The sequence below is a fragment of the Pseudophryne corroboree genome, chromosome 3 (genome assembly GCF_028390025.1).
Source record: "Pseudophryne corroboree isolate aPseCor3 chromosome 3, aPseCor3.hap2, whole genome shotgun sequence".
Classification (NCBI taxonomy): domain Eukaryota; kingdom Metazoa; phylum Chordata; class Amphibia; order Anura; family Myobatrachidae; genus Pseudophryne; species Pseudophryne corroboree.
In genome coordinates this window covers 543,352,145-543,424,233 of record NC_086446.1, presented here as the reverse complement: position 1 = coordinate 543,424,233, position 72,089 = coordinate 543,352,145, and the positions used below count along the sequence as shown (strand labels likewise).

At 45.8% G+C, this 72,089-nt stretch overlaps 1 protein-coding gene across 2 annotated transcripts; it reads left to right on the top strand.

Moving 5' to 3' along the window:
- The first annotated feature begins 28,669 nt into the window (after positions 1-28,669).
- On the top strand, positions 28,670-65,193 carry PYCR1 (pyrroline-5-carboxylate reductase 1). 2 transcript variants are annotated; one of them, XM_063961222.1, is made up of 8 exons: positions 28,670-28,877; positions 43,622-43,732; positions 43,997-44,067; positions 59,309-59,488; positions 61,877-62,098; positions 62,371-62,463; positions 62,547-62,710; positions 64,850-65,193. In XM_063961222.1, exons 2-8 carry the CDS (start codon positions 43,666-43,668, stop codon positions 65,013-65,015), a joined length of 963 nt encoding a protein of 320 aa, XP_063817292.1. In that variant the 5' UTR covers positions 28,670-28,877; positions 43,622-43,665; the 3' UTR covers positions 65,016-65,193. The 2 variants fall into 2 exon arrangements, with proteins under 2 accessions (XP_063817292.1, XP_063817290.1); XM_063961220.1 differs by lacking the exon at positions 28,670-28,877 and adding an exon at positions 28,998-29,162.
- Positions 65,194-72,089: the final 6,896 nt, after the last annotated feature.

The following is a 72,089-nucleotide window of genomic DNA, read 5'->3' as shown; positions in this document are numbered from 1 at the left end:
AGTCCAGTTTTAACATTAACATGAACCGGCATCCATTGAGTGACTATCACTCCTTAGTGGGTAATGTGTTAAATCAGACAGATTGTTGGGTATGCTCTCAAGTACCTCAAGGCCATAGCAAATCAGGATTAGTACCATTCCCTTTAACGGTAGGGGAGGTACTTGAGCTAAAGGGTGGGAGACCGGTGGACAGGAGGTTTAATATCTCCAGTCCTCCTAGTTTGAAGCTCCACCAATATCATGTGGATAGGTCCCTAATATGTTTTAACATTTCCAATCCCCGAAGGCCGGGAAATTGGGAAGTGTCATGGAATAACCAAACCATGACCTTTTCATATAGAGCAGATAGAATGCCCACAGATACAGAACTTATACGCCACATAGCCAGTAGAGAAAAATCTTTCCGATATAGGTACACCCTAGGAAATAGGATCATGAGAGTTGGAGAGGTATCACCAGGATACTGTGCACATATCATACAAACGGATACGTGTACTAGACAGATGGGAGAATTAGGGTTAGGAGATTTCACATGGAAGATGTGTAATATGGTTATGTCCTACTCCGTCCCATATGTTCTCCCCGATGATGCATATTTCATAGGAAGGCGTATAAGTGGCTTGACCCAAACTCTGAAGGATTGTGTTATATTGGAAAAGTACTGCCTGAGGTAATGACTGTATCACATACCAAAATGAAAGATATACACCGTGGTGCCCAAGCTCCTTATACTCACACTCATTACGAGCACGAAGTTAAAAGGCAACTGACAGAAAGGACAGAGCATCCGGCCTCTGACATGATCCATGAATCCACCGGGATCCAGGTTCTACTTGCGTTAGATTTCACTCGCACCGCTAGAGGAGTGCTGAACTATAGATATATATCTGCGCTTGCAAATTTATTAGACAATATCACAGAAATGTATGATGACACTTTTAGATACACCGGAAGGGAGCTTCAAGCTTATAAAACAGAACTGGTTCAGCATAGAATGGTTCTTAATTATCTCACAGCAGTGACAGGTGGATATTGTGTCACACTGGCAACGCAGTACGGCGTGAAATGCTGCACATATATCACAAATAGTACCGAGGATCCGGTCGAGGTCATAGACCAAAAGATGGACGACATTCTCCAATTAAAGTGGGAATTTCGCAGGAGACACAATCTCACCCTTGCTGCTGTGGGTAATGAGCTGACTGGTTGGGTGTCATGGTTGAACCCGCGAAATTGGTTCTCTGGTTTAGGAGAATGGGCTCAAGGAGTCATAATGGATGTAGGGAAGTTTCTTCTATGTATCTTGGGTGTTGTCATATCGATTGGCTTGATATTTAGATGCGGTCAGGCTTTAATGAAGTGCAAACGTAGTACCAGGGTAATGAGTCTAAGGAGTGAGGAAATTGTAATTCCAATGGATTTGATTTATGACCCAACGGTAGAGACAATGATGTGATGAAAATGCGATTATACGGTCCGTATCTTTCACCTGTTTCTCCGTTTTCTCCAAGGTAAAAAGACCCACTTGGACGAGGAATTTGACGATCCTGTATACAGACAACAGATGGATTAAAGAAGAAGTTTTGACAACCTTATACACAGATAATTGATGAACTATGCCATAGACCCCCAGTTTCCCTAGAAATTTTAAAATTTACGCTAGCCCAACACTTTTGTAAGTCTATGGACATTGACAAAGCTTTTGCTCGCACCTTTTTGGCAAAAGCACAAAGAAGACTGCATTCAACAGACACCAGACAAGACTTCAGCCGACAAATGTTCATTAACCTGACATAGAATACCACTGCATTTACCATAATTGTGTCTTATCTTCATCTCTACAACCTTCGGGTAAAGCACACACATAGTCGATAGGGAATACAGGCACAGATATCAGCAATCACATATCCCACCATTCATGTATCATCAACTAAAATGTGCTCCCCCATTTTGTTGCAACTAAAAACCGAAACGAGCTCGGTAAAGTTTGACAGCCCATCCACAGACCCTTAATACGGGATAAGAAGGAATTCAAATGTATACTTCGCAATACCTCGAAGCTTGATTTAAAACACGTACGGCACGATGATACATGACCCCCCAAACATGGATTTATACACACATGCTTCTGCTATCTCACTAGGTCATACCTTTTTCCCACCTTCTTCTCTCCTCCCTTACCCAATCATAGAAATGTATTTACATATGACATATATTTTTCTCTTTTTGAAATGTTTTAGGAAGTGGCAGTTATTGGTGACTGCCAAAGGGTGGACTGTCAAAGTCAAAAATATTACATAGAGAGAACATACAAACTGCACACATTTAAGTCGCTATACTTGCAAATATGCGCAGCGAGCACAGCAATATATGGTAACACACGCATTTACTCGGACATGGCACAGAGATGGATTCGACACTTATTTCATACAGTGCATAATTATAATAATATCAAGCACCAGACATCATGGAGATTTAAAATTAGCTAATGAATTAATGTCATGAATGTGTATTATTTGAACCGAACCAGATAAACCCGTCATGTTTAATATTGAAACAAGCAGATTGATGTGTAGATTAATTTGATACTTGTTGTGAAGTTGTGGGACATTGCAGCGGATAGATATGATTATATGTATAAAAGCTAAGATCACTTTGTTAGAACAATGAATGATCAAGCCAACCCTTTTGCCAGATTTCAGGGCTGAACCTGATCAGCATATACAAAGCAAGAGAGACCCCTCCCCCAGGAACTAGGAAAAACAGGAAAGTTGTTGCTGGCTAGAGAGAGAGGTGTTCAGTTGCTGGGGGCCTGAGAGGACAGATATACTGTAGCTACTCCCACAGCTACATGGCACCCAGAAGCATGGCTGGCCTATCCCCAGGACTGACTACCAAGCGGAAGGCTAAGTATAGAATTCACATGGCTTAATGGCATAGAATTGTTTAGATATGTGTTTGAGGTAGAGTAGTTGTGAAGTGATTGGTATAGAGTGGTTTGGTTTGGAGATACAAATGGCTTAAGGTTAAGGAGGCTTGTGCAGTTGTGGGATTGTTATGTGTTGGTGATAATACTCTATGAAATCTGTAATGAATTGGAACAGTAGACAATCTGTAGCATAGCATTCCTGGTTTACATTTATGGATGGTGATTTATAACAGATTATAGTAGTTTTACATGATGCATCTTGCTGAAGGTTTGAAGTTAAAACATACTTCCTTTTGTTACTGTAGTCATGTGCTTGTAGCAATGGCAGGCTGATATGTGTGGTTACATTGTGATCTGGTCTTGTGATGATTCATATCGCATAGCCAGCATATCATATGCTCTGAGTTTGTTTGGAATGTGAAATTGAATAAGATGGTTCTAGGAAGATTGTTTGGAATGTGAAATTGAATAAGATGGTTCTAGGAAGTTGGATTGGAATGTGAAATAAGATTAGTTGGTTTGAGTAAAATGGCTGCTGCTGGGTGTTTTCCCCTCCCCCTTTCAACCATGTGTTGCAGTCTTTGGAATCATGGGAGGTTTCCCAAAATGGAGTCTAGCTTCTGTCCCATGCGGTATTGTAGGGTTGTGTATATAGGGACAGCCAGTATGGGTAAGCTCAAGTATTTTCTCCACAAAGATTCTCAGCATGGACTAACATGCGCAGCGATTGGTCCTCACATGTGTAAGCTTCTCTGCAATCATATTGTCTTTATTGTTATTGTGAGCCATATATCTCTCTCTCTCTCTCTCTCTCTCTTCTCCCCTTTTCTCTCTCTTTTCCTCTTAAAGTATTATTGTACCATTATTGTATTTCATGTGTAGTTATCTGGTTAGTTAGTCTATGTTATATTGGTAGTGTATGACTAGTATTGTTTTATTCTTTTGCAAATAACATTCATATAAGGCGTTAGACCCTAAGATCGGTATCTGTGTATTTCTTATATTTCTAAGTATACTCAGAGCGTCGGAGACGCTCGAACAGCTTTAAAGTTAATAAGGTTACACTGTGTTGTATTTACTCTCTACCACTACACCAAGGTTTACTGCACAATACATTGTTTATGGTATAGTTATAAAGGTTTAACTTTGTGAGCGTCTGCGCCGCTGGTGATCTCCTCGTGGTCCCGAGCGTCCGCTACGCTAATAGCGATCCATTACGTTAGTCGGCAGCCAATAGCGTGCCTGCCTGTGATCTCTTGGCTGTAAGCGAACGTGACGCTTGAGCGTCTCGACTACGGCTGAGCGATTGTTACGCAACGTGCGTACCCTTACGGTAATTCATACGCCAATAGCGTACTGTGTTCTTTGACCTCTTAAAGGGTTTTAAGTAAGATAAATATTTAGCTTTATCAGATACAATTTGTACAGCCCAGAGATCCACCTGTGAGCGAACCCACTGGTTGCTGAAGTTTCGGAGACGCGTCCCCACCGCACCTGGCTCCGCCTGTGGAGCCCCAACGTCATGCGGTGGACTTAGTGGAAGCAGGGGAGGATTTTTGTTCCTGGGAACTGGCTGCATGGTGCAGCTTCTTTCCTCTGCCCCTGCCTCTGGCCAGAAAGGATGCGCCTCTGACCCGCTTGCCTTTCTGAGACCGAAAGGACTGCATTTGATAATACGGTGCTTTCTTAGGCTGTGAGGAAACCTGAGGTAAAAAAGTCGACTTTCCAGCTGTCGCTGTGGATACAAGGTCCGAGAGACCGTCCCCAAACAATTCCTCACCCTTATAAGGCAAAACCTCCATGTGTTTTTTAGAATCAGCATCTCCTGTCCATTGCCGAGTCCATAAGACCCTCCTGGCAGAAATGGACATTGCATTAATTCTAGAGCCCAGCAGGCAAATGTCCCTCTGGGCATCCCGCATATATAAGACGTCTTTTATATGTTCTAGGGTTAGCAAAATAGTATCCCTGTCGAGGGAATCAATGTTGTCTGACAGATTATCAGTCCATGCTGCTACAGCACTACACATCCAGGCTGAAGCAATAGCAGGTCTCAGTAGAGTACCAGAGTGTGTATACACAGACTTCAGGATAGCTTCCTGCTTTCTATCCGCAGGCTCCTTTAGGGCGGCCGTATCCTGAGACGGCAGGGCCACCCTTTTAGATAATCGTGTGAGCGCCTTGTCCACCCTAGGGGATGTTTCCCAACGTAACCTGTCTGTTGGCGGGAAAGGGTACGCCATCAGTAACCTCTTAGAAATCACTAGTTTCTTATCAGGGGAACTCCACGCTTCTTCACACAATTAATTTAATTCATCAAAAGAATATTTTTTTTAAAAATAAGGTATTGCGCTGACTCACTGGTGGAGAAATAACTTACTAATATTTCCCTTCTTAGGGGTATTCTAATAGTAATACTGCCGCTGCTACCCAAAGTGAGGGATGTTTTGCGCCCCTCGTAATTATGATAGAAACAAGAAAACAAACAAAGTGGGAGCGCTGCTAGTATTGCTAAAAAACCCAACCTTCTTCACTCATATAATTAATACTCATTAGCGGTGTAAATAATAAAATGACCTTTAATTATTACCATAACAAAACAACAAAACAAAGAAAGAAAAAGAAAAAAAGAAATAAAAAAGAAAAACAATATTAATAACACCAATGATAAAATGTATTACTGAGATGGAATACCAGATCAGAGATATTTTATCTGATTCACCTGAAACATATAAAAATCCTGTGCAGGCTATAATAGTATTGCACAATGCCCTTGCTTAATAGCGTAGTCTCATAGGGTAGTTCAGATAGTTACTTGTTGCTGGCCAAAAGAAACATTGTTTCATTTTTGCATGAAGATATTGATACTTTGATATGGCTTCATCCACATATAACACAATGTAGCAGTACGGATCCAGCTGAATGCAATATCCTTTATAGAAATAAGGATCCCTTGATCACACAGTCTCTATATTGAGGTTACCTGGGTCCCACGGCACTGGTGCTGTTCCTCTATTTGTCTCCTACTGGACCTGCCAGCGTTTTGCAACAATGGAGGAGGATTTTTGTCCGTGTGTGCTTCGTGGTCCCGTTCTCTTCGCTGACGTCAGTACTGTGTGCTGGTGATGTGCACAGCGGCACTCCGGTGATCTCTTGTTACGCGTTTCTCCGCCTGTTACCTCGGCGGCTTCTTCAGACATCTTAAGAGCTGTCAGTGTCGGTCTTTTATAGCGGTCTCAGCCCTGTGTTACCAGTGCCGCCCTTACGTGACTGCTTCCGTTCATTTGCGGTTCAAGCCTCATTTATTTCATTCAGCTTTCGTTTAACATGATTGGCCCTATGTAGATTATGGTGGCCATCTTTTTGGTTTGTTACCCGTGCTTGTTTGCAATTAAGATGATTAAATTGATAGCCGGCCTCATCCATCATATACTTCATATCTTACACTGATATTCCTTAATTCCATATTTTAAACATGACCTCCACACCATATATTAAAAATATATATGTATATGTATGGGTAAAAGTAAATAATAATAATAAAGAATTGTAAAATAATATTAAAACAAACACCGCTAATGCAATATTTTTATCTTTACAAAGAAAACTATAATAAAATTTACATAGACAACTATCATACTAAAAATATAAATATATATATGTGTAATTATACGTATAATCCAGAAATTCACTTAGACCATGATCAAAACTCATATATGGATTCATTATATAGTTTTCTATCATACTTCATATGTTTAATTATATTATATTATATTACTAATTATCCTTAAACTATATTAAATTTCTCCACCAGTTCATACTCTGTTTGTCCCATATAAACATATATAATTTTAACCAGGAGTATTACCCAATCTTAGTTCCTGACCTCCTCAATTCTATATAAAATGCTCATTGATCTGGAACCTCAATTTTCTAGAACCTTATACCAGAGAGGATACTTTCAACACATTGATAATTATACACCTTCACTTTGACATCATATCATAAAAAATTGCCTGTAGATGTCGATATACACATAGTGATGATCGGGAGATCGTAGTGAACCCATATACACATATACATAGCTGTTATGCACACCAGTGCCTGCAGGAAAGTACTGGTGTCAGGACTGTTATGCACTCCAGTGCCTGCAGGAATGTACTGGTGTTTGAACTGTTATGCAAAACAAATGGACTTACAGACAGACTGGGGAATATGACATAACGTACACAGAAGGTGATAGGTTAACAAAATACACACAAAGTGAACAGAGAAGCCCAGAGGCTAAGGAACTGGGTATGTCCCTTGTATTAGAACTGCTCAGATGGGAAAAGCAAGATGTTGTGTTTTAATACGTAGAGAACCCGAAATGCTGTTGCTAAGGGCAACAGCAAAACCCTAAAGGGTTACCAACGGGTGTGGCAGTAAACTCCTTGGTCAGAGATGGAATGATAGACACAAGGAGAGTCTCCACAATCCTAATTCTCACTTGCAGTGCACAGGTTCAGCTTACTGCCACTAAACTGAACCCTGACACCTAGCACAGTGAGACAGGATTAGACAGGCAAGTCTTAGAATACAGCCGCAAACTTGCTAAGTTCACAGAGTAGTAACAGAACCCCAGCAAGCTAAACGACTGACTCCAGTCTTACTGCTAGGTCTGGATTGGCAGAGTGTAATACCAAATCCCCAGGCCTATTTGCAGTAAGCAACAAACAAATACAAAGCTACACAGTACTGGCTAACTTTCAGAAACTGACTAACCAACAAAGATTCAGCAGCATCTGCTTACCCTGAGAAGAGGCCTTATAAAGCAGGTGCTGTCCACGCCCCACTCAGACCTTACAGACTGTGAGCACAAAAACCAGCACCGGATCCCCTGCCATGCACAGAGCCTATAACCACTGCACAGCAAAAGACCCGAACCGGAGTATCAGCTGCGCTCAGGTCACTCCGCTAGCACTTGTCTCCCGGTTGCCATGACGACGTGGCAGCACAGGGCAGGAGACCCTAACAGTACCCCCCCTCTGACGAGGGGTCAAAGAACCCCTACCACCGGGTTTATCGGGGAACTGCGAGAAGAAAGAGCGTATCAGTCTGGGGGCATGAAGATCACAACTGCGCACCCACGACCGCTCCTCCGGGCCATACCCCTTCCAGTGCACCAAAAATGACAGCCGACCCCGAACCACCTTGGAGTCAAGAATCCTTTCAACAACAAACTCCCTCTGGCCACGTATCAGAAGAGGGGAAGGTCTTCCACTGGAAGAAGGATTACTAATCGCCCGTTTTAAAAGGGAACAATGAAAGGTTTTATTGATACCCAAAGAACGGGGCAGATCTAACTGAAATGCCACCGGATTGATAACCCTGGTGATCTTATAAGGGCCGATGAACCGGGGGCCTAACTTATGAGATGGCTGTCTCAACTTCAAATTCTTGGTAGACAACCAGACGAAGTCTCCTAATTTGAAGCTGCAGGGTCTTTTCCGCTTATCAAAAACCCTTTTGGTCACTAATGACACAGACACAAGGGCTTTCTTCACTTTCCGCCAAATACCTCTAAGGACCGAAACCACAGAGGAACCACCAGGCGTGGAGTCCAGGGGGTCAAAAGAATTGGCCTTAGGATGATGCCCATACACACAAAGGAATGGAGAGATCCCTGTAGCAGAGTGAGCCGCGTTGTTATAGGCAAACTCCGCCATGGACAGATGAGCAACCCAGTCAGTCTGACACTTGGAGACATAACACCTGAGGAACTGCTCCAAGGACTGGTTCACCCTTTCAGTCTGCCCATTAGACTGCGGATGGTAGCCCGACGACAAGCTGACAGAAATCTGGAGATCGGAACAAAATGCCCTCCAGAATTTGGCCACAAACTGGGATCCGCGGTCAGAGACCACATCAAGTGGCAACCCGTGGAGACGCACAACATGCAGCATAAATAATTCAGACAGGCGTCTGGCCGATGGCAGCCCAACCAGTAGAACGAAGTGCGCCATCTTCGAAAACCTGTCAACGACAACCCAGATGGCTGTCATCCCCGAGGATTTGGGCAAGTCCACCACAAAATCCATTGAAATGTGGGTCCATGGCTTAGATGGGATAGAGAGTGGATGTAATGGGCCAACCGGAACCCCTCTAGGAGTCTTATTTCGGGCACAGATGTCACATGCCCGAACCCACTGATCCACATCCTTAGCCACCGAGGGCCACCACACCGCCCTAGATAGCAACTCCCGAGTTCTGGCAATACCCGGGTGACCTGCAGACTTCTTGGCATGGAATTCCAGGAACACTCGCTGTCTTAACCTAGGAGGCACAAACAAAAGACCTACCGGAAGGTCTGGAGGAGCCTGCTCCTGTGCTCTAAGGACTAATGATAAGAGGTCCTGGGTAATGCCCACTTTAATACATGATGGGGACACAATGGGCAATGGCTCCTCGGTGGTCTCCTGGATTGGAGCAAAACTCCGCGAGAGCGCATCAGCCTTGATGTTTTTTGACCCAGGGCGATATGTTATCAAAAAATTAAAGCGAGCAAAAAACAAAGCCCATCGTGCCTGCCTGGCATTGAGACGCTTCGCTGACTCTAAATATGCCAAATTCTTATGGTCGGTGAGAATTGAGACCACAAACTTAGCCCCCTCAAGCCAGTGTCTCCACTCCTCGAGTGCATCCTTAATAGCCAACAATTCCCGGTTACCCACGTCATAATTCATCTCGGCAGGCGAAAATTTACGGGAAAAGTAAGCACAGGGATGAAGGCGATTATCAGACACTCCCATCTGAGAAAGCACTGCCCCAATACCCATCTCAGAGGCATCCACCTCCACCACAAAAGGACGCTCTGGATCTGGGTGTCGCAGCACCTTGGCCGAAACAAATGCCCTTTTGAGACGGGCAAAAGCCGCTTTAGCCTCACAAGACCAGTGAGCAACATCCGCCCCTTTCTTAGTGAGTGCCACCAAGGGCGCCACTGTAGACGAAAATCCAGCGATAAATCGTCTATAAAAATTCGCAAAGCCCAGGAAACGCTGAAGCGCCTTCAAACTAGTGGGCTGCACCCAATCCAGGACTGCCTGTACCTTGGAACCCTCCATTTGGAAACCTTCTGGGGAGATAATATATCCTAGAAATGCGATTTGCTGAACTTCAAATTCGCACTTCTCCAGCTTCGCCCCAAGCCGGTGGTCTCTGAGTTTCTGGAGGACTAAGCGTACATGCTTCCGATGTTCCTCCAGGGAATGGGAGAAGATTAGGATGTCATCTAAGTATACAACTAAGAATCTATCCAAATATTCCCTGAGCACATCATTCATGAAATCCTGGAAGACTGCCGGGGCATTACAGAGCCCAAAAGGCATCACCAAATATTCATAATGCCCTGAGTGGGTATTAAAGGCAGTCTTCCATTCATCCCCCTCTCTTATTCGGATTAGATTGTACGCACCGCGTAGGTCAATCTTAGAAAAAATGGTGGCAGTACGAAGCTGGTCAAACAAGACCGAAATGAGAGGCAGTGGGTATGAGTTTTTAATCGTGATACGGTTCAATTCCCTGAAGTCGATGCAGGGTCGCAACGAACCGTCCTTTTTACCCACGAAGAAGAACCCCGACCCAACTGGAGACTGTGAAGGTCTGATAAATCCCTTAGCCAAGTTCTCCTGAATGTACTCTGCCATAGCCTGAGTCTCAGGACGTGACAGGGAGTACAACCTGCTCTTGGGAAGCTTAGCATTTGGCAACAAATCAATGGCACAGTCATAGGGGCGATGGGGAGGTAGTACCTCTGCAACTTTTTTGGAGAACACGTCCGCAAAATCTGCATAACACCCTGGCAATCCTGGCAAACTTAGCTGCGAGAGCCTGACTGGAAGGCTCAAGCAACTCCTGAAACAATCAGTACCCCAACTAAGAATCTCCCCAGAGACCCAGTCAAATTGAGGATTGTGGGCCCTTAACCAGGGTAACCCCAACACCAATGGGGCAAAAGGACAGACAGTCACATAAAAGGACAATTTTTCAGAGTGTGTGGCTCCAATAAACAAAGAAATCTGGCTAGTGCAAGAGGTAATTTTACCTTGGGATAATGGTTCCCCGTTTAACCCACAAATCTCAATTTCCGATGCCAAGGGTACTAAGGGAACAGAGTGTTTCAGGGCGAATTGGCGGTCCATAAAAACCCCGTCGGCCCCACTGTCCACAAAGGCCTCAGTCTTGACAGTTTGACCGAGGATCTTCAAGGTCACCGGAATGATAAAAGTCTTCTTGGGAAATTCTGACTTCTGGCCTGACAGGATATTTCCCATCACCCTCAGGCCCTGAAGTTTTCCGGCTTTTCTGGGCATGATACTACCACATGACCTTTATTCCCACAGTACAAACACAACTCCTGCTGTCTCCTCCGCGTCTTCTCACGCGAGGAGAGGCGGGTAGCCCCAATCTGCATAGGCTCCTCTGAAAATTCCTCAGAGTCTGAGGTTCCCTTGGGAAGGAAGGAAATCTCAGTCTCCCTTTCAAGCCTACGCTCTCTCAGCCGTCTATCCACCCGGATGGATAACTGCATGAGCTGATCCAAGCTATCAGGCAAGGGATATTGTACCAGTTGGTCCTTTATCTGGTTAGAAAGACCTCTTCGGTACTGGTGTCTCAGGGCTGGGTCATTCCACTGGGTATCATGGGCCAACCTCCGAAACTCCGTACAGTAAACCTCAACTGGCCTTCGCCCTTGCTTAAGGATCGAAATCTGAGCCTCGGCTGAGGCCGTCTTGTCAGGGTCATCATACAACATGCCCAGTGCCGTAAAAAAAGCATCAACACTTTTAAGCGACGGACAGTCAGGCTGCAACCCATATGCCCAGACCTGTGGGTCTCCTTGTAGCAAGGAAATCACTATGCCCACCCGCTGAATCTCCGACCCAGAAGACTGAGGCCTAAGCCGGAAGTATAGCTTGCAGCTCTCCTTGAAACAAAAGAACTGCGAGCGATCTCCAGAAAAACGATCCGGGAGATTTACTTTCGGCTCCTTAACCCCTGCAGGTGCTGCTGCTGCGGGAGCTCCGCCAGCAGCCTGGGAGGTGTGCATTTTAATGGACAAATCATTAAATTGTCGAGTCAGGACCTGCACCTGATCGACCACCTGTTGCAACGTATTTTGAGGGGTATGTGTTATGATTCCAGTACTTCTGACCAGAGGAGATCTTATGACAAAGGCCAGAGTACTGGAAGGGAATGCTGGTTCCGGGAGCAGGAAAGCCTAGTAACCCCTGGCGCCCTAACTCCGTTGTCTCGCCCGTGTTATCAGAAATTCCCTGCGAGACTATGGTTGCTTGAGCCCATGGCAGCCGCGTTTGAAGGGCGGATTATGTCTACCCAACTCCGATGCCCCCTCAGGTCTTAATGGGAGACAAAGGGAAATCCGAGACAGGGTGATAACAAGGGGCCCTCTGACTAAACAACCAGGCCAGGGGCTACAAGCTAACTAAACTTAAACCAGAAGTATGTGCGGACAAACCGCCAGGGAAAAGGACAACCAAAATCCACTAATCCGTTACTCCTACCCAGCACCGCTGGATACCAGAGTGGATTTGTGGGAGCGGAATCCTCCGCAAAAGCTCCGAGACTCAATATAACAAATAATAAATAGTAAGCGGTCAAGCCGCAACACACGGCTACGCCGCGACTCACGAACACCACAGGATGTTAAAGGTGCTCGGTCAGGACTCCAGGAACAGATGACAACTTCCGAGTACTGGACCACTGAGGACAGGAACGACCGGAAAGAGCAGGACTGGAAACACTCTCTGCAACAGATACAGCAAACAGGAAGCTATTACCGGCGTCTGTGAGAAGTCCTGAGAGTGCCTTTAAATGGAAGCCCTCCAATCAGGTGCCAGACAGGGCTAATTACAAACATGCCGTGCAGCTGCCATACTGCACGGCCGGGAAACAAGTGTGGTAATTAACTTTGGACCCAGCAACGGGGAACGCGGTCCGACAGTGGCATCCCCGTTGCTAGGGTCTGTGCGGCTCCGTGCGTCCGGCGTCTAGCGTTGCCAGGGAGCCGGCGGCTGTCCGCGTACGGCGTCCCTGGTTGCTAGGCGCCGGGCCGCACTGACGAGCGGACCCTCGGCGCCTAACAGTACCCCCCCCTTGAGGAGGGGTCAAGGAACCCCTAAAGCCAGGTTTCCGAGGAAATTCTCGAAAAAATGCCCTCTTGAGCCTCGGGGCGTGGAGATCCTTATCCAGGACCCAAGACCTTTCTTCTGGACCATAACCTCTCCAGTGTACCAGAAAATAAAGCCTACCCCGGGACAACTTGGAATCAAGAACCTTCTCCACCAAGAACTCCTGATGACCCTGTACATCTACTGGTGATTTCCCCTGAGAGATCTTTCGAGGAAATCTACTGGAAGAAACGTATGGTTTCAACAAGGAGCAATGGAACGTATTTCCGATCCGGAGAGCTCTTGGTAAACGTAACCGGAAAGCAACTGGATTGATTTTTTTAATAATATGAAATGGTCCAATAAATTTGGGACCCAATCTGGCTGAGGTTTGTCGAATTTTAATGTTGCGAGTCGACAACCATACCCTATCTCCTACCTTAAAAGTGCAAGGCCGCCGGAGCCTGTCAGAAATTTTTTTCTCCCGAAATGCCGCTTTTCTGAGAGCAAGGTGCACTTTTCTCCAAATGAGTCTGAGATGAGAGGTTAAGGTTATCGAGGAGACAGAGGAATGTTGAAAAAAGGAATTAGCTATGGGGTGAAAACCAAAAACTGTAAAGAATGGAGACACATTGGTGGAGGAATGACAGGAATTGTTGTAAGCAAACTCCGCCAAAGGAAGAAACTCAGACCAATCATTTTGGAGTTTGGCTGAGTACAAACGCAAATACTGTTTTAATGATTGATTAACTCGCTCAGTCTGCCCGTTGGATTGGGGATGGTAGCCAGACGTCAAAGACAATTTCATCTTTAATGAGGCACAAAAAGACTTCCAAAATTGTGCAATGAATTGTGGACCCCGATCAGAAACAATATCAGTAGGTAACCCATGGAGTCTGAAAACATGACGGAGGAACAAAACTGCCAATCCCTGGGCAGATGGCAGTCGGGGAAGAGCAATGAAATGGGTCATCTTGCTAAAACGGTCCACTACTACCCATATGACTCGGCATCCGGCTGACAGAGGGAGGTCTACCACAAAATCCATGGAAATATGAGACCATGGCCTGAGAGGAACATTCAAGGGCATAAGTTGCCCGATAGGCAAGGAACGGGGAACTTTATGCTGTGCACAGACCTGACAAGAAAAAACAAACTCCTTAATGGCTTTAGAAAGACCAGGCCACCATACTGAGCGGGAGACTAATTCCAAAGTCTTAGAGATCCCCGGATGCCCGGCAACTTTGCTATCATGAAACTCAGTCAAAACAGTTGCTCTCAAAAACTCAGGGACATAAAGACGACCAGCAGGAGTATTTCCAGGAGCTTGATGTTGAAGCTGCTTTAACTGGGTAAATAAATCTTGTGTGAGGCCTGCCCGAATGACTGAAGACGGAAGTATGGGAGTAACAGGACTGTTATCATGAACTGGAAGAAAACTGCGTGATAGGGCATCCGCCTTGGTATTCTTGGAACCTGGCCTGAAGGTGATAATGAACTTGAAACGAGTAAAAAATAAAGCCCAACGAGCCTGCCGGGCATTCAGCCGTTTAGCTGATTCGATGTACTGAAGATTTTTGTGATCAGTCAAAACTGAAATGGTATGTGTTGCTCCCTCAAGCCAATGCCTCCACTCCTCGAAAGCCCATTTAATAGCCAGTAATTCCCGGTTACCAACATCGTAGTTGGATTCAGCAGATGAGAATTTCCTGGACATAAAGGCACAAGGATGTAATTCTAGAGAGTCCGGATCCTTCTGAGACAGGATAGCCCCTACTCCAACCTCCGAGGCATCAACCTCAACAATGAAAGGCAATTCTGGGTTGGGATGTCTGAGGACTGGGGCTGAGACGAAGGCTTGTTTCAAGGCCTGAAAAGATAACTCAGCTTCACGAGACCAACTGGTTGGATCCGCTCCCTTCTTAGTAAGTGCCACAATGGGAGCAACCAGGTCGGAAAAAGAATGAATAAATCTTCTATAATAATTCGCAAACCCTAAAAAGCGCTGAATTGCTTTTAAGTTGGTGGGTTGCGCCCAACTAAGGATGGCTTGGAGCTTCTTTGGTTCCATACAGAATCCCAGAGGGGAAATAATGTACCCCAAAAAGGATACCTCCGTGACATGAAACTCACACTTCTCCAGCTTGGCATATAGGTGATTTTCACGTAATTTTTGAAGAACCTGACGCACCTGGGTAACATGTTGTTCAATAGAGTCAGAATAGATCAAGATATCGTCTAAGTAAACGACCACGAATCTTCCAAGAAATTCACGGAGCACGTCGTTAATGAGATCCTGGAAAACTGCAGGAGCGTTAGACAGGCCGAATGGCATAACCAGATACTCGTAGTGACCCGACTGAGTACTGAATGCCGTTTTCCACTCATCTCCTGACTTGATTCGGATGAGGTTATATGCTCCTCTCAGGTCAATCTTAGAAAAAATCACAGCCGAACGTAGCTGATCAAAGAGGACAGAAATCAGCGGCAAAGGGTAAGTATTTTTTACTGAGATCTTATTCAAGGCTCTAAAGTCAATGCAAGGTCTGAGTGATCCATCTTTCTTCTCCACAAAGAAGAAGCCTGCACTTAACGGGGATTTAGATGGCCTGATAAATCCTTTCCCTAGGCTCTCTTTAACATACTCATTCATGGCCACAGTTTCTGGTCCGGACAATGCATATAACCTTCCCTTTGGCAATGTGGCACCAGGAATTAGCTCAATAGTACAATCATAAGGCCGATGGGGAGGCAGAATGTCTGCATTGCCCTTGGAAAATACATCAACAAAATCCTGGTATTCCACAGGAATGGGTTCGGGAATGGCAGCAGCTATTCTGATGGGAAACGTAATACATTCCTTATTACAGATGGTACCCCATTGTGAGATCTCCCCCGACTGCCAATCAATGATGGGATTATGAAAGGCCAGCCAAGGGTGACCCAGAACCACTGGAACTGCAGGGCAATGGGTAAGGAAAAATTCAATCTTTTCGGAATGAAGAGCTCCTACCGAAAGTAGAACAGGGGGTGTACAGAGGGAAATAACCCCATTGGACAAGGGACTCCCATCTAAACCATGCATGGTGATACGCCTACCCAAGGTTAACTGAGGAATACCTAAGGCCTTGGCCCACGTTAAGTCCATAAAGTTCCCTGCAGCTCCACTGTCAACAAAAGCCGACACCGAAGAACAGAGGCTGCCAAAGGAAACTTTAGCTGGGACTAACAGGGAATTATTCGAGGAGATAAGCTGCAGACCAAAGTGAACCCCCTCACAATTCACTTGGTCGAGGCGTTTCCCGACTTGTTCGGACAATTACGGGCAAAATGTCCCTTACCCCCACAGTACAAACAAAGACCAGCATTTTGCCTTCTGGTTCTTTCTTCAGGAGACAGCTTGGAGAGACCCATCTGCATGGGCTCCTCTAAGTCCACAGGAATGGAAAAAACACAAGGAGAAGACCCGACAGGTGCTCCTTTTTCAGCCCTCCGCTCTCTGAGACGACGATCAATCTTAATAGAAAGCTCCATGAGTTTATCGAGAGTCTCAGGAGCGGTATACTGAAGGAGACTGTCTTTTATAGACTCAGATAAGCCGAGGCGAAACTGACTGCGCAGGGCGGGGTCATTCCAGCCACAGTCGTTCGACCAACGGCGAAACTCCGTACAATAAATCTCTGCGGGATTCCTACCCTGTCTGAGAGCACGCAACTGACTCTCGGCGGATGCCTCTCTATCAGGGTCATCATACAAAAGCCCTAAAGACCCCAGAAAGGCGTCTACAGACAATAATGCCGGATCCTCTGTTCTTAAACCAAAAGCCCAGGTCTGGGGATCCCCCTGAAGTAAAGAAATAATAATTCCGACCCGCTGAGATTCCGTACCTGAGGAGATTGGTCTTAAGCGAAAATAAAGTTTACAAGACTCTTTAAAATTAAAAAACTGCTTCCTATCACCAGAAAAACGGTCAGGCAAATGCATTTTCGGTTCAGGGACGACCCTCGGGGAAGTCCGTAAAAGATCTTCCTGCGACTTCACCCGAAGGGAAAGATCCTGAACCATCTGAGTAAGTTCTTGAATCTGGCTAACTAGAAGCTGGCCAGGATTTGGCCCTAAACCAGTGGGATTCATGAGGCCGACAAATCTTCCAAACTGAAATTAGGGAAAAAATCAAACCTTGTTTAATTTTAAGTTTTGGTGTGGCCGGTAATAATGTTATGATTCCAGTACTTCTGACCAGAGGAGATCTTATGACAAAGGCCAGAGTACTGGAAGGGAATGCTGGTTCCGGGAGCAGGAAAGCCTAGTAACCCCTGGCGCCCTAACTCCGTTGTCTCGCCCGTGTTATCAGAAATCCCCTGCGAGACTATGGTTGCTTGAGCCCATGGCAGCCGCGTTTGAAGGGCGGATTATGTCTGCCCAACTCAGATGCCCCCTCAGGTCTTAATGGGAGACAAAGGGAAATCCGAGACAGGGTGATAACAAGGGGCCCTCTGACTAAACAACCAGGCCAGGGGCTACAAGCTACCTAAACTTAAACCAGAAGTATGTGCGGACAAACCGCCAGGGAAAAGGACAACCAAAATCCACTAATCCGTTACTCCTACCCAGCACCGCTGGATACCAGAGTGGATTTGTGGGAGCGGAATCCTCCGCAAAAGCTCCGAGACTCAATATAACAAATAATAAATAGTAAGCGGTCAAGCCGCAACACACGGCTACGCCGCGACTCACGAACACCACAGGATGTTAAAGGTGCTCGGTCAGGACTCCAGGAACAGATGACAACTTCCGAGTACTGGACCACTGAGGACAGGAACGACCGGAAAGAGCAGGACTGGAAACACTCTCTGCAACAGATACAGCAAACAGGAAGCTATTACCGGCGTCTGTGAGAAGTCCTGAGAGTGCCTTTAAATGGAAGCCCTCCAATCAGGTGCCAGACAGGGCTAATTACAAACATGCCGTAGAGCTGCCATACTGCACGGCCGGGAAACAAGTGTGGTAATTAACTTTGGACCCAGCAACGGGGAACGCGGTCCGACAGTGGCGTCCCCGTTGCTAGGGTCTGTGCGGCTCCGTGCGCCCGGCGTCTAGCGTTGCCAGGGAGCCGGCGGCTGTCCGCGTACGGCGTCCCTGGTTGCTAGGCGCCGGGCCGCACTGACGAGCGGACCCTCGGCGCCTAACAGTATGCTCCATATTCCCACAAAATTTCAACAGGAGTATTAGGCTGCTGAATATGTTATGCACACCAGTGCCTGCAGGAAAGTACTGGTGTCAGGACTGTTATGCACTCCAGTGCCTGCAGGAATGTACTGGTGTTTGAACTGTTATGCAAAACAAACGGACTTACAGACAGACTGGGGAATATGACATAACGTACACAGAAGGTGATAGGTTAACAAAATACACACAAAGTGAACAGAGAAGCCCAGAGGCTAAGGAACTGGGTATCTCCCTTGTATTAGAACTGCTCAGATGGGAAAAGCAAGATGTTGTGTTTTAATACGTAGAGAACCCGAAATGCTGTTGCTAAGGGCAACAGCAAAACCCTAAAGGGTTACCAACGGGTGTGGCAGTAAACTCCTTGGTCAGAGATGGAATGATAGACACAAGGAGAGTCTCCACAATCCTAATTCTCACTTGCAGTGCACAGGTTCAGCTTACTGCCACTAAACTGACCCCTGACACCTAGCACAGTGAGACAGGATTAGACAGGCAAGTCTTAGAATACAGCCGCAAACTTGCTAAATTCACAGAGTAGTAACAGAACCCCAGCAAGCTAAACGACTGACTCCAGTCTTACTGCTAGGTCTGGATTGGCAGAGTGTAATACCAAATCCCCAGGCCTATTTGCAGTAAGCAACAAACAAATACAAAGCTACACAGTACTGGCTAACTTTCAGAAACTGACTAACCAACAAAGATTCAGCAGCATCTGCTTACCCTGAGAAGAGGCCTTATAAAGCAGGTGCTGTCCACGCCCCACTCAGACCTCACAGACTGTGAGCACAAAAACCAGCACCGGATCCCCTGCCATGCACAGAGCCTATAACCACTGCACAGCAAAAGACCCGAACCGGAGTATCAGCTGCGCTCAGGTCACTCCGCTAGCACTTGTCTCCCGGTTGCCATGACGACGTGGCAGCACAGGGCAGGAGACCCTAACAATAGCATATTAAACATGCATACATATATATATATATATATATATATACACACACACACATACAGTACACATATATATACACACATGTATATATATATATCATATGTGTGTGTGTGTGTTTATATGTATGTATGTATGTATGTATGTATGTATATACATGTGTATATATGTAGGCACATGGATATATATGTACTATAATTAAAATAAAGTAAACTTTTATTGCACTTGCAAGTGCCACCAGGAAGACAGCAGGCTGCAGAGGACGCTAGACAGTCATTAATAATACTCATGCAGCTTTTTTTTTTTTTTTTAGTGGAGGGGGGTTTCTGGGTACTCGGAAACCCCCCCTGGGTGCGCCACTGGGACCCCACAAAGTCCTTTGGGGAGACAGAGAGAGAGTATGCCAGCACACACCACAGCGCTATATAACACAGGGATTTTCACTTATAATAAGTGATTTCCCAATAGCTGCCTTATATATCTTATTTGCGCCTAAATTTATGTGCCCCCCCCCCTCTCTTTTTCACCCGTCTTGTACCTGGATACTGCAGGGGAGAGCCTGGGGAGCTGCTTCCAGCGGAGCTGTGAAGGGAAAATGGCGCTGGTGTGCTGAGGAAGAAGGCCCCGCCCCCTCAGTGGCGGGCTTCTGTCCCAATTTTTGTGTAAAGTTAGTGCCAGACTGTATATATATATTTTTAATGCCAAAAGGTATTTTAATTGCTGCCCAGGGCGCCCCCCCCCCAGCGCCCTGCACCCTACAGTGACCGGAGTGTGTAAGTGTGCTGGTTGCAATGGCGCACAGCTGCGGTGCTGTGCGCTACCTTAAATGAAGACAGGAGTCTTCTGCCGCCGATTTCGTCGTCTTCACTCTTCTGTTCTTCTGGCTCTGCAAGGGGGACGGCGGCGCGGCTCCGGGAACGGACGATCGAGGACAGGTGCCTGTGTTCGAACCCTCTGGAGCTAATGGTGTCCAGTAGCCTAAGAAGCACAAGCTAGCTGCAAGCAGGTAGGTTTGCTTCTCTCCCCTCAGTCCCACGTAGCAGTGTCTGTTGCCAGCAGAAGCTCACTGAAAATAAAAAACCTAATAAATACTTTCTTTTCTAGCAAGCTCAGGAGAGCCCACAAGGAGCACCCAGCTCTGGCCGGGCACAGATTCTAACTGAGGTCTGGAGGAGGGGCATAGAGGGAGGAGCCAGTGCACACCAGATAGTACCTAATCTTTCTTTTAGAGTGCCCAGTCTCCTGCGGAGCCCGTCTATTCCCCATGGTCCTTACAGAGTTCCCAGCATCCACTAGGACGTCAGAGAAAATACTTTTACTCATACACAATGCCATTAACCAAACCACACCAACATTCATCTCTAAGCTTATCTCAATATCTCCCAACCCGACCTCTCTACAAGATCTACGTCTTTCATCCACACGCATTACTCGCTCCCATGCATGATTGCAGGACTTTCTTCGGACTGCACCCACTCTGTGGAATGCCCTACCACGTACAATAACACTCTCACCTAGTCTCCAAACCTTTTATGCATTCCCTAAAAACACATCTTCAGGCTAGCTTATCACATTCCAGAACCACTCACATATCCTTCATAAGCTTTCCTATCCAAACATATCCCCACTTTACAGTCCGCACATATCTTCACATATTTTCTCTTTCTTCACTTTCCCTTCCTTCTGACCCCGGTTCATCATGGCTGTGATGTGATATCATGCAGCCCACCTAGTTCCTATGCAATCTGGTGGACAACTATGCAATAGATAGCACCTATCCTTGTGTATCAATGCCTATTTCCCTATAGATTGTAAGCTTGCGAGCAGGGCCTTCCTACCTTTATGACTACTTATTACCCAGTTTTGTTTTATTATTGTGTCCAATTGCAAAGCGCAACAGAATTTGCTGCACTATATAAGAAACTGTTAATAATAATAATAATGATAATAATAATAATAATAATAATAATAATAATAATAATAAAAATAGGAAATAGGAAGAAGTTGAAAAAAATAGGATTTTAATACCTACCGGTAAATCCTTTTCTCTTAGTCCGTAGAGGATGCTGGGGATACTTCAAGAACCATGGGGTATAGACGGGATCCGCAGGAGACATGGGCACACTATAAGACTTTGAATGGGTTATAGGAACTGTGCCCAGGGAGACGGACATTTTGCGGAAAAGGATTTATTTAATTATTTTAAACTAAGGTGAGATACATACCAGCTCACACCTCCAACACGCTGTACAACATGGCATTCAACAAACAACGCATGCAACGGCATGACCAACAACAGTCACAGATTGGCTGAACTCAACGCAACATGAGCGTAACTATAACCAAACTGCAGATAGAGCCCCCACTGGGACGGGCGCCCAGCATCCTCTACGGACTAAGAGAAAAGGATTTACCGGTAGGTATTAAAATCCTATTTTCTCATACGTCCTAGAGGATGCTGGGGATGCTTCAATAACCATGGGGTTTATACCAAAGCTCTAGAATGGGCGGGAGAGTGCGGATGACTCTGCAGCACCGATTGACCAAACAAGAGGTCCTCCTCAGCCAGGGTATCAAACTTGTAAAACTTCGCAAAGGTGTTTGAACCCGACCAAGTAGCAGCTCGGCAAAGTTGTAACGCCGAGACTCCACGGGCAGCCGCCCAGGATGAGCCCACCTTTCTGGTAGAATGGGCTTTCACCGATTTCGGTAACAGCAATCCTGACGTAGAATGAGCCTGCTGAATCGTATTACAAATCCAGCGCGCAATAGTCTGCTTAGAAGCAGGAGCCCCAATCTTGTTGGGAGCCCACAGGACAAACAGAGTCTGTTTTCCTAATCTGAGCCGTTCTGGCGACATAGATCTTCAAAGCTCTGACCACATCGAGAGACTTTGAATCCGCCATGGCATCAGTAGCCACTGGCACCACAATAGGCTGGTTCATGTGAAATGATTAAACCACTTTCGGTAGAAATTGCTGACGAGTTCTCAACCCCGCTCTATCACCATGGAAAATTAAATAGGGGCTTTTGAGAGACAAAGCCGCCAAGGCCAACAACATGACTACTTTCCAAGTAAGAAATTTTAACTCAACCTTGCGCAAAGGTTCAAACGAATGCGATTGCAGGAACTGCAACACAACATTAAGATCCCACGGTGCCACAGGAGGCACAAATGGAGGTTGGATGTGTAGCACGCCTTTCACGAAGGTCTGAACTTCTGGAAGGGAGGCCAATTCTTTCTGAAAAAAGATCGACAAGGCCAAAATCTGCACTTTAATGGAGCCTAACTTTAGGCCCGCATCCACACCTGCTTGTAGAAAATGGAGCAAACGCCCCAGGTGAAATTCTTCCGTAGGAGCCTTATTGGATTCACACCAAGACACATATTTTCTCCAAATACGGTGGTAATGCTCTGCCGTTACTTCTTTCCTAGCCTGAAGAAGTGTGGGAATGACTTCACTGGGAATACCCTTTCGGGCTAGGATTTGGCGTTCAACCGCCACGCTGTCAAACGCAGCCGCGGTAAGTCCTGATACACACACGGCTCCTGTTGTAACAGGTCCTCCCAAAGAGGAAGAGGCCAGGGATCTTCTATGAGCAACTCCTGAAGATCTCGATACCAGGCCCTTTTTGGCCAATCCGGAACAATGAGGATCACCTGATTTCGGTAATGGCAATCCAGCCATGGAATGAGCATGCTGAATCGTACCACAGATCCAGCGTGCAATAGTCTGCTTGGAAGCAGGGCAGGCCATCTTGTTGGGAGCAAACCGGACAAACAGAGCCTCTGTTTTCCTAATCTGAGCCGGTCTGGCGACATAAATCTTCAAAACTCTGACCATCTCGAAACTTTGACTCAACGAAGGTGTCAGTGGCCACAGGCACCACCATAGGTTGGTTCATGTGGAAAGATGAAAACCACCTTTGGCAGAAATTGTTGACATGTCCTCAATTCTGCTCTATCTTCATGGAAGATCAAATAAGGGCTCTTGTGAGACAAGGCCGCTAACTCATACACCCGCCTTGCAGAAGCCAAGGCCAATAGGAAGACCACTTTTCAAGAGGGGAACTTCAACTCCACCTTCTGTAAAGATGCAAACCAATGTGATGGAAGGAACTGCAACACCACATTAAGATCCCACGGTGCCACAGGAGGCACAAATGGAGGTTGGATGTGCAACATGCCTTTCACAAAAGTCTGAACTTCTGGAAGGGAGACCAATTGTTTCTGAAAGAAACCGATAAGGCTGAGATCTGTACCTTAATTGAGCACAATTTTAGGCCGCATCCACACCTGCTTGTAGAAAATGGAGAAAACATCCTAGCTGAAACTTTTCCGTAGGAGCCTTCTTGGATTCACACCAAGAACATATTTTCTCCAACTACGGTGGTAATGTTTAGACGTTACCCTTTTTCTGGCTTGAATAAGTGTGGTAATGACTGCACAGGGAATACCCTCACGGCTAGGATTTTGTGCTCAACAGCCAAGCCGTCAAACGTAGCCATGGTAAGCCTTGATACACGCACGGCCCCTGCCGTAGTAGGTCCTCGCGCAGAGGACGTGGGCAGGAATCTCCTATGAGCAATTCCAGAAGATCTGGATACCAAGCCCTCCTTGGCCATTCTGGGACAATGAGGATTACTCGAATCTTTGTTCTTCTTATGATTTTTAGAGCTTTTGGAATGAGAGGAAATGGAGAGAGAATCCATACACCGACTGAAAAGACCCACGGTGTCACCAGTGCATCCACTGCTATTGCTTGAGGGTCTCTTGACCTGGAACAATATCTCTGAAGTTTCTTGTTGAGACGAGATGTCTACTTGAGGGAACTCCCCAACGACTTGCCACCTCAGCGAAGACCTCTTGGTGGAGGCCCCACTCTCCTGGATGGAGATCGTGTCTTCTGAAGAAGTCCGTGGAATGAAGATTGCTGACAGAGCGTTTGTATGTCTTTCCGCCCCTCGGAGAACCTTTGTGGCTTCTGCCCTTGACGCTCTGCTTTTTGTTCCGCCTTGGCAGTTTATGTACGCTACTACTGTTACATCATCCGACTGGATCAATACGGGCAGATCGCGAAGAAGATGTTCCGCTTGCAGAAAGCCGTTGTAAATGGCCCTTAACTCCAGAATGTTTATGTGGAGACAAGTTTCTTGACTTGACCATCTACCTTGGAAGATTTTCCTCCGTGTGACTGCACCCCAGCCTCGGAGACTTGCATCCGTGGCTACCAAAATCCAGTCCTGGATTCCGAACCTGCGCCCCTCTAGGAGGTGAGAGCTGTGTAGCCACCACAAGAGTGAGATTCTGGTCTCAGAAGACAGGCTAATCCTTTGGTGTATGTGTAGGTGGGATCTGGACCACTTGTCCACCAGGTCCCACTGGAACACTCTGGCATGAAACCTGGCAACTGAATGGCCTCGTAGGCCGCAACCATCTTTCCCAGCAACCGAATGCATTGATTGACACTTTTGCTGGTTTCAGAACATGTTTGACCAGGCTCTGAAGTTCCAGAACTTTTTTCCCTGGACGAAAAACTCTGTAGTTCTGTGTACAGTATCCTTCACAAAAAAACGACAGCCGTTTTGTTGGAATTAACTCTGCATTTGGCAAGTTTAGAAACCAATCATTTTGTTGAAGAACTGTCAGGGAGAGTGCAATGTTTTGCACCAACTGGTCCCTGGATCTCGCCTTTATCAGGAGATTGTCCAAGTACGGGATAATCGTGACTCCATGCTTTTGAAGAACCATCATTTCCGCCATTATGTCGGTGAAAATCCGCGGAGCCATGGATAGACCAAACGGCAACGTCTGAAACTGGTAATGACAATTCTGAATTGCAAACCTCAGTGACGCTGATGAAAATGGAAATCTGTAAGTAGGCATCCTTTATGTCTACCGAAACAATGAAACCTCTTTCCACCAGACTGGAAATCACTGTCCTGAGAGATTCCATCTTGAATTTGAGTTTCTTTTGGTAGAAATCGAGGGATTTCTGTTTAGAATTGGTCTCTGTCCGGTCTCAGGACCACGAAAAAAGCTTGATTAACCGGTTTCACCCTGTTGTGATGGGGGAACCAGGACAATGACATGATTCAGACACAATTTTTGTATTGCGTCGCATAGTACCTCCCTGTTCGGAGCACTGGTAAGGCCGATTTGAAAAATCGTTGAGGGGAAACGTCTCGAAAACTGCCAGTTTTCCGAATGAATCCAGAACTGACTGAAGAGTTGTTTTTTTAGATGCGCCCCCACCGGTGCGGGCTCCCGCAAGAGAGCCCCAGCGTCATGCGGTGGATTTGGCAGACGCAGAGGATGATTTCTGCACCTGTGATCTTGAAGAGGCTGCGGACCTCTTCCCTCTTCCCCTTCCTATATATGCAAAGAAAAGGGAATCTAAATTCTTGTGTATCTATTGGGTCGAAATGATGGCATTTAATAATGATGTGTCTTCATTCATTGTGAGTGAACATAGGGCAAGAAGGTTGACTTACCTGCGGCCGTTGCCGAGATCAAATCAACTAGGCCATCACCCAATAAGGCTTCACCTTTATAGGGAAGAGGTTCCATTTCTTCTTGGAGTCAGCATCAGCATTTCAATGGTGAATGCACAACGACCTCCTAGCCGAGAGCGCTATGGAATTGGCCTGTGAACCCAAGAGTCCTATTTCCCCTGCCGTCTCACTTAAGTATGCTGCAGCGTCCTTGATATGACCCAACGTAAGGAGTATCCCATCTTCCTCCAGGGTATCTATATCGGATGACAAGGTATCCTACCATTTTTGAATACTACTACTCACCCGTGCGCCTGCCATAGCAGGTCTAAGTAATGTACCCGTGGTTACATAGCTAGAATATAGCGTAGCTTCCTGCATGCGATCCACTGTATTTGTGACATGGCCCCATGCAGAGCAGGGAGTGACTCCCACTTTATTCTGTCTGCGGCGGGAACGAATAACTACCGGAATCCTCCAGGGGATTATTTCTCAACAGAGCGCTCAGCACATGAGATCAGCTATCAGTATATATCTATACATACATACACATACCCATACATACGTATATACATATATACATACATTAATCCACATACGTATATAGACCCTCCGTAAGGAACAGCAGGGTTCTTAGTGACGTTAATACGTCCTTAATTGTACTGTTTCTTAGTCAATATTGGAACTAATCAGGAAACAATCTGGTCGACATAGGAATCAGTATCCGTGTCGGTATCAGGGAGTAGCAACTGGGCAAAATAAAATTTTTGCGACCCCGAAGGGTCTGAGGGAAACATAGGTATGAACATCACCTCCTCCATAGATATTTCTACGTCTGTGTCTGGGACACAGATTTATGCAAGCTTACTCTGATATGAATCATATTATCATGCAAATTTTTACCCAGTCAGTTATTAGTGGTGCCGACAGGGCCACCCACAGACGTCTGTGTCCCTAATATAGTTTCCTCTTGGGAAAAAACATTCAGCCACCGACATGTTGACACACATGTCCAAGTACCCACAGAGACACCGGCTTATGGGAGTAATCTAACAGAGGGACACAGAGGATTTTTCAGCACACAAACCAGCACCAAAAATACAGTCTGGACAATAATAAATACATATATGACAGACTTGTAGCGCTTTATATAACAACAAGCACCCATATTGCTGCGCCCCCCCCTGTTTTGCACCCTGAACCTGTCAGCAGTAAAGGAAGGACCAGCGTTTCCCTGAGGAGAAAAAATGGCGCTGAGCAGTGTGCTGGTGAGGTGAGGAAGAAGCCCCGCCACTGTAATGGCGCGCTTCTGTCCCGCTCATAAATAAATAATTAATATCTCTGGCGGGGTAAGGACAGTGCCTAGGCACTAATGTCCACTTTTCTGCCAGTCCTTTGTGAGGATTTATGCTGCCCAGGGCACCCCCCCCCCCCACGCGCCCTGCACCCTGGAGTGCTGTGTAGTGGAAACATGGCGCGCAGTGTTCCTTCCATTGCACGGTACCTCAGAAATACCGTCACTGAAGAGAAGTCTTCTTTTCTTCTTCTACTCACCTGTCTTCTGACTTCTGGCTCTGTAAGGGGGTGACGGCAGGCTGCGGGAGTGAGCATCTAGGCGTACCCAGCGATCATCACCCTCAGGAGCTAATGGTGTCCTGTCAGCCAAAAGCAGAGTCCTTGAACTCACCAGAAGTGGGTCATACTTCTCTCCCCTAAGTCCCACGAAGCAGGGAGACTGTTGACAGCAGCCTCCCTGAAAATAAAAAACCTAACATAAGTCTTTTCAGAGAAACTCAGTAGAGCTCCCCTGTAGTGTGTCCAGTCTCTCTGGGCACAATTCTAAAACTGGAGTCTGGAGGAGGGGCATAGAGGGAGGAGCCAGTTCACACCCTTTGAAAGTCTTAAAGTGCCCATTTCTCCTGCGGATCCCGTCTATAACCCATGGTTCTGAATGTGACCCCAGCATCATCTAGGACGTATGAGAAAGTCTCCTTTGGGTGCCCCCCATGTTTAAAATAGCCCCTTATACACATTACACTGTGGGTGTTGTGGACATCCACAGAGGGAGAAAAGCCTGTGGCGCCGGTATTACAGCAGCGTCATTTCACCGCCTGTCGGGATTCCGGCGTCGGGATCCTGACAGGCGGTCTCGTGATTGCATTTCCTAGTTTCCATGTCCGTGTCAGTGTGCGCCCCCTCTGCTTCTTCTCCTAATGCTCTGCGGCAGCCAATACAGTGGCCCACAGGAAGGCGGGAGGGGTGGGGCGGCAGCGTGCCCTGTAACTGTTACAGCGCCTGGAGCTCACGCTCCACCGGAGCCACCCTCACTATACCCCTGCACAGGGGTCTATTTACGGTTGATTCTACATCGGAGTGGGAGAAGAGACCTTCTGATGTCACTAGGGGAGGAGACACGTCACCAGGGGGAGGAGCTACGGCCAAACAGGGCACTCGAACAGTACGCTCGCCACGCTTCGGGCTCTGTGGCTCGCTCCGCTCTGCTTGCCACCAGGTTACTAAAGGTAATAGTTGGTGGCGTGGATAGTAGAGGAACTACCCCACCGGCCTAGCTCCTCCCCCTTGTGTCATGCCACCTCCCCCCTGACGTAAAAGGTCCCTTAGGCCACATGAATCTAGCATCTACTCAAAGAATCCAGTGGGCTAAGGGACCTTTTCCGTAAGGGGGAGGAGTTACGACACAAGGGGGCTAGACCAGCGGGATAGTTCCTCTACTATCCACGCCACCAACTATTACCTTTAGTAATCAGGTGGCGAACGAAGCGAGCCCGCGTGGGTACTTTTCGGGTACCCTGTTCGCCCGTAGCTCCTCCCCCTGGTGACGTGTCTCCTCCCCTAGATACGTCAGAAGGTCCCTTCTCCCACTCCGAAATAGAATCAACCCTAGTAAAAGCCGCAGCCGTCGCAGGCATCATATGATTGATGCATTGGATAGCGTCACCGATGACCTGGGCTGGAAGCAGGCGGGGACAACGGTGTAAAAGTGCCCCCATCAGGGCTGGAGGCCGGCAGCGTCAAAAGACTCCGTTGTCTACTACACTGACCGCCTATCAGTGACTGGGAAAATACGGTAAAGGGGCGGGGCTCAGCGGTAAGCCACGCATCCAATGTTAATACCTCCGTAGGTGCGGCAAAGGTTAGTAGGCGTGGCCACACGTGGCGGGGACGTGTATAGTGAGCGCTAGGGGGCGGGATTTGTGGGGATTTCCTTCTAATAAGAGCTGTCCAATAGCATATGAGGGCGTGGTTTCGAACAGTACCCGGTAATTCGGTACCGGTATTGCACTGTTCTGCTGATCATTATTCAAGAGGCACCGTTTGAGACTGCGCCTGTACCCTGCCCAGTGGAAGGTAGACGTGTGGAAACACCGAGAAGGTAATAGGGGCTGATGGAGGAGGACACGTGTCACAGAGTTGCATCAGACAAACTGGCTTTGATTTTATGTAGTCAATTTGCAGCATGACGTCACTGGGATGCAGATAGTGGTGTCTCAGCATAACATCATGGTTATAATCTAAGGCCACATGTGAGTCTAGTGACCTAATATATGACAGTGTCATGTACCATTAGAAGAAAAGTGAGGTCCTATAACAGCTGCAGCTCTGCAAACGTCAGATCTGAATACCCCGCTGGAATAGAATACTAGTATAGACTCCCGTTTAGTATAAGCAGCTGTCAGGCACAAAAACATGAAAATCTCTTATGACATGCTTGGCTCAGTATAAATATCTGGATTGATGTTCAGTATATTAGACAATTCCAAGTAGAATCGTTAGCCAATCAGTAACACGTTTCAGGTCAGAGCAATGGTTGTGATCGCCAGCATCGCTAACTTTCCCTGACTGTCCATTATGGTAGTACATTGCGCTGAACCGGATTCTCCCCAGGGGTGGTCTTCAGTATGCCGGCTGTTGGGATATGCTTTCTTCTAACACCTTGTTAGAAATATTTAGATCATCCTTGCGCTATGTTTCTGGACTAATTTAGTGTGTTCCGGTATGAATGGTCGACCATGTTATGGTCGACAGTCATTGGGTCGACCACTATTGGTCGACATTGACATGGTCGACACATGAAAAGGTCAACATGAGTTTTTTTTACTTTTCTCTGACGTCCTAGTGGATGCTGGGAACTCCGTAAGGACCATGGGGAATAGACGGCTCCGCAGGAGACTGGGCACATCTAAAGAAAGATTTAGGACTATCTGGTGTGCACTGGCTCCTCCCCCTATGACCCTCCTCCAAGCCTCAGTTAGATTTCTGTGCCCGGCTGAGCTGGATGCACACTAGGGGCTCTCCTGAGCTCCTAGAAAGAAAGTATAATTTAGGTTTTTTATTTTACAGTGAGACCTGCTGGCAACAGACTCACTGCAGCGAGGGACTAAGGGGAGAAGAAGCGAACCTACCTAAGTGGTGGTAGCTTGGGCTTCTTAGGCTACTGGACACCATTAGCTCCAGAGGGATCGCACACAGGACCCGACCTCGTCGTCCGGAGCCGCGCCGCCGTCCCCCTTACAGAGCCAGAAGCAAGAAGGTCCGGAAAATCGGCGGCTGAAGACTTCGGTCTTCTCCAAGGTAGCGCACAGCACTGCAGCTGTGCGCCATTGCTCCTCATGCACACCACACACTTCGGTCACTGATGGGTGCAGGGCGCTGGGGGGGGAGCGTCCTGAGCAGCAATAAATAACACCTTGGCTGGCAAACTGACACCATATATAGCCCCAGAGGCTATATAGGTGTATATTAACCCCTGCCAGAAATATTAAAATAGCGGGAGAAAGCCCGCCGAAAAAGGGGCGGAGCCATCTCCCTCAGCACACTGGCGCCATTTTCCCTCACAGCTTCGCTGGAAGGATCGATCCCTGGCTCTCCCCTGCAGTCCTGCACTACTGAAAGGGTAAAAAAGAGAGGGGGGGCACAAATTTAGGCGCAGTATAATATATATATGCAGCTATATGGGGAAAACACTCTTTATAGGTGATATCCCTGTGGTATATAGCGCTCTGGTGTGTGCTGGCATACTCTCCCTCTGTCTCCCCAAAGGGCTTTGTGGGGTCCTGTCCTCTGTCAGAGCATTCCCTGTGTGTGTGCTGTGTGTCGGTACCGCTGTGTCGACATGTATGATGAGGAAAATGATGTGGAGGCAGAGCAAATGCCTGTAAATGTGTTGTCACCCCCTGAGGGGTCGACACCTGTGTGGATAGACTTATGGAAGGAATACGTGACAGTGTCAGCTCCTTACATAAAAGGTTTGACGACATAGGACAGCCGGCTACTCAGCTTGTGACTGTTCCAGCGTCTCAAATGTCATCAGGGGCTTTAAAACGCCCGCTACCTCAGATGACAGACACAGATGTCGACACTGATACCGACTCCAGTGTCGACGACGATGAGACTAGTGTACCCTCCAATAGGTCCACCCGTTACATGATTGAGGCAATGAAAAATGTATTACACATTTCTGATAGTACCCCAGGTACCACAAAAAAGGGTATTATGTTCGGTGAGAAAAAACTACCAGTAGTTTTTCCTGCATCTGAGGAATTAAATGAGGTGTGTGAGGAAGCCTGGACTTCCCCCGATAAGAAATTGATAATTTCTAAACGGTTATTGGCAGCGTACCCTTTCCCGCCAGAGGATAGGTCACGTTGGGAAACATCCCCTAGGGTAGATAAAGCGCTTACACGTTTATCAAAACAGGTGGCACTACCGTCTCCGGATACGGCCGCCCTAAAGGATCCTGCTGATAGAAGGCAGGAAGCTACCCTAAAAGCTATATATACACACACGGGCATTATATTGCGACCAGCGATTGCATCAGCATGGATGTGCAGTGCTGCTGCTGCGTGGTCAGATTCCCTGTCGGATAATATTGATACCCTGGATAGGGACACTATTTTGCTGAGGGGTGGAACTGTTGGGGATGGTCTTTCAGACCTCGTTTCCACAGCTACGGCTGGGAAATCGACATTTTGCCACAGGCTACCCCACAGCAAAAGAAAGCACCGTATTATCAAGTACAGTCCTTTCGGCCCCATAAACACAAGAGGGCTCGAGGCGCATCCTTTCTGCCGAGAGGCAAAGGTAGAGGGGAAAAGCTGCAGCATACAGCCAGTTCCCAAGAGCAAAAGTCCTCCCCCGCGTCCGGTAAGTCCACAGCATGACGCTGGGGCTTCACAGGCGGACCCGGGTACGGTGGGGGCCCGTCTCAGAAATTCCAGCACACAGTGGGCTCTCTCACAGGTGGATCCCTGGATCCTTCAAGTAGTATCTCAGGGGTACAGGCTGGAATCCGAGACGTCTCCCCCCCCCCCCCGCCGTTTTCTAAAATCTGCCTTACCAGCAACTCCCTCTGTCAGGGAGGCAGTGTTGGTGGCTATCCAGAAACTGTATTCACAGCAAGTGATTGTCAAGGTACCCCTCCTTCAGCAAGGAAAGGGTTACTATTCCACAATGGTTGTGGTACCGAAACCGGACGGTTCGGTGATGCCCATCTTAAATTTAAAATCCTTGAACACATATCAAAAGGTTCAAGTTCAAGATGGAATCGCTCAGGGCGGTTATTGCGAGCCTGGACGAGGGGGATTACATGGTCTACCTGGACATCAAGGATGCGTACCTACATGTCCCCATTTACCCCCCTCACCAGGAGTACCTCAGATTTGTGGTACAGGACTGTCACTATCAGTTCCAGACGCTGCCGTTTGGGTTATCCACGGCACCGAGGGTCTTTACCAAGGTAATGGCCGAAATGATGATACTCCTTCGCAAGAAGGGAGTTTTAAATTATCCCGTACTTGGACGATCTCCTGATAAAGGCGAGGTCCAAGGAACAGTTGGTAGTGGGGGTAGCACTTTCTCAGGAAGTGCTACAACAGCACGGCTGGATTCTCAATATTCCAAAGTCACAGCTGGTCCCGACGACACGTCTTCTGTTCCTGGGAATGATTCTGGACACAGACCAGAAAAAAAAAAAAAGTGTTTCTTCCAGTGGAAAAAGCCGAGGAGTTGTCATCTCTAGTCAGAGACCTCCTAAAACCGGGACAGGTGTCGGTACATCAATGCACACGAGTCCTGGGAAAAATGGTAGCTTCGTACGAAGCAATTCCATTCGGAAGGTTCCACGCAAGGATTTTCCAGTGGGACCTGTTGGACAAATGGTCCGGGTCCCATCTCCAGATGCAACAGCGGATAACCCTGTCGGCAAGGACCAGGGTGTCGCTGCTGTGGTGGCTGCAGAGGGCTCATCTACTAGAGGGCCGCAGATTCGGAATACAGGACTGGGTCCTAGTGACCACGGATGCCAGCCTTCGGGGCTGGGGGGCAGTCACACAGGGAAGAAATTTCCAAGGACTGTGGTCAAATCAGGAGATTTCGCTTCACATAAATATTCTGGAGCTAAGGGCCATTTACAATGCCCTAAGCCACGCAAGGCCCCTGCTTCAGAACCAGCCGGTACTGATCCAATCAGACAACATCACGGCGGTCGCCCATGTAAACAGACAGGGCGGCACAAGAAGCAGGAGGGCAATGGCAGAAGCCACAAGGATTCTCCGATGGGCGGAAAATCATGTGTTGGCACTGACAGCAGTGTTCATTCCGGGAGTGGACAACTGGGAAGCAGACTTCCTCAGCAGGCACGACCTCCACCCGGGAGAATGGGGACTTCATCCAGAAGTCTTCCAAATACTGGTAAACCGGTGGGAAAGACCACAGGTGGAATTGCGCCAGGTCAAGGGACCCTCAGGCGATCGCTGTGGACGCTCTAGTAACACCGTGGGTGTACCAGTCGGTTTATGTGTTTCCTCCTCTGCCTCTCATTCCCAAGGTAATACGAAGGCGAGGAGTGAAAACTATACTCGTGGTTCCGGATTGGCCAAGAAGAGCTTGGTACCCGGAACTTCAAGAGATGCTTTCAGAGGACCCTTGGCCTCTGCCGCTCAGACAGGACCTGCTGCAGCAGGGGCCCTGTCTGTTCCAAGACTTACCGCGGCTGCGTTTGACGGCATGGCGGTTGAACACCGGATCCTGAAGGAAAAGGGCATTCCGGAGGAAGTCATCCCTACCCTGATCAAAGCCAGGAAGGATGTCACCGCAAAACATTATCACCTCATTGGCGAAAATATGTTGCTTGGTGTGAGGCCAGGAAGGCCCCAACGGAGTAATTTCAACTGGGGCGATTCCTGCATTTCCTACAAGCAGGGGTGACGTTGGGCCTCAAATTGGGGTCCATTAAGGTCCAGATTTCGGCCCTGTCGATTTTCTTCCAGAAAGAACTGGCTTCCCTGCCTGAAGTTCAGACTTTTGTCAAGGGAGTTCTGCATATTCAGCCTCCTTTTGTGCCCCCAGTGGCACCTTGGGATCTCAATGTAGTTTTGGAGTTCCTGAAATCACATTGGTTTGAACCACTTAAGACTGTGGATGTGAAATATCTCACGTGGAAAGTGGTCATGCTGTTGGCCCTGGCTTCGGCCAGGCGTGTGTCAGAATTGGCGGCTTTGTCCTATAAAAACCCTTATCTGATTTTCCATATGGATAGGGCAGAATTGAGGACTCGTCCTCAGTTTCTCCCGAAGGTGGTATCAGCGTTTCACTTGAACCAGCCTATTGTGGTGCCTGCGGCTGCTGGGAACTTGGAGGATTCCAAGTTACTGGACGTAGTCAGGGCCCTGAAAATTTATGTTTCCAGGACGGCTGGAGTCAGGAAAACTGACTCGCTGTTTATCCTGTATGCACACAACAAACTGGGTGCTCCTGCTTCTAAGCAGACTATCGCGCGCTGGATTTGTAGCACTATTCAGCTGGCGCATTCTGCGGTGGGACTACCGCAGCCTAAATCTGTAAAAGCCCATTCCACAAGGAAGGTGGGCTCATCTTGGGCGGCTGCCCGAGGGGTCTCGGCTTTACAACTTTGCCGAGCTGCTACTTGGTCAGGGGCAAACACGTTTGCAAAATTCTACAAATTTGATACCCTGGCTGAGGAGGACCTGGAGTTCTCTCATTCGGTGTTGCAGAGTCGTCCGCACTCTCCCGCCCGTTTGGGAGCTTTGGTATAATCCCTATGGTCCTTACGGAGTTCCCAGCATCCACTAGGACGTCAGAGAAAATAAGAATTTACTCACCGGTAATTCTATTTCTCGTAGTCCGTAGTGGATGCTGGGCGCCCATCCCAAGTGCGGATTGTCTGCAATACTTGTAAATAGTTATTGTTACACAAATCGGGTTATTATTGCGAGCCATCTGTTCAGAGGCTCCTTTTGTTATCATACTGTTAACCGGGGTTCCTATCACGAGTTATACGTGTGATTGGTGTGGCTGGTATGAGTCTTACCCGGGATTCAAAATCCTTCCTTATTGTGTCAGCTCTTCCGGGCACAGTGTCCTAACTGAGGCTTGGAGGAGGGTCATAGGGGGAGGAGCCAGTGCACACCAGATAGTCCTAAATCTTTCTTTAGATGTGCGCAGTCTCCTGCGGAGCCGTCTATTCCCCATGGTCCTTACGGAGTTCCCAGCATCCACTACGGACTACGAGAAATAGAATTACCGGTGAGTAAATTCTTATTTTTTTGGTGTCGTTTTTTGCGTAAAGTGACTGGGAACCCCAATTAGTGCACTGTGTCCCCTCGCATGGCTCGCTTCGCTCGCCATGCTCCGGGCATGGTGCCTTCGCTCCGCTACCGCTTCGCTCGGCACAGATTACCGTTCCAATCGTAGTCCACGTGGATCGGAAAGTATGGAGAAGTTCCCCAAAAGAAAAAAAAGAAAAAAAAAACTCATGTCGACCTTTTTATGTGTCGACCTTTTCATGTGTCGACCATGTGTCCATGTCGACCAATAGTGGTCGATCTAATGACTGTCGACCATAACATGGTCGACCATGTGAACGGATGCCATTTAGTTAGTGCTGCACACGATGTAAGGGGTTGCCGGCATTTAATCCCTGTAACAGTGGTGCATTGCCTGCATCACTCATAATTGAATAAACCTTAGACAGGGTGTTGTTGCTGGCATTCAAGCCCTGTAACATTAGTACATTATTGCCTGCATCACTCTGGAAAATGGACAAAAACATGTTTCTGATAAAGTTAAGTCAAATGGATTTAAACAAGTTGTCTGAATGACCATTGTCTATCTTCAAATAGTTGATTGTAATTTGCTTCCACACATTACCAAATTTTTGTTCCCACCAGACAGATTGCATGGATAAATCTTTAGGTGTGTACCAAGCTTAAGGGTGTCATTGCCAGCATTCAAAACTTCATTTTTGCTGATTACTTCTAATCAACGTAATATTTGGCATATGCTGTCAGATAACAGGTCTGTCAGAGCAACAAACATTTTATCTGACAGCTTGACACCCAGCCGATATTGCGGCCTTACACTGAGATCTGTCACAGTGAATGGCCACACTGTATATGCGTTCCTCCTCTGGGGAGAAGACATTTCTCTGTTTCTCCCCTGTGAAGGAACATGGGAAATGTTGGTCATCTTGGCAGGGGCAGCGCATACACTGTTGATTGACTTGCAGCTCACAAGTTATTGGATCTGTCGGACACGCTGGATGAATTAATATCTCCCTCTGTCGGCACGATGATGTCTCCACTGATATGTCTGTCTGGTTTGTACCCTAAGGGGGACATTTACTAAGCAGTGATAATAGCGGAGAAGTGAGCCAGTGAAGAAGTTGCCCATGGAAACTAATCGGCACTGAAGTAACATCTATAATTTGCATACTATAAAATGATACAGAGCTGCTGATTGGTTGGTTGGGTAACTTCTCCACTGGCTCACTTCTCTGCTCTTATCACTGCTTAGTAAATGATCCCCTAAGTGCCTTGTATTTAGGGTTCAAGGTTTGACATAAAAAGGAAGATGCTTCAATCTTCGACTAGGCACGCAACATATTTGTCATCATTTTAGCAGGTGTTGCACATTCCACATCAGGACCATTGTGATGACATTTGAAGGAAGAATAACTCTGTGGGGAAAACCTAGACATAGGGCCTGATTCTGAGTGTCCCGAAAAGCAGTCGCAATTGTGGCCATTTTCGTTAAGCAGAAATCCATGTGAACCCACACCTGTGCTATACTGAGTCATCAACAGCACTGCTTCCAGACCTGCACTTGGGAGAGCAGCAGTCATCATTATTGTCTACGTTGGCACCAGGCCCATTTGGCTGAACTGGAACAGATCTCTGCATACGCTTACCTCTGAATAGGCCACAACTCTTCTACACGTCCACAGGGATGCTTCTCCTATATGTGAACACCCCAGTGCGACCCAATGATGCCGATTAAATGAGAAGCAACCGAGAGCTGTATGACTCTGAATCGCACGTAAATGCTCTAAGTTGCATTTACAGGACTCAACACGTGCTCTTTGCTGAAAATTGCAATATCCATTCCAAATGCTTTCTGAATAATCCTGTATTAAACCAAGCATACGGATAGGGGATCAGTACTAAATCCTGCTGGACGGGATCCCGGCGGTCGAAATACTGACGCCGGAATCCCGACCACACAATCCCGACAGGGGTGGCGAGCGGAACGCAGTCCCTTGCGGGCTCGCAGCGCTCGCCGTGCTGCGGGCATGGTGCCTCGCTACGCTCGGCACACTAATTAATTCTCCCTCTATGGGTGTCGTGGACACCCACGGAGGGAGAATATGTTGGGATTGTGCCGGTCGGGATTCTGGCGTCGGGATTTCGACTGCCGGGATTCCGTCCGGCGGGATCTTGACCTCATCCCACGGATAGTGGTCGGGTGCACTTCAAGATGTCTACAACTCTGAATACAAGTTTATATTCCCATGCATGCAGTGCTGGAGCCCATGTGTTCCATTTCTGTCCAACTCTTCAGCAGGCCTATAATGGTTTCTCTTCAGGGTGACAACATCGATTGCCTGTGTCCTTATCGCTGTTCTCATCCATTAGCCACTATGGCTATGCTTAGCCAAATCCTCAGAAGGGAAGATTATTATTTGGTGTTAGGGATTATAATAAAGTAGAAAGTATATAATTTATTGGTTACAATGGAAATTAATTCTAAACCTAGAAACCGAATGATTTACGTCTTGTTTAGAAAAGAGCTTTTAGACCATGTGAATTTTATCCCCCTAGTGATGCCACAGGCACACAATTCACAGGCTGATTTGCAGGATGCATCGGAATCATTGATCACTATGATATTCTTCTGCATCTGCTGTGCAAAGAAGAATATCTGTTTTGTATATGTCACTGCACACCAGATAATCCTTGTGCTTACTGTATTATAGCGATAACCTTTATATAATCTTCTTTATTTCACCGCCATTATGGTACTAATTATAGTATCTATTATTTTCATACATTTCTCGTTTGCACAAGTGTAGAAAATGGAACTTGTTTTGTTCTAAAATATTCATCTCACATTTAAGATGTCCGTGTCGAACTGGGAATTACAATTCTAAAGATGTTTACTAAATTTGCTTTTAATTCACTTTTCAAGCTCCAGTTTAACATACAAAGGGCGGAATGTAATAGAGCAAGATTTCTTTGATTTTTGCCCTCCATATTGCTGGATGTAATGGCACACTATTGTGATGGTTACTATGTATCCTGACGGTGAGTTTCAGCGATTTGCAGCAACTTGACACTTGATCCAATCCGCCATTGACTTATTGAAAAGAGGGTGACTTGCATTTTCATTATTTGTTGAAGATGGAAAGCCGTGATTTTAAATCACCAGCCCTATGTACTGTAAGAAGGGGCTTGTACTTATGTTATTAGAAAGGGTTAGTAGGAGAGAGAGAGGCCCCAGGAGTGGGTTTTGTGTGTTGAATTGTTGGCGTGGTAAGCTTATAGCTAACACTGAGAGATGTGTCAGTGTCATTAGCTGTATTGTCTTGATTTTGTTTTGTGTCCAATACTTATAGTTGCCAGTCCCTTTTTTATTTTTTTATTTGTTATCTACATTGTCATATTTGTGTGTAACTGGTGTGTTTGTAAGCATTTGTATTGTGTTTTCATTTTTTTGTTTTCTGTCTTTATGTCTTGTGTGTGTTCTGTGAAAGCATGGAGAATGGGAGGTTAGGAAACCCTAGAGGAGGGTTCTAGCTAGAGGAACCCTAGAACCCTAGCTACAGTAGGGGGATGGAGATGGGGCTGAGAATACAGGGAATCTGCCTGAACCAGAGAAAAGAAAAAGTGACAGCCGTGGAGACTTGCACCCTGGTATCAGCCATAATTTCAGTGTATGACCTGATCCCTGACTGCCAAGAAAAGAACAGCTGTGGCAAAGTATCTGCAATAGGGTGAATGCTGTAGGAGATGTTTGCAGAACTGTGGGCAACTGCAGGAAGTGGTTCTCTGATACAAAATGCAGAGACAAGGGGAAAAACGGCAAAGGAGAGAAAAGCTGCTACAAGGACAGGAGTCAGCCCAGCCATCAAAATAGACTCCTCATCCTGTGAGGAAGAGTTCCAGCAGATGTTCTGTATAACAGATACAGACAGACCCTGGCATCATGTGATGATGGTGAGTATACACAGTACGTCATATACATTTAAAAATGTCTTTCTGATTAATATTCATTAATGGAAATGACCACAAAGACATTATTTAGCAGAATTAGTGTCAAAGCGAATGATGTGTTTTCTGGTCTGGCTGTTGCATACCCAACATACAGGGTACTACATAGTTTTTCTGTAATCTTGATATTAATAATGAAAAGCACAGTTACATAAGGCTCTATCTAGAAGACAATAATTTTGTGAGGACGATGAGGACTAGCCAGTGAGTTTCATTAAGTATATAAATGACAATTACAAAATTCTAAATTGCTGTTAAACTAACATCACGCTATAAGCTACCACTACCATGAGAAGTGCAAGGCAACAAATGCGGGCAACCAGCGTGTGACTAAGCAACATGCAGGTATGTATCTAGTAACCTGGCGAGACTCGCTGCACAGTCAGCCTTTATTCCTCCTGTTGGGTTGCTGTGCGACATACTGTCAGCACTAAGCCACACTGCCCTACCAGATAGGTCCCTGTGCTCCCTACAGCGATCACTGTTTAGTAGACCTGTCCTCTTCAAAGAATGTTTGTTTACACAGTGCCTGACGCAGCCCCGAAGCCCCTTCTGATGGCTCGAGTCAACGCTCATGATAAGGGATTTCCTGTGCCACAATTACATTACATAAATCAGGGCAAAGAGATAAACACAGAAATGTAAAGGCACACAACGCAGAAACTAAATGAAAACGGCAGAACAGAACTGCACTAAACAAACCACACAAGATTGTAATTACACTGTTTTTCATGGATTACAAATGTCCTATGTTATATCATGGTGCTGGTCACTTTAAATTGCACTGTATTTATTTAGCTTTCTCATCATTTGCACTGTGCCAACGCTGACTAAGGGCTTGCTTGTGTGCAGTGTAGGTTGTGATATCATTAATAGAACAATTATTTTGTAGTTTTTCCACCACTATTTTTTTTTTTTTTTGTAGTATGTAATCATGTGTTTTTAACAATGTTTTGAGCTTTTCAGTTATTCATGCTTAAATATGTATCCTTTACCGTGTTTACAATTCAATAAGTATAGTATTAAGATAATGTGATACTTCTACATGTTTTTATGTACAGGTCCGTCAGCCTCCTGCAACCCAGCAACAAGAAGAACAGGATGAGGAGCACATTTTGTTTACCCTCACTGTCTCTAAGAACGTATCCCTCACCACCACAAGTTGCAGATCACACAGTAGTATCAGTGTACAGCACATTGAACCTCATTGGTAATGGGGTTTGTTCAGTGAATATACGTCAGAATGATGGAGTTGACCAAGCTATAATTTGCTATAGCAGTGGTATTCAGCCCCAGTCCTCAAGGCTGCTAACAGTTCACATTTTCCAGGTCACCCGGCAGGTGCGCTATGTATCGCCAACTGTCACGTTGTAAAAATCCACAGGTGACCTGGAAAACGTGAACTGTGTGGGGCCCTGAGGACAGAGTTTGAGATCCTGTGTTCTGTTGCATCAGCGAGCAGTATACCAAGGTGGGGCATGCGGACAAGAGGACTTCGCAGGAGTGGTGTATCAGGAGTCTACGAACAGGAGGAGAGTCTTGCTGAAACAATAAAATATTAATGTTGTGGCATTTATTATTATCTGCGTTGTTTCTTAGCATTGTCTGTGCATGTCATTTTCTGATAAGTAATTCTATTGGTTCTGAATCTATTTACTTATAATTTAACCAAAGCTAGATTTGTCATCCTTGCTGCACACATTCATTTTACATCTTCAGTAGTGTACACTATGGGGGTTATTCAGAGATGTACGCAGATCGTTGCATCCTCAGCAAGATCTGCATCCATCTCCACACATGCTGGGGGCCGCCCAGCACAGGGTAAGGCTGCCCAGGATGTGTGTGGTGCTGCCTCACGATAGGTCTGAAATTTAATTGCGGACCCATCAATTTAAGGTCGACCCCTGCCTGCCAGGTGGTCTGCCGCCATTTTGTTAAAATTTTCGGCGGCTGTGTGGGACTTCATGCAGCCGCCCTGAAAATGCTTGCGACACGCCCCTGTTTTGGTCTCCACGCCTGCAAAACGCTGTTCCCTAACGCCCGCTGCTGTCAATCACCTTATGGCCACATCTGCCGTGAGGAGAAGGGTTGCGCACTGCAGCCAGTGCGCGTTGGCAGACCAGATAGACACGGGCGATGCATAAAGACGTGCGGCTCCATCCATCTCTGAATCATCCCTTATATCTGCACATGAAAACATGTTATTTATTTATCTAAAATACATTTTATATATATATAATACCGTATATATATTTCATGTTTATCTTCAGCAGCATCAAGCCAACAGTACACAAATGATCCGCACATCCATTTGCATTAGGTTTGATTATTTACTCCAAAAAGTGCATATAGTGCATTATACATAAAATAGCTCAGGTTGCATAGTAGCAGTATATACATTACATGCAATAGGACCACCATCCACTACAGTGCCAGTCTCCCTTTGATAAAGGTGCGGGAGCAACGAAACAGGCTTTCAGGGTCATGTTAATGGAGGACTGTCTCCCATGCTGTATTGGATGGTGGTCCTAATGCATATAATGTATACTTCTACTATGCAACCTGAGATATTTTTTGTATAATGCACTTTTTGGAGTAAATAATCAAACCTAATGCAAATGGATGTGCGGATCTTGGGTTAGATGCATCATCGCTTGGGAAGTGATAAAATGGAGAGTGAAAAAGTGCCAGCCAATCGGGTTCTAACTGCCATGTCACAGGATGTGTTTGAAAAATGTAAGTTAGGAGCTGATTGGCTGGTACTTTTTCACTCTCCATTTTATCACTTTCCAAGCGATTATGCATCTGGCCCCTTATATCTACTGTTGGCTTGATGCTGCTGAAGATAAAAGATATGTGATTTGTTAGATCGAGTACTCAGAAGGATAATGTGTGCGATTTCTTCTCTGCCTTCATTCATTTCTATGATGGGCTCTTTAGCAGCGATCTTGCTGGCTACAGGCACCTTTTCTGGTGCATTTCAGGCTACTTGCAAACCACTGGCTATTACATTTGGCAACTTGTATACTTAACATTAGAAAAATCAGGATGCATCTTGTGGCCAGGTGTGTTTCTGGCAGTTTTCCAGTGAGTAACACTCCCAATACATACCACTAGATTTGTAACAGTTTTCACAAATTGAAGGCTATTCCATTCACTCCAGAAGTGCATTAAAATCATACATTTGTAAACATTCTCTTAAGGTGCAAGTAGCACGTGCAAGCAGGGCGGGAGCCCGGGACACTGCAGCCCATGGGTGCGGTCCCAGTCACCCCGTAGGTGCCCGCCGCCCACCCGCATTCTGCTCCCCGGCTGCAGCAAGTACCATGGGCTGTGTGGGCCCCCACTGCAGACGGTGCCACTGTCGGATACTAGAGGTCATAATAGACCTCTAGTGTCTGTGTGGCGCTATGGGAGAGATGTTGTGATATCTCTCGCATAGAGAGGAGCGGGTGGCCAGAGACGGAGGGTGTGCAGCAGCTGGCGGGAAGCAGGAGCGGGGCTGGTAAGTATTGTGTTTGTTTGTAAGCGGCGCTATTGGGGGCATAAATCTGTCCACGCCCCTTCCCTATGAAGCCACATCCCTATTTTTGGGGCCAACAGGAAACTTTCGCCCTGGGTGCCACAAGGTCTAGAACCTGCCCTGCATGGCAGCTTGCACTGATATTACTAGATGTAAATATGAGCTGGAATACATATACATGCATATTTTACTGTACCTCCAACATAGCTTATTGTACATGATGTGTCAGGCACTCTTATGTACAAGTACATTCACAGCGACAGGAGGTAGAAAGCAACACACCAGACTACTGTAGTCTTTGGTGGAAAGTTTTGTTGCTTACCATAATTTTGATCACTGTCCTCAGCTGCACTTGTTGTGAAAGTGCTGTATATGCACTTTACCAGTGTTTGCTGTGTCTGCATGCACACTTCATGTAGCAGGCATGAATGCGGTGTGCATTTGCTGTCTGGCTTATATGAGCAGGTTATCAGTAAGATAAATATTATCTCTGTACAGTGTCTGTGTGTCAACATAATCATTAATCGTTCACATACAGCATTTACAAGGAGCACAGAAGAAAGAAAGGTCTTATATTGGTGGTATTAAGTAAAGCTGATAACTATTATGATTTGTGTATTCAGACACTGCACACGCGATTACTTCTTTATAAGTGGACACATAAAGTGTTGGTGTTTTGTGTATGCACAGCTGATGTTTGCAGGTGGCGTTTGCCTACTGATTGATCATCTGCTTGATTTGTAGGTGCTGGCTTTGTGGTCACTGTACAGATCAGACCAAGAACCATCATGAGTGTGGGATTTGTAGGTGCCGGACAGCTGACCTATGCCCTTGTCAGGGGCTTTACCGCAGCAGGTATTTATTAACCTTCTTTTGTATAGCGCCTACATATTAAGCATCCCTTTACAATCTATATTTAATCAATAACAGCAGTCTCCTGATTTAAGGGTTACAGATTAAATTCTGCCACACAAGCACACACAACATGTTAGGGTTAATTACCAGCGTATTTTTGGTCTGTGGGAGTAAACCAGAGCACTGTAGACATCTGGGCAGCATATACACATTGTACGGTTTCAAAGACGTGTCCTGTATTAGTGACCACATCTCATCTTGCAGGAGTATTGGCGGCACACAAGATCACCGCAAGCTCCCCTGACACAGATCTGCCCACTGTGGCTGGGCTAAGGGTAAGATGCAGATTTTAAAATGCTAATAGTTGTGACTGCCATGATTTCTGAAGTTAAACTATTGCAATACACTTTTTTATACATATGCAAACTCGTATAAATAATATCTTTATAAACCATGAGCTCTGATACCATCACTTCTGTCTACAAAGGAAATGTGTATTGTGATGGACAATGCCCAGACAACTGTAACTATCACCTCTGATTTCTGTGACCATTGTAAAAGTATTCCACATGAGAATATATAATTCAGCAATTTCATGTAAGTTTTTTTTTTTTTTCACATAAACTACTGTAACAGGCTAGAAGTATAAAATGGATATTTACTTTTTTGCTATTAATAATTTTAGAATTCTACGGTATACTATGGGCTTCCATGGCAACCACAGTTTCATGACTCATTGGGCGGTATTCAAATAATAAATCACGCCCAATCTCTTTACTAAAGTGATCCCCGTTATCGTGCATATCGCACCCATAGTAATCCGGTTCAGCTGCGTAAGAGGTTGTTCACCGTCGCTACCCTGGAGGGTAGCGAGCTGAAATGATTATGCCACACCCATCAGCAGAAACAGAATGGGTGTGGAAACGGGTGAAAAGAATTGAATACCGCCCATTATGTAGTATTCATAGGCTTTAGAACGTGTGCGGTATGCAAGGTCGACAGTAAATTGTGAAAAACTCATGACGACCTTTTAACCTGTCGACCTAGAGACCATATCCCCTTTAGAACGGCCCTCGGATCTCCGTCTACATGCTCACTGCCTCCCTTCTTTCTATCCCCTCTGCCATCACATGACTTGCTGAAAATTGTGTAAGCCAGTCTCTGTTTAGTAGAGTATGAGGGTAATTCAATTGTTGAAAATAATTTTTCACAGATGTTTTCGCGATTTTTGTCTGATGGTGGTTTTTGGACCTTTCGATTCCAGACCATTTTTTCGTGCGAAAAATCACCTGTCTTTGTGACTACGATAACGAAAAATGGGTCAGTTATTGGTGATTTTTGTCCCGTCTGCATCTGGGCAGGTGGAAAAACCCATAGACGCTGTTAGCTTTTGGGGCTAAGTGGATAGGCCCCGGGAAGCAATTAGCCGCACTAATTCACAGTGGTTAATTTAGTTTACAATATACCGAACATCAATACTTTGTGGCATGTGCCACTTATCTGTCAGGGCCTGAATAAGGCCCTGTGTGCCTAGACTTTATATCGGAATCTCCAAGTCAATAACATCTCCATCTTGTACAGTATGCCATTTGGTGCCTAAGGGACTAAGCTACTGTATTAGGGGAAAGAAGCTTTACTAACTTAGACCTGCTACATCCATTTGTTGGCTTGACACTACAAAAGTTTACGGTGCTAATTTATAGTAAATAAGTATCATTAATAGGTACCATTCTAGAATAACATTGCTCTAGGAATGAAAGTTACCCTATGCTTATTCTTAGATGCAAAATGTGGGGGTCTATTTACTAAGGCTTGTAGATAAAGTGGAGAGTATCAGTCAATCATCTAAACGCCATGTTATAGGCTGTGTTTGAAAAATGACAGGAGGTGGTTGGTTGGTACTTTCTCTTTCCAATGCTTAGTAAATAGAACCCATGGTGTAGGAATAGGGGCAGTAGCAGTTTGTTGTGACAGCATTATACTACAGCTGACAGCTGGTTTTTCCCTCTTTTTGTGACATCGAAAGGACAAACTCGGCAGATAAATAGAAGCGCTGTGAACCAGGAGCAGGGTACAGTAACAAAGCCCTGCAGCTCTCCTGCAATAATTCACATCTAGAAATTCTCCCAATACCTTCCAGTCAGCACTGGTGCTTCCATATGTGGAGAAGGAGGGTGGAGACTGCTCAGATTTTGAACCTGCCCTGGGGACATTTAGTAATGACACTGGTATTTGATCAGTGATGCTTTTCACTTCGTGCAGGCCTGTCATGAGTATGCAGAATGGATGATGGGATAAGTGTTGGAGTACCAGATGTGAAAAGTAAATATGTGCATGCACACAGTAATTTGCACAGCCAGCATGGCAGTTTTACATCAAACTGTGCTTCAGACCTATTATAGAATCTTCTTGGCTGACAGCTTGTTTGATTTAATAGATAAACCTGTACAGGTGTGATCTTCCATACCTGGGCTGTATAAGAGACTAAGGGGATCATTCCGAGTTGATCGCTAGCTGCCGTTGTTCGCAGCAATCAGGCTAAAAATCCGCATTTCTGCGCATGCGTATGCACCAGAATGCGCAGGCGCGCGTCGTACAGGTACAATGAGCATCGTGGGTTTGCACAGAGTCCAACGAACATTCCTGTCGCACGGCCGAACTCAGGAAGATTGACATGAAGTGGGCGTTTCTGTGTGGCAAGTGACCGTTTTCAGGGAGTGTTTGGAAAAACGCAGGCGTGGCTTAAAAAACGCAGTTGTGGCTGGCCGTTCGTTGGGCGGGTGTGTGACGTTAAAGCCCTCTCTCCATCGTTAGAATCAACGCACACGAAGAGTAACTACAGGGCTGGTCTTGTTTTGCACAAAAAGATTTTGCAGGCGCTCTGCTGCACAAACGTTCGTACTTCTGCAAAACGAAAATACACTCCCCCGTGGGCGACGACAATGCGTTTGCAGGGCTGCTAAAAACTGCTAGCGAGCGATCAACTCGGAATGACCCCCTAAGGGCGGTATCCTATTAGCTGCGTTGATTTACTGCAGCTAAAGGATTTTCCCGGGGCTATCCAGTAAACCCCGTTAACTGGCACTTATCAGGGATTATGCTTCGCCCGGGGCTATCCGATTAGCCCTGTAAATTGGCACTTATCGGGGATTAAGCTTTGCGTGTTTCAGGCACCGAAGCTGGATCCCCCATAACCAGCCCCAGGAGACCCATTATCGGAGGATTACACATGGGTCCGCGATGTTATCACGGATCCCATGTGTTATCAGTTGATAACGGATGATTTACTGCATGGTAAAAACGGGCTGTAATTGGATGGCCTGATAGCGTTATCGGGTTAAAAAGCCTGTTATTACCGTGTGCGGTAAATCTCTGCACCTAATGGGATACTGCCTATAAGATCCAGAGGAGCACAGTGTGTTTTCTATGAGTACACTTACACATCCATTCAACCCAAGTGCCTGCTGGGTGGACCAAAGTCCAGTTTGGCCACACATGGAACACAGTTGGTGCACTTGGATGATGAACACATCGAGGGAGTGGTATGGAAGGTCGACCACACTTAGGTAGACAGTGTCTGTCGACCAATACTGGTCAACCTAGTAACTAGGTCGACAGGGTTTCTAGGTAGACATGTTCTAGGTCGACAGGTCAAAAGGTCGACATGAGTGTTAAAAACAAATTTGGTGTAGTTTTCTCCGTACAGTGACCGGAAATCCCAATTAGTGCACCGTGTCCACTGATATGTCGGACCCTCAGACGCATCATCCGTACACCTCGTACCGTGTGTGGCCATCTCAAGTCTATTCGCCACTCCAGCAAATATTCTGCCACTCCTGAGCAACATCAGATGTTTGGCAGCTGATTAGGGGCTCATATGCTGCTATTATTATTATTTTTTTTTAGCCAGTTAAGTTAAAAACAACCTAATGGGTAGCAGAATTGGGTGTATAAAACCTTTTAACATTTACATTTCTACCTGATTAGAACTACCTAATTAGACTCACCTTTCACTTCTAGCTGATAAACAAACAGCTGATTAAATGCCAGGGTTATTTCCAGGTGAAAACGTTTTATTGGCGCAGCGAACAGGATAGATTGCAGAACAGTACAGGAGCTGAGGTCTTCTGCAGGTCAGATCCCGTACTGCCTGCACTTACTGCACCTGTATATCCCTGCACAGCCAACATTAGAGTGTTCTAAGAAATGATTGCTCATTACAGATATAAACCCTTATACCTTGTCCGTGATGGCCTGTCTTGCCTGTTCCTAAAGACCTGGGAAAAAAACACCAACACTTTTTATTTTATTTTTTTAATCAATTTGAATTGACTGTATTGTAGTTAATGTGAACTAAAATAAAAGAATGGTCTATCACACTGTGGAGAGATGTGAGGACCGTGAGACGCACTCATGCTTTGGGGAAGGGGGGGGCTTTCTAGCAAAAGAGATGGAGGAAAAATGCTAACCCCAGTGAGAGGACTTGAAAAGGGAGTGAGGCTGGCTGAGCGAGTTGTGTTAGTGAGAGCCTGGGTTAGTGCAGTCTTTGTAAGCACTTACAGAGGTTTATTGGGACAGGTTAAGCGGTTTCAAAATGATATGAGGCCATGTGGGGGACTGGGGTATCCTATATTTGTCCAAAGTAGAGTGTCCCAGGCAAGCGGTCAGATGCAGAGCGTGGGAAATGTCAGGTGTGTAAAGCAGAATCGGGTTATTATTATGTAGTGTTATATGATGGTATGGCAGGGTCAGACATTTCTGTGCTGTATGATATGATATGGCAGAGTCAGACAATATTCTGTAGTGTGATATTATGATATGGCAGAATCAGACCTTTCTGTGCAGTGTGATATGATATGGCAGAATCAGACATTTCTGTGCAGTGTGATATGAGGATATGGCAGAATCAGACATTAATTATGCAGGCAGAGTCAGACAGGTCTGTGAAATGATATGGCAGAATCAGACATTTCTGTGCAGTGTGATATGATCATATGGCAGAATCAGACATTTATTATGCAGTGTGATATGATGGTATGGCAGGGTCGGACATTTCTGTGCTGTATGATATGATATGGCAGAGTCAGACAATATTCTGTAGTGTGATATTATGATATGGCAGAATCAGACCTTTCTGTGCAGTGTGATATGATCATATGGCAGAATCAGGCATTTCTGTGCTGTGTGATATTATTGTATGGCAGAGAGATATTTCTGTGCAGTGTGATAGGATCTGGCAGAGTCAGACAGGTCTGTGAAATGATATGGCAGAATCAGACATTTCTGTGCAGTGTGATATGATCATACGGCAGAATCAGACATTATTATGCAGTGTGATATGATGGTATGGCAGAATCAGACAGGTCTGCAGTGTGAAATGATGATATGGCAGAATCAGACATTTCTGTGCAGTGTGATATGATGGTATGGCAGAATCAGACATTTCTGTGCAGTGTGATATGATGGTAAGGCAGAGTCAGACATTATTCTGTAGTGTGATATGATGATTTAAGGGCAGTTTTCTCTTACGTCCTGGAGGATGCTGGGGACTCCAAAAGGACCATGGTGTATAGACTGGATCCGCAGGAGACATGGGCACACTAAAAGACTTTGACTGGGTGTGAACTGGCTCCTCCCTCTATGCCCCTCCTCCAGACCTCAGTTCGATTCTGTGCCCAGGAGAGGCTGGACACACACTAGGGGAGCTGTACTGAGATTCTCTGGGAAATACTTTTAGGTTTTTTTACTTTCAGAGAGACCTGCTGGCTACAGGCTCTCTGCTTCGTGGGACTGAGGGGAGAGAAGTCAGACCTACTTCTGCTGAGTTAAGGGCTCTGCTTCTTAGGCTACTGGACACCATTAGCTCCAGAGGGTTCGATCAATTGGTGCGCCTAGCTGCTTGTTCCCGGAGCTGCGCCGTCCCCCCCCCCCCCCCCCTCACAGAAGCCAGAAGTAAGAAGTCGGGTGAGTATTAGAAGAACGGAAGACTTCAGTGACGGCAGAAGACTTCAGTAACGGAGGTACAGCTTAGCGGTCGCGCTGCGCTCCATGCTCCCACACACACACCAACGACACTCACAGGGTGCAGGGCGCTGGGGGAAAGCGCCCTGGGCAGCAAGTTACTGAGGCTCTTTTAACTGGCAAGAGATGCATATTCGGTGCCCGGGCACCGTGTACGATACCCCCGCCAGTATAAGAAAATTCAAATTTAAGCAGGACTACAGTGCGCCGGGAAGGGGCGGGGCTTAGCCGCACAGCTTACCAGCGCCATTTTATCTCTTCACAGCCACTGCAGAGACGCTGGCCCGGACCTCTACTCTTCTTACAAGTACAAGGGAACAAAACGGGGGGAGGGGGGGTGGGGGGGCATTCACAGGCAATTTGGTGCTCTAATTAATTAATATAAATATATATATATATATATATATATATATATATATATATATATATATATATATATATATATATATATATATATATATATTTCTCTAACGTCCTAAGTGGATGCTGGGGACTCCGTAAGGACCATGGGGAATAGCGGCTCCGCAGGAGACTGGGCACATCTAAAGAAAGCTTTAGGACTAACTGGTGTGCACTGGCTCCTCCCCCTATGACCCTCCTCCAAGCCTCAGTTAGATTTCTGTGCCCGACGAGAAGGGTGCACACTAGGGGCTCTCCTGAGCTTCTTAGTGAAAGTTTTAGTTTAGGTTTGTTATTTTCAGTGAGACCTGCTGGCAACAGGCTCACTGCATCGAGGGACTAAGGGGAGAAGAAGCGAACTCACCTGCGTGCAGAGTGGATTGGGCTTCTTGGCTACTGGACATTAGCTCCAGAGGGACGATCACAGGTCCAGCCTGGATGGGTCCCGGAGCCGCGCCGCCGGCCCCCTTACAGAGCCAGAAGAGCGAAGAGGTCCGGAAAAATCGGCGGCAGAAGACGTTCCTGTCTTCAATAAGGTAGCGCACAGCACTGCAGCTGTGCGCCATTGCTCTCAGCACACTTCATACTCCGGTCACTGAGGGTGCAGGGCGCTGGGGGGGGCGCCCTGAGACGCAATAAAACATGACAGAAATACCTTACATGGCAAAAAATACATCACATATAGCTCCTGGGCTATATGGATGCATTTAACCCCTGCCGGAATATACAAAAAACCGGGAGATAGGCTCCGCCCCCTTTTCGGCGGCCTTATCTCCTCAGCACACTGGCGCCATTTTCCCTCACAGCTCAGTTGGAGGGAAGCTCCCTCGCTCTTCCCTGCAGTCACTACACTACAGAAAGGGTTAAAAAAAGAGAGGGGGGCACTAATTAGGCGCAGTATTAAAACATACAGCAGCTATAAGGGGAAAAACACTTATATAAGGTTATCCCTGTATATATATAGCGCTCTGGTGTGTGCTGGCATACTCTCCCTCTGTCTCCCCAAAGGGCTAGTGGGGTCCTGTCCTCTATCAGAGCATTCCCTGTGTGTGTGTGCTGTGTGTCGGTACGTTTGTGTCGACATGTATGAGGAGAAAAATGATGTGGAGACGGAGCAGAGTGTCTGTAACAGTGATGTCACCCCCTAGGGGGTCGACACCTGAGTGGATGTACTGTTGAAAATTACGTGACAGTGTCAGCTCTATATAAAAAAACAGTGGTTGACATGAGACAGCCGGCTACTCAGCTTGTGCCTGTCCAGACGTCTCATAGGCCGTCAGGGGCTCTAAAGCGGCCGTTACCTCAGATGGCAGATACAGACGCCGACACGGATACCGACTCCTGTTTCGACGGTGAAGAGACAACCGTGATTTCCAGTAGGGCCACACGTTACATGATTGAGACAATGGAAAATGTTATTATACATTTCTGATAATACGAGTACCACCAAAAAGGGGTATTATGTTCGGTGAGGGAAAAACTACCTGTAGTTTTCCTGAATCTGAGAAATAAAATGAGGTGTGTGATGATGCGTGGGTTTCCCCCCGATAACAATTGATAATTTCTTAAAAAGTATTGGCTGCATACCCTTTCCCGCCAGAGGTTAGGGTGCGTTGGGAAACACCCCCTAGGGGGGATAAGGCGCTCACACGCTTGTAAGAACAAGGGCTCTACCCTCTCATGAGATGGCCGCCCTTAAGGATCCTGCTGATAGAAAGCAGGAGGGTATCCAAAAAGGTATTTACACACATACTGGTGTTATACTGCGACCAGCTATCGCCTCAGCCTGGAGGTGCAGTGCGGGGTTGGCATGGTCGGATTCCCTGACTGGAAATATTGATATCCTAGATAAGGATAGTATATTATTGCCTATAGAGCATTTAAAAGATGCATTTCTATATATGCATGATGCACAGCGGAATAATTGCCGACTGGCATCAAGTGTAAGTGCGTTGTCCAATTCTACCAGTAAAATGGTCAGGTGATGCGGATTCCAAACGGCATTTGGAAGTATTGCCTTTGAAAGGGGACATTTGGGGTCGGTCTTTTAGACCTGGTGGCCACGGCAACAGCTGGGAAATCCACGTTTGTACCCCAGGTCGCCTCTCAAAATAAGACGCCGTATTATCAGGCGCAGTCCTTTGTTGGCAAGCGGACAAAAGGTTCCTCTTTTCTGCTCGTGACAGAGGGAGAGGAAAAAGGCTGCAGAGATCAGCCAGTTCCCAGGAACAGAAACCCTTTCCCGCCTCTGCCAAGCCCTCAGTATGACGCTAGGGCTTTACAAGCTCAGGCACGGTGGGGGCCCGTTCTCAATGAATTTCAGTGCGCAGTGGGCTCACTCGCAAGTAGACCCCTGGATCCTTCAGGTAATATCTCAGGGATACATATTGGAATTCGAGACGTCTCCCCCTCGCCGTTTCCAAAAGTCGGCTTTACCGACGTCTCCCTCTGACAGGGAGGCAGTTTTGGAAGCCATTCACAAGCTGTATTCCCAGCAGGTGATAATCAAGGTACCCCTCCTGCAACAGGGAACGGGGTATTATTCCACACTATTGTGGTACCGAAGCCAGACGGCTCGGTGAGACCGATTCTAAATCTAAAATCTTTGAACACTTACATACAGAGGTTCAAATTCAAGATTGAGTCACTCAGAGCAGTGATTGCGAACCTGGAAGAAGGGGACTACATGATGTCTCGGGACATCAAGGATGCTTACCTTCATGTCAAAATTTACCCTTCTCACCAAGGGTACCTCAGGTTATGGTACAGAACTGTCACTATCAGTTCAGATGCTGCCGTAGGGATGGTCCACGGCACCCCAGGTCTTTACTAAGATCCAGGGAACAGTTGGAGGTCGGTGTAGCACTATCTCAGGTAGTGTTGCGGCAGCACGATTGGATTCTCAATATTCCAAAATCGCAGCTGGTTCCGACGACTTGTCTTCTGTTTCCTAGGGATGATCCTGGACACAGTCCAGAAAAAAGGTGTTTCTCCCGGATGAGAAAGCCAGGGAGTTATCCGAGCTAATCAGGAACCTCCTAAAACCGAACCAAGTCTCAGTGCATCAATGCACAAGGGTTCTGGGTAAAAATGATGGCTTCCTACGAAGCAATCCCATTCGTTAGATTCCACGCAAGAACTTTCCAGTGGAACCTACTGGACAAATGGTCCGGGTCGCATTTTCAGATGCATCAGCGGATAACCCTGTCACCAAGGACAAGGGTATCCATCCTGTGGTGGTTGCAGAGTGCTCATCTTCTAGAGGGCCGCAGATTCGGCATTCAGGACTGGGTCCTGGTGACCACGGATGCCAGCCTGCGAGGCTGGGGAGCAGTCACACAGGGAAGGAATATCCAGGGCTTAGGGTCAAGCCTGGATACATCACTTCACATAAATATCCTGAAGCTAAGGGCCATTTACAATGCTCTAAGCTTAGCGAGACCTCTGCTTCAAGGTCAGCCGGTGTTGATCCAGTCGGACAACATCATGGCAGTCACTCACGTAAACGGACAGGGTGGCACAAGAAGCAGGAGGGCAATGGCAGAAGCTGCAAGGATTCTTCGCTGGGCGGAAAATCATGTGATAGCACTGTCAACAGTATTCATTCCGGGAGTGGACAACTGGGAAGCAGACTTCCTCAGCACGACCTCCACCCGGGAGAGTGGGGACTTCACCCAGAAGTCGTCCACATGATTGAAAAACTCGACAGGTATTGCGCCAGGTCAAGAGACCCTCAGGCAATAGTTGTAGACGCTCTGGTAACACCGTGGGTGTACCAGTCAGTGTATGTGTTCCCTCCTCTGCCTCTCATACCCAAGGTACTGAGATTGATAAGATGGAGAGGAGAAAGCACTATATTCGTGGCTCCGGATTGGCCAAGAAGGACTTGGTAACCGGAACTTCAAGAGAGGCTCACGGAGGATCCGTGGCCTCTACCTCTAAGAAGGGACCTGCTCCAGCAAGGACCCTGTCTGTTCCAAGACTTACCGCGGCTGCGTTTGACGGCATGGCGGTTGAACACCGGATCCTGAAGGAAAAAAGGCATTCCGGATGAAGTCATCCCTATCCTGATCAAAAGCCAGGAAGGATGTAACCGCAAAAACATTATCACCACAATTGGCGAAAATATGTTGCGTAGTGCGAGGCCAGTAAGGCCCGACGGAGGAAATTCAACTGGGTCGATTCCTACATTTCCTGCAAACAGGAGTGTCTATGGGCCTGAAATTGGGGTCCATTAAGGTTCAGATTTCGGCCCTGTCAATTTTCTTCCAAAAAAGAACTAGCTTCAGTCCCTGAAGTTTAGACGTTTGTAAAAGGGGTACTGCATATACAGCCTCCTTTTGTGCCACCAGTGGCAATTTGGGATCTCAATGTAGTTTGGGTTCCAAAAGTCACATTGGTTTGAACCACTTAAATCTGTGGAGTTAAAATATCTCACATGGAAAGTGGTCATGCTGTTGGCCCTGGCCTGGGCCAGGCGCGTGTCAGAATTGGCGGCTTTATCCTGTAAAAGCCCTTATCTGATTTTCCATTCGGACAGGGCGAAATTGAGGACTCGTCCTCAGTTTCTCCCAAGGTGGTTCCAGCGTTTTCACCTGAACCAACCTATTGTGGGGCCTGCGGCCACTAGGGACTTGGAGGAATCCAATTTGCTGGATGTTGTCAGGGCCCTGAAAATATGTTTCCAGGACGGCTGGAGTCAGGAAATCTGACTCGCTGTTTATCCTGTATGCACCCAACATGCTGGGTGCTCCTGCTTCTAAGCAGACTATTGCTCGTTGGATTTGTAGTACAATTCAGCTTGCACATTCTGTGGCAGGCCTGCCACAGCTAAAATCTGTAAAAGCCCGTTCCACAAGGAAAGTGGGCTCATCTTGGGCGGCTGCCCGAGGGGTCTCGGCTTTACAACTTTGCCGAGCAGCTACTTGGTCAGGGGCAAACACGTTTGCTAAATTCTACAAATTTGATACCCTGGCTGAGGAGGACCTGGAGCTCTCTCAATTGGTGCTGCAGAGTCATCCGCACTCTCCCGCCCGTTTGGGAGCTTTGGTATAATCCCCATGGTCCTTACGGAGTCCCCAGCATCCACTTAGGACGTTAGAGAAAATAAGAATTTACTTACCGATAATTCTATTTCTCATAGTCCGTAGTGGATGCTGGGCGCCCATCCCAAGTGCGGATTGTCTGCAATACTTGTACATAGTTATTGTTACAAAAATCGGGTTATTATTGTTGGGAGCCATCTTTTCAGAGGCTTCTCTGTTATCATACTGTTAACTGGGTTCAGATCACAAGTTATACGGTGTGATTGGTGTGGCTGGTATGAGTCTTACCCGGGATTCAAAATCCTTCCTTATTGTGTACGCTCGTCCGGGCACAGTATCCTAACTGAGGCTTGGAGGAGGGTCATAGGGGGAGGAGCCAGTGCACACCAGTTAGTCCTAAAGCTTTCTTTAGATGTGCCCAGTCTCCTGCGGAGCCGCTATTCCCCATGGTCCTTACGGAGTCCCCAGCATCCACTACGGACTATGAGAAATAGAATTATCGGTAAGTAAATTCTTATTTTATATATATATATATATATATACACACACCAATGCATACAAGGTCCCTGGCACTCCGGACTTACGTACACCTTGCTCCGGTGCCCTCCCTGCAGATCATCTGTACATATATCCTTTGTATGGGCGGCACTCAGAGACTTTCACCAGGCAAGTTAAGTGCAAAAAAGACCCCACTGGGCCAATTTAATGGTTACGTTTCGGGGTATTATCCCCTTCCTCAGCCGCTTTTACAAATCAGCCATGCCAGTTTCTGTTCCAGAAAGAGAAGTGGTAAATGCTGCGATACAAAAGCTGTGTCAACAGAGGGTCATTGTCCCGGTTCCCCCGTCCCAAAGGGGGGAAGGGTTCTATTCGAGCCTCTTTGTGGTGCCGAAGCTGGACGGCTCGGTCAGACCGATTCTGAACCTAAAATCCCTCAATCCATACTTAAAAACTTTCAAGTTCAAGATGGAATCTCTTCGAGCTGTGATCTCCAGCCTAGAAGGGGGGATTTTATGGCGTCAGTCGACATAAAGGATGCCTACTTACACGTCCCGATATATCCTCCTCATCAGGCCTTCCTAAGATTTGCGGTGCAGGATTGTCATTACCAATTTCAGACGTTGCCGTTTGGGCTTTCCACGGCCCCGAGGGTCTTCACCAAGGTGATGGCGGAAATGATTGTACTCCTACGCAAGCAGGGGGTCACAATTATCCCGTACTTGGACGATCTCCTGATAAAGGCGAGATCAAAAGAGCAGTTGCTAGGAAATGTGGAACTCTCCCTGACGGTTCTGCAACATCATGGTTGGATTCTAAATTTGCCAAAGTCTCACTTGATTCCAACAACTCGGCTGCCCTTCTTGGGCATGATTCTAGACACGGAACTACGGAGGGTGTTTCTTCCGGCGGAAAAAGCTCTGGAAATCCAGACCATGGTCAAGAAAATTCTGAGACCGGCAAGAGTATCGATTCATCAATGCACTCGAGTGCTAGGGAAGATGGTTGCGGCTTACGAAGCCATTCCGTTTGGCAGGTTTCATGCCCGGGTGTTTCAGTGGGATCTGCTGAACAAATGGTCCGGGTCTCACCTGCACATGCACCGGAAAATAAGTCTATCTTCCAGGACCAGAATTTCTCTCCTGTGGTGGCTGCAAGGTTCTCACCTTCTAGAGGGACGCAGATTCGGAATCCAGGATTGGGTCCTACTGACCACAGATGCAAGTCTCCGAGGCTGAGGTGCAGTCGCACAAGGAAGAAGTTTCCAGGGAAAATGGTCAAGCCAGGAATCTTGTCTCCACATAAATGTTCTCGAGTTAAGAGCCATTTACAACGGCCTCCTGCAAGCGAAGACCCTTCTACAAGGTCTCCCTGTCCTGATCCAGTCGGACAACATAACAGCGGTGGCGTACGTAAACCGCCAGGGCGGAACAAAGAGCAGGGTGGCAATGGCAGAGGCCACAAGAGTTCTCCGCTGGGCGGAACAGCACGTGAGCGCTCTGTCAGCAGTCTTCCTTCCGGGAGTGGACAACTGGGAAGCAGACTTCCTCAGCAGACATGATCTCCATCCAGGAGAGTGGGCCCTTCATCAAGAGGTATTTGCAGAAGTGACAAGGTGTTGGGGAATTCCTCAAATAGACATGATGGCATCTCGCCTCAACAAAAAGCTTCCGAGGTATTGTTCCAGGTCGAGGGACCCCCAAGCCAGTGCAGTGGACGCCCTGGTAACTCCGTGGGTGCTTCAGTCGGTGTATGTGTTCCCTCCACTTCCTCTCATTCCAAGAGTGTTGAGGATTATAAGACGAACAAGAGTTCAGGCAATTATCGTCGTTCCAGATTGGCCATGGAGGGCCTGGTATCCGGATCTTCAGGAATTACTCGTAGAAGATCCTTGGCCGCTTCCTCTAAGAGAGGATCTGTTACTGCAGGGGCCATGCGTGTTTCCGGACTTACCGCGTCTGCGTTTGACGGCATGGAGGTTGAACGCCAAATCCTAGCTCGGAAGGGTATTCCCGGGGAAGTCATCCCCACTCTCCTTAAGGCTAGAAAGGACGTCACGGCAAAACATTATCACCGTATCTGGAGAAAATATGTGTCGTGGTGTGAAACCAAAGCAGCCCCTGCGGAGGAGTTTCACTTGGGTCGTTTCCTCCATTTTTTGCAGGCAGGCGTGGATGCAGGCCTGAAATTGGGTTCCATCAAAGTGCAGATTTCGGCTTTATCTATTTTCTTTCAAAAAGAATTGGCCGCTCTTCCTGAGGTTCAGACTTTCGTGAAGGGAGTGCTGCATATCCATCCCCCGTTTGTGCCACTCGTGGCCCCGTGGGATCTTTAAGTGGTGTTAAAGTTTCTTATGTCTCACTGGTTTGAACCTTTGCGAAAGGTTGAGTTAAAGTTTCTCACTTGGAAAGTGGTCATGCTTTTGGCCTTGGCATCTGCCAGACGAGTGTCAGAATTGGCGGCTTTGTCTCACAAGAGCCCATATTTGATTTTTCATGTGGATAGAGCGGAATTGAGGACTCGTCAACAATTTCTGCCGAAGGTGGTTTCTTCGTTTCACATAAATCAACCTATTGTGGTACCTGTGGCTACGGAGGCTGTCGCGGTTCCAAAGTCTCTTGATGTCATAAGAGCTTTAAAAGTTTGTCGCCAGAACGGCTCTTGTTAGGAAAACTGAAACACTGTTTGTCCTGTATGCTTCCAACAAGATTGGTAATCCTGCTTCCAAGCAGACTATTGCACGCTGGATTTGTAATACGATTCAGCATGCTCACTCTTCGGCTGGGTTGCCATTGCCGAAGTCAGTAAAGGCCCATTCTACCAGGAAGGTGGGCTCGTCTTGGCCGGCTGCCCGAGGGGTCTCGGTACTTCAACTTTGCCGAGCAGCTACGTGGTCGGGTTCAAACACTTTTGCTAAGTTCTATAAGTTTGATACCCTTGCTGAGGAGGACCTCATGTTTGCTCAATCGGTGCTGCAGAGTCGTCCGCACTCTCCCGCCCGGTCTGGAGCTTTGGTATAGACCCCATGGTCCTTTTTGAGTCCCCAGCATCCTCTAGGACGTAAGAGAAAAAAGGATTTTAATACCTACCGGTAAATCCTTTTTCTTCTAGTCCGTAGAGGATGCTGGGCGCCCATCCCAGTGCGTACTGTTCCTTGCAGTTGTATTGTTGTTTTCGGTTACACAAAGGTTGTGTATCGGTTATGTTCAGCTTGTTGCTGTTTTTCGTTCATACTGTTATCTGGTATTCCTGCTAATCCAGTTGTACACACCGTACAACTGGATTAGCAGGAATACCAGATAACAGTATGAACGTTTGTGGTGTGAGCTGGTATTTATCTCGCCCTTAGTTTAACAAAAATCCTTTTCCTCGAAATGTCCATCTCCCCTGGGCACAGTTCCTATAACTGAGGTCTGGAGGCGGGGCATAGAGGGAGGAGCCAGTTCACACTCAGTCAAAGTCTTTTAGTGTGCCCATGTCTACTGCGGATCCCGTCTATACACCATGGTCCTTTTGGAGTCCCCAGCATCCTCTACGGACTAGGAGAAAAGGATTTACCGGTAGGTATTAAAATCCTATTTTTTTTTTTAATTTAAAAAATTTGTTTTTTCAGAAACTTGGTATAAATTACACCACAAGTAATAAGGAGACGGTAAAGAACAGTGATGTCCTTTTCCTGGCTGTGAAACCTCTACTCATTCCCTTTGTGCTGGATGAGATTGCCTCAGACATTGAAGACCGTCACGTGGTTGTGTCATGTGCTGCTGGTGTCACTATCAGCTCTATTGAGAAGGTAATAGTAGTTCCAGCAGCATTGTGTGGTGGTCAGTGTCCACTAAAGGAAAGCTACTAGAGTGTGCTCCTGAATAGAAAAATAACACCCCAAAAACTCAAAGCAAAACCAAAATGAAAACTGTGTATTCAAAAATCACACCATAGAATCCCAACGTTTCGGGGCTGACATGCCCCTTTGTCAAGGTGTACAGGTATATAATACCCGGATAACTGATTCATAATCAAGGCACTAGCTTACTTTTTTGCCCTTCTCAAACAGGGGCAGCTAGCCATCTTACTACTGGCATTACTTTATCACTTTGAGGCTCACCTAGTCAAGAAAAACGTGGGTGTGAAAGGGTTAAATGAAAACCAACTGATCTATCTAAAAATGTCTAAAATAGACAAAACTAAAAACAGTTTAGGCGCTAATTATTCAACAGAATACCAATGTATTTAATCGTTATTTTAGTTCCAATTCAAGCTGCAAACAGTCCAGCTGTATCTGTGTTCATACAGCTAAAAAATGAAGCTGAGAGATCACCACTCAACTGCTCCAAATGCAAGACTAAATAGAAAAAGTGACTGTATTGCGCTAAATTAGTCCAAGGTGCATATATAAACGAGTGATTTCATTTATATATGCACCTTGGACTAATTTAGCGCAATACAGTCACTTTTTCTATTTAAAAATGTCTAAAATGCCTGTTATATTTCACCACTTCCCCATTAGCTCCAACACATGCTCCCTGTCAGTCAGTTTGCAATAGATTCACATTGGGACTGCCATCGCAAAACCATTGCTGCACATGCGCACAGGACCTTAAAGATTGGTGCCAGCCGCAGGCACTGTAGGGGGCGTGGCCTATCCGGGCATGGCCATGCTTCCTAAAAAAATATATATATATATTGCAAGGGGGGGGGGGGGGGCGCGCATCAGTGTCTAACCTAGTGATGGCAAGCAGCAACATGGTACCTTGTTCCACTGATATTCCTGTAGATGGCGCATATGCACTGGAGAGCAAAGCTCTGGCACAGTGCCAGAGTCCTTGCCTTTCATTGTGCGGTGCCGTCTTCCCAATGTCCCTGGGAAGATGGTGCAGCGGAGAAGGAGGGACGCACTTGCCATCACAAGATAAGTATATACTTGGGGGGTTGGCGGTGGACCTGGGTCCATGCAACAAGCCTGTGCCCAGGTTATTAGTAGCCCCTTCCCTCTCTATGCCAATTCAAACAATCGCTCCACTGCATACAAACTGAACATCACATCCATCTCTAAATCAGGCCCTGTGTTAAGATACCTTTAGCTACTCCATAACTGATTCCAAGCAGGAAACCAAACCAAACCATTCTCTGCATATGTGTAATGTAGGATCAAAAAACAAATCTATCTAGCACATTTGGGGGTATATTCAATTAGCAGTGATAACGAACTTTTCACGTGAAAAGTCCGGTTTTCGGGTGAAAAAACTGACTTTTCACGTGAAACGCAATTACAGCCTATTCAATTTTCCGTGAAAACTTATCGGTGATCATTTTTTCACTAATTTCACTTCACCTACTCTGAGCAGGTGAAAAGTTGGGAAAAGTCACTATTTTAAGGTAAAAATGTTTGGATATGGTACAGAACTCCTGGGACACCCCCCTTAATGACTAATTAGGCACGTTGAAGTTTTTAATTATTTTTAATTGGCCAATAATGACATGTCATTTTTGGTGTGAAAAAGTACAAAGTGATGGAAATTGGGGTTCAAGGTATGGGACAGGTATATTGGGGTGCTTTATGAGTGGGACAGGTGTTTTTAGGCTTGCAGATGGGAGTAATCGGTCTGTTTCCACTTTTTTTTTTAAGTACCCTAAAATGACCCAAATATATACTTATACCCATTTTCATGTACCCCAAATTTAATGAGAGCATTTATTTTGCTCAAAAAAACTTGCTTTCTATCATTTTTTTGCATTTAAAAAAAAAATGCATATAACAGCCATTTCACACAATTTAAGTCCCCAAAAACTCTCTAATGTGATCTCTAACACACTTCTCTTCTGTTTTCCTATGTTAGTTTAGCATTTTTTGGGGTACAGGATGATTTCCCCATTTTCACCTGCACTTTTCACTGCAAGAATTTTCACGTGAAACCCGTTTGGAATTGAATAGGTCGAAAAACGGAGCGTTTTCGCGGCAATTTTCGCCCGATTGGGCGAATAATTGAATACCCTAGTAATAATTGGGCGGATAATTGAATACCCTAGTAATTCTTTAAGAACACTCGCTCTCTAATGTCATACCTTACATCTCTCTTCTGCCTGACATCTCGCTCAGGCCTATATTGTCCCATGACAGGAATCTGTATTTCCCAGCTTTCTTTCTCATCCCTCACACTGTAATACTTTCCCACCCTCACAGAAACTGAGCACCTTTCACCCAGCCCCCAAAGTAATCCGCTGCATGACTAATACTCCTGTGATTGTTCGAGAAGGGGCCACAGTCTATGCCACAGGGACCCACGCAGAGGTGGAGGATGGGAAGCTTCTGGAACAACTGATGCAGAGTGTGGGCTTCTGTACAGAAGTGGAGGAGGACCTCATTGATGCAGTGACAGGACTGAGTGGAAGTGGACCTGCTTATGTGAGTTTGTTCAGGAGACAAGAATGGGATGAAGAGTAACTACACTGTTTAGTGGTTCCTTTTATTTCTTAGCCATATATAATTGCATATTTTAAATGTGTAAATAGTCCATTTGGGGGTGTCTGAGTGTTTCAGGGGCACGGGGAGATTTGTGTGGTATTTATATTGTCCTGATTTTCCACATTGTCACGTATATACACTGCAATTGCAGAAGGAGGAGCTTGAGGAAAATACATATAATGCCATTCATTTTTGTTGTTGACTTTACTCAGGCATTCACAGCCTTGGATGCACTTGCAGATGGAGGGGTGAAGATGGGTCTTCCCAGGCGGCTTGCAGTTCGTCTTGGAGCTCAGGCCATGCTGGTCAGTATGATCTTTATTTTTGTTTTATAACTGCTCCTTTTTCCCAAAGAAAGGAAGGCTGTCAGAGTTCTGCTCTATTACAGGGGGCAGCAAAAATGTTGCTGGAATCAGAGCAGCACCCTGGGCAGCTGAAGGATAATGTGTGCTCACCAGGAGGGGCGACCATTCATGCTCTACACTTCCTGGAGAGCGGTGGATTCAGATCCCTACTCATCAATGCTGTGGAGGCATCCTGTATCAGGACCAGGTAAGCATTCAGCCAGTGTTGTAAAATAAGATGATGGTCCACGCTAGTCCACTTAGATTGAATTCTTACAGAATCTGGATTTCCATTATCATCATCATCATCATCTCACCTCCTTTTGCCGAGTCATTTTTCAGTCACTACTTTTAAGCATTTGTTGCCTTAAAGGAAAAACCCTTGATCTAAACCAGGGATGGGGAACCTTCGGCCCTCCAGCTGTTGTTGAACTACGCATCCCAGCATGCCCTGCAACAGGTTTAGCATGGCCAAATAGCAAAACTGTAGCAAGGCATGCTGGTATGTGTAGTTCAACAACAGCTGGAGGGCCGGAGGTTCCCCATCCCTGATCTAAACGTAGGGATTTTTTTTTCTGTATTTCTTTATCTACCAGACTGCTGTACCATCCATACAGAACTGTGTAATAGTGCCACCATGTGGCCGAACAATACATTTAAAATATGAGGTCTTATTTAATACAAAAAGCACAGCCGTATTGTTACTATAGCAACTAGAGATGTGTTTCATCAGGTTAATGCAAGTCATCTGGTTGCTATAGGTTACATTTTCTGCAGATACTTATTGACATTTATATATACAGGAACAATATCTTAAGCAATGCTTTACTATCGGAGATTTAGTTTTGCACATATCTTTTACCCACTGGAATTTTAATCTAATTTCGCAATCACAGACATACGCACACACACAAGACAAGTAGCCCACTGTCATCTCTTTGGAGATTGTAAGGACTCTAGAGGAGTTAGAGGAAAGTCACACTAACAGAGGAAGAACATACTACTCTGCAAGCATTTATCACCTGTCTCTCCTATACTTTGCGTAGGCTGACCAGCAAATAATAAACCATCATCAATTAGTATACTAAAATAATGTTTAAAAAGTGCTAGCTTCTAAAGCACTGTAGTCAGTAAGTAAAAATGCAGGACATTAGTATAATATGAGACAGCATAGGAATAAGAACCTTACTTCAGAGGTAAGAAGACATGTCAGTGTGCATTGTAAATCAGATTGCTGTTTGACAAACTGTAGCAGATCAGGAGAGGGAACGAGGTCTTCTGGAGTCTGGTTGTGTGCTTGTCCTAGGAGAAGAGTTTTGAGGTATTATTGAAAGCTTAGGGACTCTGAGGAAGGGAGTGCCAGAGAATAGGGGCAGCATGAAAGAAAACATGAGTGACACTTGGTGAGGAGAAGTCATGTGCAAGGTGGAAGATCTGTTTGGAGAAGTACCCAGGATAAGGGAGGAGGTGTGATATGGATTAGTAGACAGACTGGGAGATAAGAAAGGTGTATGGGCCACAGAATGTATAACAGGTTGGAGTAGAGCCAATCTGTTCAGTGACGCAGCACATGGGGCAGTGTTACAACTGCCTTGTCTGGATACAATCAGAGCATGTAGCAGCATATTCATTGTGTCAGAAGTGAGAAGCGAGATGTGTGTGAGATGATTTCAAGCTGAAGACCATATGTTAGCATGTGTATGCAAGGAGAGCAATAGAGGGCAGGGTTGGCTATAGTCACAGACTTGGAGAAAATGGAATGATTTCCACAGTGATTTTCATGTCAGGCAGGAGACAGCTGTAGTATAATGAATAAATGCTTCTCATCGTTAGTTGAGATGCATTTATTCTAATACACCTCTGTAGGTGTAGTGCAATAAAAATGTAAACATTGGTAACAGTGGGGGGTATCCAATTAGCCGCGGTACATTACCACAGCTAATTGGTTTGCCAGGGTCTATCCAATTAGCCCTGATAAAATGGAGCATCTCTCTGATGCCAGCATTTATCGGGGATTATGCTTCGTGTGCCTCAGGCACGTGAAGCATAATCCGCAATAAGTGCCCCCTAGACCCACGATAAGTGCCGTGAAAATACAGAAGTCTGTGGCTTTTTGTGGGACCTATGTATTTTCGCGCAAAAAGCGGGTGTTTTCGCTGGACCCAATTGGATAAGGGGATTCAAAAACAAACTCCCACAGCACTATTGCGGGTAATTGGATACCCCCGTTGTATGATATTGTATCATCCCTAACGCCTTAATTCCGTGATAAATATCTAGCACCTTTTCTTAGCTTGTTACTATCCTGCACCTTCAATAGAGTTCACCTGTCTCATTTACAACACAGGGAGCTACAGTATTATGCCGACCAGGAGAAAATCCCAGCCGCTGCCATCAAAAAGACAACCCTAAACAAAGTGCAGCAAGAATCCCCACTGATTTCAACGGCTGCTCAAGGAGTCAAAGTCAGTCTCTTCAACAACAAGTCAGCAATGGGAATAAAGAAATTCTAAGATCCTCCAGTGATCCCGACAAGCCAGAACCAGCTGTGGAGAGGGGGGGGAGGGATGTGTGTGTGATCACGGCACTAGGGCATCTGAGAGTATGTGTGTACTGGTCTTTGGTTCTTACTGTTGTATCCATTATTTTTACTATTTTTATTACATCCAAAAAAGTTATTTAAACCAGAAATGACTGCAACAGTTTTTATCTTCAAATCAGTAAGCAACAAAACCTAAACTTTAAGGCGGCAATTCAGTTGCGCCCGACGGAACAATTCATATATACGTGACCAGCGTTAAAGCAATGGACCTCTAGCACCAGAACAAACATTTGACTATTGTCCATGTCCATAGTAGTGATGGGAGATTTTAACTATCCAGAGATAAACTGGAAAAACGATTCATGTGATACTGCTAGGGGCAATATGTTTTTAAACACTTAATGATAACTACTTAGTCCAACTAATTGAGGAACCAACTAGGTACAATGCAATCTTAGACCTGGTATTAACAAACAATGGGGATTTGGTATCGGGTATTATAGTAGGGGAACCCATAGGAAACAGCGACCACAATATGGTCACATTCAATATCAGTTTCCATAAACAGCCCTATACTGGCTCAACTAGGACTCTAAACTTTAGCAAAGCAAATTTTGAAAAGATGAGGGTATTTTTCAGGGATATTGAATGGGAAGGTTTGTTTTTAGGAAAAAATACTACGGAGAAATGGGAGGTACTAAAATTCCTGCTAGCTAAAAATACACTCAAATTTATTCCTATGAGTAGCAAAAAAAGGAATAAAAATCATAAACCGATGTGGCTTAACAAAAAGATTAAGGAACTTATGGGCAAGAAAAGGCGAGCATTTAAAAAATACAAATCTGACGGGGAAGCAGAGTCCTTTCAGCACTATAAGGAATGTAACAAAATTTGCAAAAAGGAAATAAGAGCGGCTAAAGTAGAAACTGAAAAACTAGTAGCAAAGGAAAGCAAAGCGAATCCCCAAAAATTCTTTAAATACATTAATAGCAAGAGATTAAAGAAGGAGAGTATAGGCCAGTGGTTCCCAAACTTTTTTGAATCACGGCACCCTAGAGCATCAGACTTTTTTTCACGGCCCCCTAAGACAATAGTTTCTTACTGAAAAATTTAGAAAGAAATATAAAATAAAGTAAATTGTCTTTATATGTCATCCTTAGGGTAACTTATGTGGTGAAAGACAAGATTTGCTTCTGATTGTCAATATATTTTTTGATTGGCAGCCAACAACACTGGTTTTGCTTTTTACATTGACCATGCATAATTTTAATTTGTTCTGGACCACCTACCCGAGGCACCCCTGAAAGTGTCCCGAGGCACCCCAGGGTGCCATGGCACACAGTTTGGGAACCACTGTTATAGGCCCTTTAAAAGACAAGTTGGGAGTCTTAAGCAAAAATGATAATGACATAGCGGACACACTAAATGAGTTTTTTTCAACAGTATTCACTAGAGAGGACCCATTTCAGGGACTGACACACAATCTCAATAATGAGAATATCCCACTGATAGGTACTTATTTAAGCGAGGAAGTAGTCTGTGACCGATTAAAACATTTAAAGATTAATAAATCACCAGGGCCCGATGGTATTCACCCAGGGGTTCTAATGGAGCTTCACTCTGAACTGGCAAAACCGCTATCTTTGATCTTTAAGGATTAAGTTATATCAGGTATGGTTCCCAAAGACTGGCGTATAGCGGAAGTAGTGCCTATATTCAAAAAGGGAAGTAAAGCTGAACCAGGTAATTATAGACCAGTTAGTCTTACATCTATAGTGGGGAAAGTATTGGAAGGTATTCTAAGAGATAGTATTCAGAAGTTCCTTGAAGTCAATAAGGTCATTAAAAGGAATCATCAACATGGGTTTATGAAGGACAGATCCTGTCAAACCAACTTACTTGGCTTTTATGAAACAGTAAGCGCAAACCTAGATCAGGGTAAAGACGTGGATGTAATCCTTTTTAGACTTTGCCAAAGCGTTCGATACTGTACCACACATGAGACTTATCTACAAGCTACAAGAATCAGGGCTAGGAAGCACAATATGCACTTGGGTCAAAAACTGGTTAGATAACAGGGAGCAGCGCGTTGTGGTTAATGGATCTTTTTCAGTGCTAAGTGAAGTGCTAAGTGGTGTGCCGCAAGGCTCAGTATTAGGACCGCTATTGTTCAATATTTTCATTAACGACCTAACAGAAGGTCTAGAGAGCATGGTGTCAATTTTTGCAGATGATACCAAATTGTGTAAGGCTATAAATACAGAGGAGGATGCCGAGTCTCTTCAGAATGACTTAGTTAAATTAGAAGCATGGGCAGCCAAATGGAGAATGCGCTTCAACACAGACAAGTGTAAGGTAATGCACTGTGGTAACATGAACAAAAATTACACCTACCTACTAAATGGGGTAAAATTAGGGGATTCTGTACTGGAAAAGGACTTGGGTGTCCTCATAGATAGCAAGCTAAGCAGTAGTACCCAAAGTAGGACTGCAGCAAAAAAGGCTAATAAGATATTAGCATGCATAAAACGGGGTATTGATGCTAGGGACGAGAGTATTATACTCCTGTTATATAAATCACTAGTGAGGCCACACCTTGAATACTGTGTACAATTCTGGGCACCATACTACAAAAAGGATATCCTGGAGCTTGAAAAGGTACAGAGGGCGGCGACCAAACTAAAATAGGGCATGGAGACGATGGAATACAAGGAAAGGCTTGAAAGACTAGGCATGTTTACATTGGAAAAGCGGAGACTAAGAGGGGATATGATCAACATCTACAAATATATAAGGGGACAATACACCGCTTGCGCGGGACCTGTTTTTGGTTAGATCAACACAGAGGACTTGAGGACACTCGCTCAGGTTAGAGGAGAGGAGATTCCGCACAATTCGGCGTAAAGGCTTTTTCACGGTAAGGACAATACGTGTTTGGAATTCCCTGCCCGAGGGAGTTGTAATGGCGGAATCTGTCAACACCTTTAAGAATGGGTTAGATAAATTCCTAATGGATAAGGATATCCAGGGGTATGGTGCATAGTCATGCATTATAGTTACTATAAATAGGGATAAAATGCAACGGCTGACAGCAGCATCAGTCAGAAATTTTAGTCAAATCATCATGCATAGGAGACCACAAATAGGTTGAACTCGATGGACAATTGTCTTTTTTCAACCTCAGATACTATGTTTATGTATAAATAGATTGGCAACAGGTGTGGTAACACAATTGAATTGCCCCCTAGATTAAAAATCTTTTAATACAATCTACAGATATATGTAAATGTTTCAGGTAAGATAGTTAGAGTTTTATTCCCTTATGCACACCTGCCTGAAAGCATTTTCAAAGAGAACCTATCCTCATTTAATTTCTAATTTATTTTTTTTCATGATAAAAAGTAATAATTTAGTGGGAAAAACATTTGACCTATAATTTCAGTTTTTGTTGCCCTGCCACCAGAAATTCTATAGAACGCGATAAAACATATTGAGCTTCAAACTTAAATTACTTTTTACTAACTCCTCTTATAAAAACTTGCAAAACTTTTTTTTTTTTTTTTTTTAATCTGCAATTAATTCAAAATGTTCTTGTGTGATTCTGGCTGGCAGAGAAAACAAATCATTATGCATTTAAAAAAAAGATCAGTCGGTAAGACCTGTCCACAAATGACATTTTTGAGGGTGTTTCATGATTTATAGGACACCCAATAATTTACTGCAATGGAAAACGGTCTCTCCTCATTATATATACTGTATTGTGATCTTTGCAAAGCTGAGATATCCGATCATTATGTGTATTATAATTGCAGTCAGAAAAGGCGCTAAGCTCTGCACCTGTACTGGCTTATAGCTGAAAGTTATGTGTTCCACTGAAGTCAGTGATGGTGAGTTCTCTATAACCTTACATACTGTACTTTTCACTGAAAAGACTTAAGACACAATACTCTTAAGTCTTAGAATTATTTTCCCTGCCTACAAAAATGTCTGAATGCTGTTGTGTGTTCCTAGCTATTCATATGGGGATATCCAAGTAGCCCTGATAATTTACCGGGACTAATTGTCCTGCCGGGGGCTATCCTATTAGCACCGATGAGCCGGCTCGAGGGATACCTGTTGCTGCACCGTGTGCCGGCTTCTGACAGCTCCTTGTGCAGCGCTTGCACCTCCGGCTCCCCCCCCAGTCACATGACCGCTCCCCCGTCATGTGACCAGCGCTGGCTCCCAGGGCGCGGCATCCTCCCTGCAGTCCCAGCCTGCCGTGGCGGGCAAGGGACACTGCAGGTCGCCGCGGTAATCAGGGATTTTGTGGCAGGCGAAACCAGATTCCTGGAAGCTGCCCCGTTTTCATGTGAAACCTGGGCTGTTTTTACAGAAAACACAGGTTTCACTGAACCTGTGTATTTTCAGAAGATAATGTATTATTATATAGGCGATTGAATAGGATAGTCCTGTAAAAAAAAAAAAAGAAGAAAAAAAAAATATGGGTGAAACATCAGAAAAAAGTGTGCACCGGACGTTATTTCACCCCTAATTGGATACCTCCATATAGACATGCTCTTGCATTATTATTCAAAGTAGTCCCAACACTAGCAGGCGATTTAGAGAGTCAGGTTCACAACTGACATGGAAAAGGTGAAGTACACGGCAGGGGGAGGCTTCTTTAAAATGGAAACTTGAACCTTGATGAAAAGAATAAATCAATAATACCTTCGTAAAGGCTTTTTGTATATAAGGTGATCCGTTATCTTTAGAGACTCTTGGGGGGTATATTTTACTAAAGGTCGATTTAGATCGATTTCCATCATTTTGAAATCGGTTAAAGTTTGGTGAAATCAATTGACCTTTAGTAAATATACCCCAGGTGTCTGTGATCATCATTATTCATTGTGCTTGAACATTTTACATTTCTTGAAGGTCTGTCATGGAAGAGGAACGTGTAGGTTTGTGATTGTGGTGGAAGATTTCATCATGATGGATTTTAGTTTTAGTAACTCAGAAAAGTGTAATATTCTATATTATTCCTTTCTTCCTTTTATTTAACACGAGACGCAGGATATAGTAGATTTTGACTTTTTTTTTTTTTTTTTAAAGCGGCAGTCATTTATAAGGCATGGTTTAAAAAAAATAAATGAAAAAAAATATACACACGTGTGTGTGTGTATATGTATATGTATATGTATATGTATGTGTATATATATATATGTATGTATATATAATATATAAGGTCGTCCGGCATACCGCATCTCCGGTAATCTCGGACGCTATTATATCACCTATAATCTCATGTCATTGAGGGCCACAGGTCTGGTCACGAGATGTCGTAAGGTTTTCCTTTTTATAATAATACTCATAATACTACCACTACTACTTCTTAACAATATCATTATTAGAACATAAAAAAAAAATAGTGATATTTATTAAACTAAGCATGGTTTCGGAGATTGAAGGTTTCTCTGCTGGGAGCTGAATCTTCCCTGTGTTAGGCTCGGACCTGGGACACTGAGCATGGGTTGAAGCCAGGGTTTTCTGTACTAACCCCCCTTCACACAAGTAATGACCTGGGTTATTCCCAGGTCGTCACCCTTCACATCAGAACCAGGTCTTCAGGCGTACAGTGGGTGCTTGGGGATGATGTCATCTCCAGGCGCTACTGTTCCCCGGCAATTTATTTCTTTTAGACATGACCCGGGGTCATACCTTTCGCACACAAGCCAGGGCACTGACCCGACTTGCAAGTCCTGTAAATAACCCTTGTCAGTTGCAGGGTTGCGGATCTGGGACTGTCAACCTGGGTCAGACCGTTTCAGGAATATGCTGAGACCTGGGTCGATCAGCATGCACCGCAATAAAACCCGGGGTTTTGGGTAATGTCTGAAAAGGGTATAATCTATATATAGCTGAAAAGAGCATGAAGCACACTCATGATCTAATAGCACTTTTCTGTTCTCTGCAAATGGACTCTGGTCAGTTTAATGACCAGAATAATGCACGGTAATGGATCAAAATAGAATGTGTTGCATTAAGTGTTGAGAAATAAATATTATAAATGATATCATTAAAAGCAATGTAATGTGCTCTTTATGCGTCAAATAATACAAATTGATATGAAAGGGGCTGGGTCAATTAGCTGTGGGTTGCTCAATTACTGTAGGCTGATCCCAGAGATTATAATTTTTTTAGCACTTCGTGTTCATTCCAGGATTTCTCTTACGTCCTAGAGGATGCTGGGGACTCCGTAAGGACCATGGGGTATAGACGGGCTCCGCAGGAGATAGGGCACCTAAAAAGAACTTTGACTATGGGTGTGCACTGGCTCCTCCCTCTATGCCCCTCCTCCAGACCTCAGTTAGATCTTGTGCTCAGAGGAGAATGGGTGCACTGCAGAGAGCTCTCCAGAGTTTTCTGTGGAAAAAGAATTTTGTTAGATTTTTTTATTTTCAGGGAGTCCTATTGGCAACAGGCTCCCTGCATCGTGGGACCGAGGAGAGAGAAGCAGAGCTGGCTTGTCAAGTTGGGCACTGCTTCTAAGGCTACTGGACACCATTAGCTCCAGAGTGAGTCGGAACACAGGTCTCACCTGAGGTTCGTCCCGGAGCCGCGCCGCCGTCCTCCTCACAGATGCCGAAGATAGAAGCCGGATAGAGAAGGCAGAAGACATCTTAGGCGGCAGAAGACATCAGATCTTCATGAGGTAAGGCTGCGCGCCATTGCTCCCAGTCTCACACACACAGAGCAGCACTGAAGGGTGGGGGGCGCCCTGGGCAGCAATAAACCTCACATTTTGGCACAAATACACTTGGATTAGACTGCTTAGGCAGTAAATCTATGATCCCCCGCCATTTTATGAAAAAATCACTGGGACCGAAGCCCGCCGTCGGGTGGGCGGGGCTTGATCCTCAGCACTAACCAGCGCCATTTTCTCCACAGAAGCTGCATGAGGAAAACGCTGGCTCCCTGGTTTCTCCCCTGCTGAACTCACAGGCTGGAAAAAAGAGATGGGGGGCACATTAGTGACGCAGTGAGTGGAAATTGGCATATTATA

Excerpts from the sequence above, each read along its gene's own strand:
- PYCR1 (XM_063961222.1), top strand. The coding sequence starts at position 43,666 with ATGAGTGTGGGATTTGTAGGTGCCGGACAGCTGACCTATGCCCTTGTC. Across the intron at positions 44,068-59,308 it reads CCACTGTGGCTGGGCTAAGG|AAACTTGGTATAAATTACAC; the intron begins GTAAGATGCAGA and ends TTGTTTTTTCAG. Across the intron at positions 62,711-64,849 it reads GCATCCTGTATCAGGACCAG|GGAGCTACAGTATTATGCCG; the intron begins GTAAGCATTCAG and ends TTTACAACACAG.